We start from the raw sequence: 72,089 nt of genomic DNA, 5'->3' as shown, positions 1-72,089 counted from the left end.
TGGGCCCGGTCCCCCCGAATTGAATCGCCTAAAAATTTACCGGGCCATAAAAAATGACCTCAGGGACAATAATTATCACCTCACCATGATCCTTCCAAATGTTTTGGCATTTTAAGGCCATAAAAAGTTGAATTTCACCCGATTCCTACATTTTGGTGTGCGATATCCCATGCCTTCTGCAAGGGCCCGAGCCCCCACCCCGGATCGCCTAATATTGTTCCCGGTAATCAAAAACGACCTAAGGAACAATAGTCACAGCTTCTCCATGACCGTCCCTCATTTTTTGGGGTTATATGGCCATAAAACTGGAATTCCTCCTGATTTCCATATTTTCGTGTGCTATAACCCAAGCCTTCCACATAGGCCTGGGCCCCCAGACCCGGATTGCCTAAGATTTTTTTAGGCCGTCAAAAATGACCTAAATAACAATAGTCACTACTTCTCCATGACCATTTCTCGGTTTTGGCATTTCAGGGCCATAAAACTGGAATTTCGCTTGATTCCTTGATTTTTCGTATGCTATAGCCCACGCCTTCCGCATGGGCCCGGGCCCCTTGACCCGGATTGCATAATATTTCTTAGGCCATCAAAAACGACCTAAGGAACAATAGTCACCATCTGGCCATGACCATTCCTCATTTTTGCGTTTTAGGGCTACAAAACTTGAATTCCTCTCGATTCCCTGATTTTCGTGTGCTATAGCCCATGCCCCCGCATAGGCCGGGACCTTGGACTCGAATCGCCTAAAAGTTTTCCGGACCATAAAAAATGACTTATGGAACAACAGTCACCGCCTCGCCATGACCGTTCCTTCATTTTTGGTGTTCTAGGGCCATAAAAATTGGAATTTCGCCCGATTCCCAGATTTTTGTGTGCTATAGCCCACACCTTTCGATGGGGCGGGGCCCTGGCCTAGATCACCTAAAATTTTCTTGGGCCATAAAAAACGACCCAAGGAACAATAGTCACTGCCTCACCATGAACATCTCTCGTTTTTTTGGCGTTTGAGGGCCAAAAAACTGGAATTTCGCACGTTTCCCAGATTTTTGTGTGCTATAGCCCAAGCATTCCACATGGGCCCGAGCCCTCGGACCCGGATCACCTAAGATTTTTTCGGACAATAAAAAATGACCTAAGGAACAATAGTCACTGCCTTGCCATGACCGTTCTCGTTTTTTGGCATTTTAAGGCCATAAAATTGGAATTACGCCCAATTCCCTAGTGTCCGTGTGCTATAGCGCTTGTCGTCTGCATGGGTACAGGCCTCTGGACCCGGATAGCCTAATAGTTTTTCGTGCCGTAAGAAACGACCTAAGAACGATAGTAACCGAGTCGCCAAGATGGTTCCTCATTTTTTTGGCATTTTAGGGCCATAAAACTGGAATTTTCCCCGATTCCCAGATTTCGTGAGCTATAGTCCGCGCCTTGCTCATGGGTCCGGGCCTCAGGACCCGGTTCACCTAAAATTTTCTTGGTCCATTAAACACGACTTAAGGAACAATAGTCACCGCCTCACCATGACCGTTCCTTATTATTGGCATTTTTGGGTCATAAAACTGGAATTTCGCCCGATTCTTGATTTTCGTGTGCTATTGCTCACTCCTTCCGCATGGGACCGGGCCCCCCGACCGAGATCGCCTAAAATTTCCCCGTGCTATAAAAACAACCTAAGGAACTGTCACAACCCAAACCGAAGGGCCGCGATGGGCACCCGGTGCCTTACTCAACCGAGTACCAACGTAACATATCTTTCCTATCATACTATTATGAGTAAATGAGCCGGAAAACCCGTCATGAGATAACAAGAATAAAACATAAGGGAATACTCAACATACAATGACCCAACATGATATACAAACTTATACATATGACATACGGGCCTATAAGGCCGACATGACCATTTGTAAACTCAAAACATAGGCCGACAAGGCCATAAAAGTATCCATACACCTGACATCCGTCTACAAGCCTCTAAGAGTACATAAAATCATAAAGGTCGGGATAGGGCCCCGCCATACCAATCAATACATATCCAAAGCGTACTGACCAAATAGGCAACTCCGGAGCAAGTGGAGTGCGCCAACACCTTCGCTGAGCTGATAGCCTAATAGGAGGACTGTCAACCTATCAATCGGGACCTGCGGGCATGAAACGTAGCGTCCCCATGCAAAAGGGACGTCAGTACGAATAAAGTACTGAGTATGTAAGGCAGGAAAGCATAAATAAGAACAGTAATGTAAAGAGAGATAGAGGAGATACAACCTGGAACATCTGAGTGCCTCTGAGGCTACTGACATGAAATGCATAATACATATATATACATAAACTTTTAAAAACATACGCCTCTGTGGGCATTATCATCATCATATCATACCCGGCCTCAAAGAGGACTCGGTAAAAACGTACCCGGCCATCATAAGGCTCGGTAGAATCGTACCCGGCCACGTGGAGCTCGGTAAACCCAACTGATCAGTGGTTGCACAATAGGTGTCATACCCGGCCGACTATAGCGCGGCTCGGTAGAGTAAAGTAGATACATATATAATGCATGCTGGACTCATGGAGTCACGTTCTAAACCTCTTGGAGTGACATAAGGTCATTGAACCATCGATTGACATTATGGACATCATACCATCAATATGAACTTCACTAGGACTCAAGGATCATATATACTTTCTTGGAATAACTTTGTAAGAAAAGAATAACATGGACAACCTTAGTTGCTAGGAGTAGATTCATTATGAAATAGCGTATCGTTTATGTTCGTTTCACTTTAGATCATGCCAAAAGAATGAAGGAAGAGCCTTAACATACCTTAAACCCGTTGACTCCTTAATACCATCCAAGAAACTCTTCAAACAAGTCCACTCAATCTATCATAGTATAAGGAGATTCAAAATCAGTGCTGAGCAAAGGCTAAGTCGGTAACTTAAGCTAGTAGCTCATTTACGTAAATTTGGGCAGCATCTCCCTTGTAACAAGGGCCTCCTCCAATACCATATACCAACAACAACAGCCAGGGAAGTCCAGCAACCTATAAATATCAATAACAAGACACCATATAACAATAACAAGTCACAACTACTTCACGACGAGCGGCAAGCTCCAATTGGAATCCGTATAACCCATATCACCCCTTATAGACTTCTTACATTAATTTAACAGTATCATTCACATGATAATAAAGTCATTCATCAATGATTCCATTCTTATACCATATATTTATAACAAAGGAAACAATCCTCAACTCCAACTATCTTCAATTAGTAGCTTTATTCACTAATTCATGTCTACTCCATCCATTTAACTTAATCAACATCAAGATAACCTTAAGCACATGCAAGAACACAATACACACAACTCCTATAGTAACTTCAAGTCGAAATCCAAGTTATATTCAGCTCACAACAACCCTCAATAGCAATACAACACCATAGAAGTGACTTAAGCTAATCCAAGTACTATCTTGTAGTTTATCATCCTAACAACTTAACCAACATACAAGCAAGCTTAAGAACAATTAGTAGGCTGTTATACTCACCTTAGACAGCAGCAACAACTTGGAATTTCATCCAAATACAGCCCACAACAATCCTCAATGACAACACAACCTCAAAGAGGTGTTGTTCTTCACTAGAACTAAGTTTTGATGTTGAAATATGGTGTAATCACTCTGGAGTCACTTCAAACCCTTCTGGAATCTGTTTAGAAGGGTTAGGAAAAGTTTGGAGACGAAGTTGAGTTGAAAATAAGTGAAAAATAGGCGTCCAAATCGTTTATAAATTGAAGTAGGTCAACCACCGCCTAAGTGGGTCCCATTGGGAGCTGCTTGCGCGGTCTCACAAAAATACGAATATCTCTCTACTCCGATGTCGTATTGACGAACAGTTTAATGCGTTGGAAACTAGACTCGTAGATATTCAATTTGATATGTAGATAATCCATTTATTCCAATTATATTGGGAGAAAAGTGCATCTACATTTGACCTAAATTTCAGCACATTATAAATGCAACTTGTGATGACCTTTGCTAACTTTTGTTCCATAACTCGTTTGACTTAAAAACATAACACACGACTATCATACGACTACAATAACTCATAAATTAACCTCCTCATCATGTTAATCACCCTAGTCTCACCCCAAAAGAATATGTTATAACATTCCAAACTTGTCGATTTTCGACGAAACTTATTTTCTTCAATTCGTTTAGCGACTAAGCTTTCCAACCCTTTTGGTACTGGTTATTCATGATCTTAAATATCTGTAACCTCCAAGGTAACATGATTAACTTACTTTATTTGCTTCCAAATATAATCTCATTTTCGAGCTTACATCAATAACTTACGACGTACTCTCACGTATGAAAACTTGGGGTGTAACAGGAACAATAGTCACCGCTTCACTAAAAAAATTAGAATTCTGCCTGATACCCTAATTTTTGTGTGCTATCCGCATGGTCCCGGCCACTGGACCCTGATCACCTAAAATTTTCCCAGGCCATAAAAAATGACCTAAGGAAAAATAGTCACTGCCTCGCCATGAGCGTTCATCTTTTTTGGCGTTTTAGGCCCATAAAACTAGAATTTCACCCTATTGGCAGATTTTCGTATGCTATAGCTCATGCCTTCCGCATGGGCCTGGGCCCCCGGAACAAGATCTGCTAGCATTTTCCCGGGCCATAAAAAATGACCTAAGGGAACAATAACCACCACCTTGCCATGACCGTTTCTCATTTTTTGGCTCTTAGGGCCATAAAACTAAAATTCTACTCGATTCCTAGATTTTCGTGTGCTATATCCCACGCTAACCGCATGGGCCCCGACCCTTGGACCAGATCGCCTAAAATTTTCTCACTCCATTAAAAATGACCTACGGAACAATTGTCACAGCCTTGCCATGACCGTTTCTCGTTTTTGGCGTTTTAGGGCCATAAAACTAGAATTTTGCCTGATTCCCTCATTTTTGTGTGCTATAGCCCACGCCTTCTGCATGGGCCTGACCCCTGTACCCATATCGCCTAAAATATTTCCGAGCTATTAAAAATGACCTAAGGGACAATAGTCACAACCTCGCCATGATCGTTCCTCGTGTTTTGGCATTTTAGGGCCGTAAAAGTGGACTGCCCAAAGCCCATGCCTTCTGCATGGACCCGGGCCTCCGGAGCCGAAGAGCCTAAAAGTTTTCAAGTCCATCAAAAAGACGACCTAAGGAACAATAGTCACCGCCTCGCCATGACCGTTCCTTTTTTTTTTTTGGCATTTTAGGGCCATAAAACTGGAACTACGCCCGATTCCAAACATTACGTGTGCTATAGTGCACGCCTTCTGCATGGGCCCAGGCCCTCGGACCCAAATCGCCAAAAATTTCTTAGGCCATCAAAAATGACCAAAGGAACAGTAGTCATCACCTCGCCATGACCGTTCCTCGTTTTAGCTATTTAAGGCCATAAAACTGGAATTCCGTCCGATTCCCTGATTTTCATGTGCTATAGTCAACGCCTTCCGCATGGTCCCGGGCCCCCAGACCCGAATCGTCAAAAATTTTCCCGGGACATCAAAAATGACCTAAGGAAAAATAGTCACCACCTCGCCATGAATTTTCCTCGTTGTTTGGCGTTTTAGGGTTATAAAACTAAAATTTTGCCCGATTCCAAGATTTTCGTGTGCTATAGCCCCTGCCTTCGCATAGGCCGGGTCTCCGGACTCGGATTGCCTAAAATTATCCCGGGCCATAAAAAATGACCTAAGGAACAATACACATAGCTTCGTCATGACCGTTCTTCATTTTTAGGCATTCTAAGGCCATAAAGCTAAATTCCGCCCGATTCCAAGATTTTTGTATTCTGTAGCCCATGCCTTGCGTATGGGCCCAATCCCCTGGATCCGGATCACCTAAAATTTTTCCTGACAATAAAAAATAACCTAAGGAACAACAGTCACCACCTCGCCATGACCGTTACTTTTTTTGGCGTTTTAGGGCCATAAAACTGAAATTTCGTCTGATTCCCAGATTTTCATGTGCTATAGCTCACGCCTTCCGCATGGACCCGGTCCCACGGACCCGGATCGCCAACAATTTTTTTGGGCCTTCAAAAACGACCTAATGGAAAATAGTCACCACCTCTCCATGGCCTTTCCCTTTTTTTTTTGGCGTTTTGGGGCCATAAAACTGGAATGCCACTTGATTCCCATATTTTCGTGTGATATGTCCATGCTTTCTGCATGGTCTGGGCTCCCAGATCCGGATTGCCTAAAATTTTTCCGGACCATCAAAAATGACCTAAGAAACTATAGTCACCGCCTCGCCATTACCGTTGCTCATTGTTTGGCATTCTAGGGACAGAAAACTAGAATTCCGCCCAATTCCCAGATTTTCGTGTGCTATAGCCCACACCTTGTGCACGGGCCCGAACCCCCAGATCCGGATTGCCTAAAATTTTCTCGGGCCATTGAAAATGACCTAAAATGACCTATAGAACAATTGTCACTACCTCACCAGGACCGTTCCTTATTTTTTGGCATTTAAGAGCCATAAAACTGGAATTTCGCCCGTTTCCCTGATTTTCATGTGCTATAGCCCATGCCTTCCACATGAGCCCGGACCTCCGGACACGGATCGCCTAAAAGTTTTTGGGACATAAAAAATGACCTAAGGATTAATTGTCACCGCCTTGCCATGACCGTTCTTTTTTTTTGGGCGTTTTAGGGCCATAAAATTGGAATGCCGCCCGATTCCCATACTTTTGAGTGCTATAGCCCACGCCTTGCGCATGCCCTAGCCCCCAGACCCGGATCGCCTAAAATTTTCTCGGACCGTCAAAAATGACCTAATGATTAATAGTCACCGTCTCGCCAGAACCCTTCCTTTTTTTTTGGTGTTTTAGGGCCATAAAACTAGAATATCACCCGATTTCCAGATTTTTGTGTGCTATAGCTCCCGCCTTTCGCATGGTCCCGGGCCCCCCGATCGTCTAAGATTTTCCCTGGCCATCAAAAATAACCTAAAGGAAAAATAGTCGCCACCTCGCCATAAACGTTCCTCGTTGTTTGGCGGTTTAGGGCCATAAAACTGAAATTACATGGGCCCGGGCCACCGGACCCGGATCGCCTTAAATTTTCCTGGGAGATCACAAACGACCTAAGGAACAATAGCCATCGCCTCGCCAAGACCGTCCTCGTTTTTTGGCGTTATTGGGCTATAAAACTAGAATTTTGCCCGATTCCCAGATTCTCGTGTGCTATAGCCCACGCCTCCGGATCGCCTAAAATTTTCTCGGGCCATAATGAACGATCTAAGGAACAACAGTTACCGCCTGTCCATGACCGTTCCTTTTTTTTGGCATTTTAGTGCCATAAATCCACCCGATTCCTAGATTTTCGTATGCTATAGTCCCTGCCTTCGCATGGGCCCTAGACCCCAGACTCGGATGGCCTAAAATATTTTCGGGCCATAATAAATGGCCAAAGGAACAATAGTCACGCCTCGCCATGACCGTTCCTCGTTCTAGGGCCATAAAATGATAATTTCGCCCGAATTCGTGGTTTTCGTGTGCTATAGCACACGCCTTGTGCATGGGCCCGAGCCACCATATTCGGATTGCCTAAAATCTTTCTAGGAAATAAAAAATGACCTAAGGAACAATATTCACCACCTTGCCATGGCCGTTCCTTATTTTTTGGTGTTTTAGGGCCATAAAATTGGAATTCCGCATCCTAGATTTTCATGTGCTATAACCCACGCCTTCCGCATGGGCCCAAGCTCCCAGACCCTGATCGCCTAAACTTTTTTCGGGCTGTAAAAAACTACCTAAGGAACAATAGTCACCGTCTCTCCATGACCGTTCCTCATTTTTTTGGCATTTTAGGGCTATAAAACTTGAATGCCAGCCGATTCCCAGATTTTCTTGTGTTATGACCAGGCCTTCCGCATGGGCTCGGTCCCCCTGACCCGGGTCGCCTAAATGTTTTTTTGGGCCATCAGAAACGACCTAAGGAACTATAGTCACCACCTCGCCATGACCGTTTCGCATTTTTTGGCATTCTAGGCCATAAAATTAGAATTTCGCTTGATTTCCAGATTTTCCGGTGCTATAGCTCACGCCTTCCGCATGTGCCCGTTCCCCTGGACTTGGATCGCCTAATATTCCCGGGACATAAAAAATGACCTAAGGAACAATAATCACCGTTTCGCCATGACCGCTCCTCATTTTTTGGTGTTCTAGGGCAATATAACTAGAATTTCGTCCGATTCCCAATTTTTTGTGTGGGCTTGTGCACGGGCCAGAGCTCCCGGATCCAGATCACCTAAAATTATCCCGGGCCATCAAATATGACCTAAGGAACAATTGTCAACGCCTCACCATGGCCATTCCTCATTTATTGGTGTTTTAGGGCCATAAAATTAGAATTAAGCCTGATTCCCAAATTTTCGTGTGTTATTGCCCATGCCTTCCGCATGGGCAAGGGCCCCCGGACCCGGATCACCTAAAATTTTTTCGGGCCATCAGAAATGACCTAAGGAACAATAGTCACCACCTTGCCATGACCGTTCCACGTTTTTAGCGTTTCAGGGCCATAAAATTGGAATTACGCCCGATTCCAAGATTTCGTGTGCTATAGCCCATGCCTTCCGCATTGGCCCGGGCCCTCGGACCCGGATCGCCTAAAATTTTCTTGGTCAATCTGAAACGACCTATAGAACAATAGTCAATGCCTTGCCATGGCCGTTCCTCATTTTTTGGCATTTTTGGGCTATAGATTTTGTATCCGCCCGATTCCTTGATTTTTGTATGTTATTGCCCACGTCTTCCGCATGGGTCCCGACCCCCCATCACCGATCGCCTAAAATTTTCTCGAGCCATAAAAAACAACCTACGGAACAATAGTCACCGCCTCTCCATGACCGTTCCTCATTTTTTGCATTTTAGGGCCATAAAATTAGAATTTTGTCCGATTCCCTGATTTTCGTGTGCTATACCCCACGCCTTCCGCATAGTCCCGGGCCCCAGACTCGGATCGCCTAATATTTTCTCGGGCCATAAAAAATGACCTAAGGAACAATAGTCACCACCTCTCCATGATCGTTCATCGTTTTTGGAGTTTTAGGTCCATAAAACTAGAATTTCGCCCGATTCCCAATTTTCGTGTGCTATCTCACGCCTTCCGCTGGGTTCGGGCCACCAGACCCGTATCGCCTAATATTTTCCGGGCCATCGAAAACGACCTAAGGAATAATAGTCCACACCTCTCCATGACCATTCCTCATTTTTTTGGCATTTTCGGGCCATAAAACTTGAATTACGCCCGAATCTAAGATTTTCGTGTGCCATAGTCCATGCCTTCCCCATGGGCCCGGTCCCTCGGAACTGGATCGCCAAAAATTTTCTCGGGCAATCAAAAATGAAGTAAGAAAAATAATCATCGCCTCGCCATGATCGTTCCTCATTTTTGGTATTTTAGGGCCATAAAACTTGAGTTTCCCTCGATTCCCAGATTTTCGTGTGCTATAGCCCTCACCATCCGCATGGGCCCGGGGCCCCCGACCCGGATTGCCTAATATTTTTTGGGCCATAAAGAATGACCCAAGGAACAATAGTCACTGCCTCGCCATGGCCGTTCCTCTTTTTTGGCGTTTTAGGGCCATAAAACTGGAATTAAATTTGATTCCCAGATTTTCGTGTGTGCCCACGCCTTCTGCATTGGCCCAAGTACCTGTACTGGATCGCGTAAAATTTTATCGGGCCATCAAAAACGATCTAAGAAACAATAGTCACCGCCTCGCCATGACCGTTCCTCGTCTTTTGGTATTTTAGGGCCATAAACTGGAGTTTCGCCGGATTTCTAGATTTTCTTGTGTTATAATAGACCACGCCTTCTGCGTGGGTCTGGGCCCCAGGATCTGGATCGCTAAAATATTCCCAAGCCATCAAAAACGACCTAAGGAACAATAGTCACCGCCTCGCCATGACCGTTCCTTGTGTTTTAGTATTTTAGGACCATAAAATTTGAATTTCGCCCGATTCTCTGATTCTCGTGTGCCCACGCCTTCCGCATGGTCCCGGGCCCCCAAACCCAGATCGCCTAATATTTTCCTAGGCCATCAAAAATGATCTAAGGAATAATTGTCACTGCCTCGCCGTGAACATTCCTCGATGTTTGGTGTTTGAGGGCCATAAAACTGAAATTCTGCCCGATTATGGAGTTTTTGTGTGTTAGCCCACGCCTTCACATGGGCTCGAGCCCCTGACCCGAATCACCTAAAATATTCCCGGGCCATAAAAAAGGACCTAAGGAACAATAGTAATCGCCTCTCCATGACCGATACTCATTTTTTGGAGCTCTAGGACCATAAAACTAGAATTCCGCACGATTCCCAGATTTTTGTGTTTTATAGCCCACACCCTGCGCAGGTTCGGAGCCCCTAGATTCGAATCGCCTAACGTTTTCTCGGGCCATCAAAGACTCCCTAAGGAACAATTGTCACCGCCTTTCCATGATCGTTTCTTATTTTTCGGCGTTTTACGGCCATAAAACTGGAATTCCGCCCGATTCCCTTATTTTCGTGTGATATAGCCCACACCTTCCGCATGGGCCCCGGGCCCCCTGACCCTGATCTCCTTAAATTTTCCCGGGCCATCGAAAATAACCTAAGGTTTAATAGTCACAACCTTGCCATGACCGTTCATCATTTTTTGGCATTTTACGGCCGTAAAATTGGAATTCCGCCCGATTCCCTTATTTTCGTGTGATATAGCCCACGCCTTTCGCATGGGCCGCGGGCCCCCTGACCCTGATCTCCTAAAATTTTCTCGGGCCATCAAAAATAACCTAAGGAACAATAGTCGCAACCTTGCCACGACTGTTCATCATTTTTTGCATTTTTCGGCTGTAAAACTATAATTTTGCCCGATTTTTAGATTTTTGTGTGTTATAGCCCACGTCTTTCGCATGGGCCCGGGCCCCAGACTCGGATCGCCTAATATTATTCCAGGCCATAAAAAATAACCTAAGGAACAGTAGTCACCGCCTAGCCAAGACCTTTCCTCATTTTTTGGCTTTTTAAGACCATAAAATTAGATTTCCGCCCGATTCCTCAATATTTCGGTTCTATAGCCCACGACTTCGCATGGTCCTGGGCTCCCGGACCCGGATCGCCTAATATATTCCCGGGCCTTCAAAAACGATCTAAGGAACAATAGTCACCGCTTCACCATGACCGCTCATCGTTTTTTTGGCGTTCTAGGGCCATAAAACTAGAATTCCGCCCGATTCTCAGATTTTCGTGTGGTCTTGCGCATGGGCCCGAGAACCCGGATCTAGAGTGCCTAAAATTTGCCTGAGCCATCAAAGACGACCTAAGGAACAATCGTCACCGCTTGGCCATGACCGTTCCTCATTATTGGCGTTATAAGGCCAAAAAACTGGAACTAAGCCTGATTCCAAGATTTTCGTGTGTTATAGCCCACGCTTTCCGCATGGGCCCGATCCCCCGGATCCGGGTTGCCTAATATTTTCTCAAGCCAGCAATGATGACCTAAGGAATAATAGTCACCGCCTCGCCATGACCGTTCCTCATTTTTTGGCATTTTAGGTCCATAAAACTAGAATTCCGTCCGATTCCCTGATTTCGTGTGTTATAGCCCACGCCTTCTGCATGGGCCCCGTAACCCCTGATCCCGATCTTCTAAAATTACCCCGGGCCATCAAAAACAACCTAAGGAACATTAGTCACAATCTTTCCATGACCGTTCATCACTTTTTAGCGTTTTACGGCCGTAAAACTGGAATTTCGCCCAATTCTCAAATTTTCGTGTACTATAACCCACGCCTTCCGCATGGGCCTGGGGCCCCGGACCCAGATAGCCTATATTTTTCCGGGCCATCAAAAATGACCTATGGAATAATAGTTACCATCTAGCCATGACCGTTCCTCATTTTTGGTGTTCTAGGGCCATAAAACTAGAATTCTACCCGATTTCCAGATTTTCACGTGCTATGCCCATGCCTTCTGCATGGGCCCGGGCCCCCAGACCCGCATCACCTAAAATTTTCTCGGGCCATCAGAATTGACCTTAGGAATAATAGTCACCGCCTTGCCACATTCGTTCTTTGTTATTTGGTGTTTTAAGTAGGGGTGGGCATAATACCGACCGAACCGAAGAAATCGATCAAACCGATAATTTCGGTTTATACGGTTTGGTTCGTTCGGGCTATATTTTTTAAAAGTTTGGTGTTCGGTTCGGTGTTCAGTTTTAGTATTTCAGTTTTTCGGTTAACCGAAAAATCGAAGTTTTTTTAAGCATGGGTTTTATAGCCTCTGGGCTTATCTTAACTCTTAAATCTAACATGTTAAATATGGGCGCAATCATTTATTAATTGTTAGTAAATGTTGAAGCCCAAACCCCAAAATGCCACACTTTTTACAAGTTCATCCAACCCCAAAGCCACGCTACCCAAAATCAAAACCCATAAAGCTAGCTAGTGTACGTTCTGAGAAAATTAAGAGAATCAAATCTTTTTATTTCCTGGGTTAGTTATCGCTGATATTAATTCCTATTCCTGGGTTACTTCTCTGCTTCTTAGAAATTATTAGTGCATATTTTATTATTCTCTAATTAAATTTCATGTTATAGTAGATTACAGTAGGAAAATTTGCTAAGCACATGCATTGAGCCTTAGAAGCTTTGTAAGAATTAATTATGAGGCTCATTTATTGCATAAGAAATAAGTCCAATTTGACAAGCCTAAAATCGAAAAATCAAACCGAAAAAAATCGCACCAAACCGCAAGAAAACCGAACGGCACCGAAAATACTTTGGTTATTAAAATCCCAAACCGAAAACCGAAAAAACCGAACCAAACCAACCGACGCTCACCCCTAGTTTTAAGCCATAAAATTGGAATTTTGCCCGTTTCCCTGATTTTCGTGTGCTATAGCCCACACCTTCTTTATGGGCCCCGGGCCCCCTAAGCGGATCGCCTAAAATTTCCTAGGCCATCAAAAACGACCTACAGAACAATAGTTACCACCTTGCTGACCGTTCTTCATTTTTTGGCGCTTTTGGACCATAAAACTGGAATTCCATCCAATTCCCTAATTTTCGTGTGCTATAGCTCACGCCTTCCGCATGGGCCCTGGCCCCCGAACCCGGATCGCCTAAAATGTTCTCGGGCCATCAAAAACAACCTAAGAAACAATAGTCACTGCTTCGTCATGATCGTTCCTTCTTGGATTATTAGGGCCTAAAATTTGAATTCTGCCCGATTCCTTGATTTTAGTGTGCTATAGACCACACCTTTCGTATGGGCCCGGGAACACGGACCCGAATCACCTAAAAAGTTTTTCGGGCTGTCAAAAACGACCTAAGGAATAATATTCACCGCCTCACTATGATCGTTCCTCGGTTTTTTTTGGTATTTTAGGGCCATAAAACTAGAATTTTGCCTCATATCCAGATTTTCGTGTGTAATAGGCCACACCTTTCGCATGGACGCGGGCCCCCGAACCCAGATCACCTAAAATATTGTCGGACCATCAAAAACGACCTAAGGAACAATAATCACCACCTTACCATGACCGATCCTCATTTTTTGGCGTTTTAGGTCTATAAAACTGGAATTATGCTCGATTCAAAGATTTTCGAGTGCTATAGCCGATGCCTTCCACATGGGCCAAGGGCCTCGGAGCCGCATCTCCTAAAATTTTGTTAGGCCATAAAAAAAGACCTAAGGAACAATAGCCACCACCTCGCCATGACCGTTCATCATTTTTTGGCGTTTTAAGGCCATAAAACTGGAATTCCACCTATTTCCCAGATTTTCATTTACTATTGTCCACGCCTTCCGCATGGGCACCAGGCCGCCACACCCGGATTGCCAAATTTTTTTCTGGGCCATAAAAATGACCTAAGGATTAATAGTCACTGTTTCGCCATGACCATTCCTCTTTTTTTCGTTATTTTAGGGCCTTAAAACTAGAATTCCACCTGATTCCAGATTTTCGTGTGCTATTGCCCACACCTTCTGCATGGGCCCGGGGCCCCGAACCCGAATCTCCTAATATTTTCTCGGGCCATCAAACACGACCTAAGGAATAATAGTCACTGCCTTGCCATGACCGTTCCTTATTTTATGGCATTTTTGGGCCTTAAAACAGGAATTCCACCTGTTTCCTTGATTTTCGTGTTCTATACCCCAGGCCTAGCGCATGGGCCCGAGCCCCCAGATCTGGATAGCCTAACATTTTCCTGGGACATCAAAAACTACTTAAGGAACAATTGTCACCGCCTCGCCATGATCGTTCCTCATTTTTTGGCATTTTAAGGCCACAAAACTGGAATTCCGCTCGATTCCCTGATTTTCGTGTGCTATAGCCCACGCCTTCCGCATGGGCCTGGCGCCTCGGACCCGGATTGCCTATATTTTCTCGGGCCATCAAAAATAACCTAAGGAACAATAGCCACCGCCTCGCCATGACCGTTCCTCGTTTTTAGCATTTTAGGGCTATAAAACTTGAATTATGCACGATTCTAAGACATTCGTGTGCTATAGCCCACGCCTTCCGTATGGGCCTGGGGCCCCGGATCCGGATCGCCTATATTTTCCCGGTCCATCAAAAATAACCTACGGAACAATATTCACCACCTATCCATGACCATTCCTCGTTTTTTGGTATTTTAGGACCATAAAACTAGAATTCTACCTGATTCCCAGATTTTCGCATGCTATGCCCACGCCTTCTGCATGGACCCGCCCCCAGACACGCATCACCTAAAATTTTCTCGGGCCTTCAGAAATGACCCAAGGAATAATGGTCACCGCCTCGCTACAACCGTTCCTTGTTATTTGGCGTTTTAAGGCCATAAAACTAGCATTCCTCCCGTTTCCCTGATTTTCGTGTGCTATAGCCCACACCTTCTGCATGGGCACCGGGACCCCTGACGCAGATTAACCAAAATTTCCTAAGCAATCAAAAATGACTTAAGAAACAATAGTCACCGCCTTGCCATGACCGTTCCTCATTTTTTGGCACTTTAGGGCCATAAAACTGGAATTCCAGCCGATTCCCTGATTTTCGTGTACTAGCTCACGCTTTCCGCATGGGCCTGACCCCCGAACCCGGATCGCCTAAAATTTTCCCGGGCTATCAAAAACAATTTAAGGAACAATAGTCACACCTCATGATGACCATTCCTCATTTTTTGGATTATTAGGGCCATAAAATTAGAATTCTGCCCGATTCCTTGATTTTAGTGTGCTAAGCCCACGCCTTTCGCATGGGCCCGAGACGCCGGACCCGGATCGCCTAAAAAGCTTTTTGGGCCATCAAACATGACCTAAGGAACAATATTCACCGCCTTGCCATGATAGTTCCTCATTTTTTTGGCGTTTTAGGGCCATAAAACTAGAATTTTGCCTGATATCTAGATTTTCGTGTGTGATAGGTCGCACCTTCCGCATGGGCGCGGGCCCCCGAACCTGCATCGTCTAAAATTTTCTTAGGCCCTCAAGAACAACCTAAGGAACAATAGATACCGCCTCTCCATGACCGTTCCTCGCTTTTTGGCATTCTAGGGCCAAAAAGCTAGAATTCCACCCGATTCCTATATTTTTGTGTGTTATAGCCCATGCCTTGTGTATGGGCCCAAGCACCCGTATCCGGATCGCCTAAATTTTTCCTAGGCTATCAAAAACGACCTAAGGAATAATAGCCACCGCCTCGCTATGACAGTTCCTCATTTTAGGGTCATAAAATTGGAATTCCGCCCGATTCCCTAATTTTCATGTGCCATAGCACACACCTTCCGCATGGTCCCGGGCCCCAAGACCCGGATCGCCTAAAATTTACCCGGGTCATCAAAAACTAGCTAAGGAACAATAGTCACCGGCTCGCCACTAACGTTCCTCGTTGTTGGCATTTTAGGGCCATAAATTGAAATTCCATGTGATTCCTAAATTTTCATGTGCTATAACCCACGCCTTTGCATAGGCCCGGGCCCCTAAGCCTGGATTGCCAAAAATATTCCCGGGCCATCAAAAATGACCTAAGGAATAGTCACAACCTCTCCTTGAACGTTCCTCATTTTTTGGCGTTCTAGGGTCATAAAACTAGATTTTAGCCTGACTTCAAAATTTTCGTGTGCTATAGCCTGCGCCTTGTACATGGGCCCGAGCCCTCGAATTCGGATTGCCTAAAATTTTCTCGGGCCGTCCAAGACGACCTAAGAAACAATAGTCACCGCCTCACCATGACCGTTTCTCGTTTTTTTTGCGTTTTATGACCATAAAACTAGAACTCAGCCCGATTCCCAAATTTTTGTGTATTATAACCCACGCCTTCCTCACGGGCCTGGGCCCTGTGACACAGATCGCCTAAAATTTTCTGAGCTATAAAAAACGACCTAAGGAACAATAGTCACCGCCTTGCCATGACCTTTCCTCATTTTTTGGCGCTTTAGGGCCATAAAATTGGAATTCCACCCGATTCCCTGATTTTCGTGTACTCTAGCTCACGCCTTCCGGGCCCTGGCCCCCGAACTTGGATCACCTCAAATTTTCTCGGGCCATAAAAAAAAACCTAAGGAACAATAGTCACTACCTCGTGATGACAGTTCCTCGTTTTTTGGATTATTAGGGCCATAAAATTAGAATTCTGCCCGATTCCATGATTTTAGTGTGCTAAAGCCCACACTTTTCGCATGGGCCTGGGACGCCAGACCCAGATCGCCTAAAAAGCTTTTCGGGCCATCAAACATGACCTAAGGAACAATAGTCACCGCCTCGCCATGATCGTTCCTCGATTTTAGGCGTTTTAGGGCCATAAAACTAGAATTTTGCCTGATATCTAGATTTTCGTGTGTGATAGGCCACACCTTCCGTATGGGCGCGGGCCCCTGGATCTAGATCGCCAAAAATATTCTCGAGCCATCAAAAACGATCAAAGAAATAATAGTCATCGACTAGCCATGACCGTTCCTCATGTTTTGGCATTTTAGGGCCATAAAACTGGAATTACATTGGCCCGGGCCCTCTGACCCGAATCGTCTAAAATTTTCTTAGGCCATCAAGAACAACCTAAGGAACAATAGCTATCGCCTCGCCATGACCGTTCCTCGTTTTTTGGCATTCTAGGGCCAAAAGCTAGAATTCCACCCGATTCCCATATATTTGTGTGTTATAGCCCATGCCTTGTGCATTGGCCCGAGCACCCATATCCGGATCGCCTAAATTTTTCCCGGGCTATCAAAAATGAGCTAAGGAATAATAGTCACCACCTCGCTATGATAGTTCCTCGTTTTAGGGTCATAAAATTGGAATTCCGCCCGATTCCCTAATTTTTGTGTGCCATAGCCCACGCCTTTCGCATGGCCACGGGCCCCGAGACCCGGATCGCATAAAATTTATCGGGGTCATCAAAAAGTACCTAAGGAAATATATTCACCGGCTCACCGTTAACGTTCCTCGTTGTTGGCGTTTTAGGGCCATAAATTGAAATTCCGTCCGATTCCTAAATTTTCATGTGCTATAATCCACCTCTTTGCATGGGCCCGGGCCCCTAAGCCCGGATTGCCTAAAATATTCCCGGGCCATCAAAAACGACCTAAGGAACAATAGTCACAACCTCGCCTTGAACGTTCCTCATTTTTTGGCGTTCCAAGGTCATAAAACTATAATTCCGCCTGACTTCAAAATTTTCATGTGCTATAGCCTACGCTTGTACATGGGCCCGAGCCCTCGAATTCGTATCGCCTAAAATTTTCTCGGGCCATCCAAGACAACCTAAGGAACAATAGTCACCGCCTCGCCATGACCGTTTCTCATTTTATTGGCGTTTTAGGACCATAAAACTAGAACTCAGCCTGATTCCCAAATTTTTATGTATTATAACCCACGCTTTCCTCATGGGCTCGGGCCCTATGACGCAGATCGCCTAAAATTTTCCAAGCTATAAAAAACGACCTAAGAAACAATAGTCACAGCCTTGCCATGACCGTTCCTCGTTTTTTGCCATTTTAGGGTCATAAAATTGAAATTCAGCACGATTCCCAGATTTTTCGTTTACAATAGCCCAGGCCTTCGGCATGGGCCTGGGTCCCTACACCCGGATCGACTAAAATTTTCCCGGGACATCAACAGCCACCTAGGAACAATAATCACCGCCTCTCCATGACCGTTCCTCATTTTTTGGCGTTTTAAGGCCTTAAAACTAGAATTTCACCAGATTCCCAGATTTTCGTGTGCTATTGCTGATCACGCCCAACTATGCCTTATAAAAGACAAAGCGATCGTTGTAAATATAATCCGGTTTTTCAAGTCCGGAGTCGAATCCTTAGGGAACTAACCTATCTATTACAACTCTTAGCGATGCTAGTACAAGCTCAAACAATTTCCGGATGCAAGATTTTTATCAATAAATAGTGAGATTTGTTTTTCTAAAGTAAAAGGATATTAAAACTAACACTATTCTAAATTAAAGATAATTCAATGGTAAAAAGATTTAGGGTATTGATTTCCCCAATTGATAGCTTAATTCGTAACTCTTTCGCTATAATCTCGCCGTAATACTCTATGAGGATTATGAGCTATGGGTTATCGCAATTATCTCTCGATCAACTACGATAATTTACTAGAGCATTCTCTCGAACTACTCTAGCTGATAATTTATGCAGCTCTGAATTATCCCACCAAAGTTTCGTTATCTCTAACCCCACTTTTAAATTCAAGTAATGAATCTCTTCAATTACCCAAAAGTGGTGTTGTTCAACAACAATCTAACCTAGTATTCTTTCTCAAGCAACACAAGGCAATTAGACACGATTAATTGAGGGCCCATTCAATTAATCACCATACAATACATAGTTGAACAATCACATAATAAACCCAGCTCGATTATAACAAAATTGAGTCAAAACTTCATCTAACAATTGGTTCCATCAATCCTAGATTAAATGTTTAGCTACTCATGGTAAAACAAGATAAAACCATAAAATCATTCATAATTCACAAAATAATGATAACAAGAAGAAGAATGAAAAACTCTAATGGTGTCTTGATCTTCTCACACCTGTTCTTGCCTCCATAAAACTATAAAAACCTTGATATCCTCTCTTTGGGCGACTTGAGCTTCTTATATGTTAAGGAGAGTTGCCCCCGAACTTCCAAAATTACCCTTGGAAATAAGGTTCAGCGAACAGACGCGCTTGGACCGCGCTTGGGCCGCGCATCTGGACTAGCACGGCTGGAGCGCGCCCGCGCTTAGCTCGCGCTCGCGAGTTTCGACTATTTTCTCCTTTTCTCCTTCTTCTTTCACGCGCATTCCCCTCTGAGTGGCTTTCCTTGCTCCAAATTAGCTCCAAAAGTTGTTCAATGTCCTCATAATCAACACTTGCTCCTGCAAAGCACAAAAACCTCAATCAGAGCATTTTGTTATCATTTAGCACTTAAAACATCAATAAAGTATGGTTAATTTCGAGCATAAATAGCATCTACATCGCATAATATAGGCTACTATCAACACCCCAAACTTAAACCGTTGCTAGTCCTCTAGCAACAAAACCACACTCTATAGGCCTAATCATCACTGGGTCACTCCCCTACTCCTTATACTAAGAATAATTCCCATAGATAGACTGCCTTAGCGTAACATCCTAACCTCAAGAGTGGACTCTCTCTCTAGCCAAGTAATGTCCCTAACCGTCTTACATACTCTTAGTCAGAGGTCTAGACTTACCTTCCTTCATGAATCACGTGCCTACTCACCACAAAAGAGACTTGCGTCATGGTCATTGTACTTCACACATTGAGGAATTCAAATACGTAATATTCCACTCACCCTCAGAAAGAAATTCTTATGCCACAAACAACACAGCATAAGCTTGCCCGTAGAGTAATACTCGACTAATCGAGCTCATTTGATCTAGAATCAAGTAGGACTTTATTTGGTTGTAATGTTGGCTGCGGTCAGGTAGGATACATATGGGTATAGTGACTACACCTCCCTAAGCACTTCAATACATCTTTCACTTTTAAGCCCATACCTTTGTCAAACCTTTATTCCACCTTTACATCATTGAGTTAAACCCCCTACTTCTTTAAGCACACTTACATCAAGAGCCACCACTTAGCAAGGAAAATATATATATATATATATATATATATATATATATATATATATATATATATATATATATATATATATTTTATTCAAGTGGTTCTTATTTTCCTCTCAACACCGTGCACCTTTTTCTTATTTCATTTGCTCCACTCAAAAGCCCAACCAAACACCCCACACTTTAACTTTTCCATATTCATTACAATTCAAGTGCTTCTAAGACGTGATAGGGTTCAAAAGATAGACAATTCACAACTTGGGTAAGGCTTGTAATGTGGCTGCCAAAGAAACAGGATTACAGGCTCAAAGGGGTTAACTAGGATATATACAATCAGGTGGGTGAAAACATATATAGATAGGTTCAACAAGGAAACACCTATATCACTTTCCAGACCAATTAAGACTACCATTTCGCTTCATACACACACAGGGCAAGTTCTAGGCATTGAGTGTTAGCATAGAATACACAAGGCCTCACTCACACATGGCACAAGACTCAATTCAGTTAGGACCATCAAACACTCTGCTCAAGGTGCTTAAGCCAACTCAAGAACACACATTTTAAGGCTTTATTGCTAGAGTCAACTGATGAGCCTAAGTGTCACATTAAAGCAATCTCTATTCTTCTTCGCCCACAAATTCCTAGACTAGAAAAAAGAAAAAAAAGTAACTACATTCGGTTCAAATGGAAACCCTTGGAAAGAACCGTGGTTTAAAGAAAAACCAAGGGGGAGTTGATACACTACCTAATAGAAGATTTTTTTTGTTCGACTTAAGTCCCTCAAGAGACCCATCGAGAGGTGTCCGTCTTCGGGCCAAGTCGAAGTTAATTAACAGCAGCCAAAAATACCAAACAAATCTATACAATTGTACAATAACAAAAATCATTCCCCACCCCACACTTAAAGATTTGGCATGTCCCCATGTCAAAGAAATTAAAGCAGAGTAAGGTAAGGGGACTTCCCTGGTGTTCAGTCCTGATCGGAGACAGTGCCAGGGTCAAGGTGACACGCCCGACCCAAAACACGCAATCAGCCCATAATTTTCTTTTCCGATTTAGCATTCTGGGTGGCCAAAGCATCAACTCGCGTCCCTAAGTCTACGACAGTGGTACGCATCCCTGCCATCTCCTGATCTAAGGCTGCTAACCGGGTAACCCGACCAACCCAGATGGTCCTGCAGCTTCCGCAACCGGCGCATGGGAGGGTGGCTCGGCTTCCGCTTCCTCCTACTCATCCTCTCCCTCCTCAGATGCATTTGAGTCATCACTATCATCACCACCAGGTGCCACAGGCTCCTTCCCAGTAGTTACCTTATCGGCTCGAAACTTTGCCTCTCTGGGCTTTCTATCCACACTCAAATTTTCTGGCACCCGAGCTGCCCGACAAAGCCTAGTGACTAGGGAAGGGAAAAAGAAACCATACGTCTTCACCGGACAGCGTGTAAACATCTCCTCGTGAATAAGCTTGGCCACGTTAAAGTTGTGACCATTTATAAAGCACCAAATTAATGCAGCTCGAGGAGCATTCACTTTCGTGGTGTAGGAGGACGGGAGTAGGCGGTTATTGATGATATATAGCCAGCACTTCCCTTCAAAGGTGAGTGCCGCTGAATGGAACTTACGCCCATATTTCATCCACACAGTCTCTTTGCCTGGCACACAAATTATTTCAAAGAATAACTCCCATTGAGTGTATTTTCTGCCATAGGCTTCATAAAAATCCTCCATTTCCGCCATAGGTGCGAGCAATCAGTATATTCTCCGAATAGCCTCAACAGAGGCATCCACAGCCTTCTTGCACACTGTTACTACACCATTCACATGTTCTTTAACGTTGGCATAGAACTCGCGCACATCCATCAAATTCCCATCATCTGGTTCTTCAAAGAAAATTTCTAGCCCATGCCTGACCAGCTCATTGTACAAGTTGGGACACCATGGTGGAGCGACCCTATATCCATGCCCCTCTCTGGTATTGGTTTCTTGGGTGCCTTATAAGAAAAATGGTCCTGAGCTGCGGCGGAGACGAACCAGTTACTATATAAGGACAGGCAGGAGCTGAAGCGCGCGCCCTGGAGGATCCAGCTTGGCCGCTGGATGAAGCACCTATTGTTCGGCGTTTCCTGGAAGGTTCCATAGTACCTGGAAGAAGAATAGCATTAGCACATCACAAAAGATGTGACTCAACTGCGGTTACTCAGACTTTACCCGCACAATTGGTCATATTTACCACTGACACTCACTGTGGCATTGTAACAAACACTTTATGGGCATCATTAACCGGAACTCCCACTTAACCATGTTATAAACCAATGTTCATCACAATTGCCCCAATGTTATCCACCTAAGTTAAGATATACATTTACACAAGCACCACCATCCACAAGCAACTATGCATACACTACAGATTACTTCTAAGAGAAAAGGAAGAAAAACTACTACATAACCAACAATTCAAAAGAAAACCCAACAAAAATTGGCAAAAAGAAAATCTTACCTGAAGTGGGAGGAGATTGTGAGAAGTGAAGAAGAGTGGTGGGGATGGGATTAGCGTTGAACCTTGGGGGGATTAGGGCTGGGATTATTTGGGAATGGGAAAGGGGCGTGTTTGAGTGGAGAGGGAGGGGCCTTAGTCGTGGGGGGAGAAGAGGGGTTTGAGGTGTGATAGGTGAGGGGGGGTTAGGGTTGGGTAAACAAATTAATGCAATTCAAATAACAAAAAAAGAAAATAATAAAAAAAATGTTAACTTATACAAAGTGGCACCGGAACGGTACTAGCGCGGTCCAAGCACGGTCCGAGCGCGGCCGCGCTAGTGGAACAGAAGACTTTGCCATATGTGCGGTCTAAGCGCGGTCTGAGCGCGGTCTGAGGCAGAATACTTTGACATATGCGCGGTCTAAGCGCGGTCTGAGCGCGGTCGCGCTCCTGGGCTTCGAGATTTTTCAATTTTTTACCTATTCCTTCAGAGTTTGATGGACTTATCACTCGCCCAAGCTCACCTGCATTGGTTAGTACTTACTAAAATCAAAAAGAACAATTCTAACTACACTAAAGTCACTACGCATTGGGTTGCCTCCCAACCAGCGCCTTAGTTAATATCATGGCACGACAGTTACGACAAGTCAATGGGTTGCCTCCCATGCAGCGCCTGATTTAACGTCGCGGCACGATGCATGCTCATGTCATCACTCCTCATTTGTGTATTGGGGCTCCTCCAGCATTATCACCACGCTGTCCCCTTTTTCTTCAGTCATTCCAAGGTAATGTTTCAAGCTCTTCCCATTCACTGTGAATTTGTTCGTCCCATCTTCAGATTCGATCTCCACAGCTCCACCTGGGAACAATTGCACCACTCTGAACGGTCCTGACCATCGGGACTTCAACTTACCTGGGAACAACCTTAATCTTGAGTTATATAGCAACACTAATTCTCCGGGTTCGAAGTTCCGATTCAAGATGTGCTTGTCATGCATCAGTTTCATCCTGTCTTTATATAGTCTAGCACTCTCGAATGCCTGGAACCGGAATTCCTCAAGCTCATGCAACCCATTAACTCTGTTGGTGCCTGCTGTCTCCATGTTTAAGTTCAGCTGCCACAATGCCCACAGTGCTTTGTGTTCTAGCTCAACCGAAAGGTGGCATGCCTTTCCAAATACCAACTTGTATGGTGACATACCAATTGGAGTTTTGAAGGCTGTGCGGTATGCCCACAATGCATCATCCATCTTCCTCGCCCAATCAGTTCTTGTTGCATTCACTGTTTTTGAGAGGACACTTTTGATTTCCCTATTGGACACTTCCACCTGCCCGTTTGTTTGTGGGTGATATGGTGAGGCTACCTTGTGGCGAACTCCATACTTCTCCAACAGGCGTGCAAACTCTCTATTGCAAAAATGAGAGCCACCGTCACTGAATATGGCTCGGGGGGTGCCAAAACGTGTGAAGATGTTTTTCTTGAGGAAACTGGTCACCCCTTTCGCATCATTGGTTGGGAGAGCAACTGCTTCGACCCACTTGGAGACATAGTCAACGGCAACCAGTATATACTTGTTACCGTATAAGCTGACGAAAGGCCCCATGAACTCGATCCCCCACATGTCAAACACTTCCACCTCTTGGATTGTGGTCATTGGCATCTCATGACGACGGGATATGTTGCCCGTCCTTTGACATTCATCACAACTTTTGACCCAAGCATGGGCATCCTTGAACAATGTAGGCCAATACAGGCCTGATTCCAGCACCTTTGCTGCTGTCCGAATTCCTCCAAAGTGTCCACCATATGGCGAAGCATGGCAAGCCTGCAAAACAGAGGGTTGATCCATCTCGAGGATACACCGCCGGATCATGTTATCAACACATATTTTGAACAATAGGGGTTCATCCCAATAATACGCACGACAATCACGGAAAAATTTCTTCTTTTGAATTGAGGAGAGATCATGAGGTACAATACCACATGCTAAGTAATAAGTAATATCAGCATAGCATGGTGCCTCCTCCATTTTCATAGCAAGTAATTGCTCATCCGGGAATGTCTCAATGATATCTTCAACCTCCGTTCTCTTCTATGCCCCTTCCAACCTCGAGAGGTGGTCTACTACTTGATTGTCTGTCCCCTTTCGATCACGAATCTCCAGGTCAAATTCTTGTAGCAACAGAACCCAGCGAATCAAGCGGGGGTTTGACTCCTTCTTTGTTATCAAGTACCTAATGGCTGCATGGTTAGTATAACAATAACTTTCGAACCAATAAGATATGACCTGAATTTGTCGAAGGCAAACACTACAGCGAGCATTTCCTTTTCTATGACCGTGTAGTTCAACTGTGCACCACTAAGCGTCCGGCTTGCATAGTAAATTGGGTGCATAATTTTCTCCTTGCGCTGCCCCAAAACCGCTCCTATAGCGTAATCACTGGCGTTGCACATCAGCTCGAATGATTGCTCCCAGTTGGGTGCAACAACGATGGGTGCAGTCACCAATCTCTTCTTCAGCTCCTCAAGTGCTAACCTGCATTCATCAGAAAACATGAAGTGCTGGTCTTTTTCAAGCAGCTTACATAAGGGGTTAACAATTTTTGAAAAATCCTTGATGAACCGCCTGTAGAATCCGGCGTGCCCAAGGAAACTTCTCACTGCTTTCACTGAAGTGGGTGCTGGGAGCTTCTCAATCACATCAACTTTTGCATAGTCTACTTCAATCCCCTTTTTGGACACTCTATGCCCCAACACTATGCCTTCTTGTACCATAAAATGGCACTTCTCCTAGTTTAGCACCAAAATTTTCTCCACACAGCGTTTGAGCACTCTTTTAAGGTTGTGAAGACAATCTTTGAATGAATCCCTTACCACGGAGAAATCATACATAAACACCTCCATAATGTCTTCGACCATGTCGGTGAAAATGGCTAACATACACCGTTGGAATATGGCCGGTGCATTGCAAAGTCCAAAGGGCATCCTCTGAAAGGCAAAGATGTCATACAGACATGTGAAGGACGTTTTCTCTCTATCTTCCGGGGCTATTGATATCTAATTGTACCCCGAGTATCCGTCCAAGAAACAAAAATGGGATCGCCCAGCTAACCTGTCCAACATCTGGTCAATGGAGGGTAAGGGGAAATGGTCCATTCGGGTGACTGCGTTTAATTTCCTGTAATCCATGCAAATCCGCCACCCTATGACTGTACGAATTGAGATCAACTCATTCATCTCATTTTGTACAACTGTCATTGCACCCTTTTTCGGTACACACTGGAAGAAGCTTACCCAATTGCTATCAGAGATGGGAAAGATGATGCCCGCGTCCAGCCACTTGATTACCTCCTTTTTCACCTCCTTCATATTCGGGTTCAGCCTTCGTTGATGTTCCCTGGAAGATTTGTGCCCTTCTTCCAGACGAATCTTGTGCATGCAGAAGGCCGGGCTGATACCCTTTATGTCTGCCATGGTCCAACCAATGGTAGTTCTCCATTCTTGCAGCACCTGCAGTAATTGTTCTATATGCACAGCTAGCAAACCAGATGATATAATAACATGCAAAGTAGAATTGGGACCCAAGAAAGCAAACCTGAGGTGGGCTGGAAGCGGTTTCAGCTCCAGCTGTGGTGGTTCCTCTATTGATGGTTTTGCAGGTGGTGTAGCTCTCTTTTCTAACTCAAGGGGCTCGAACTCAGGCTCCCTCTTCCTGAATCCTTGGCCTTCAAGTGCCATGACCCACTCTGCCAATCCTTCACCATCCATCTCCTCTAAATTTGTCAAGCAAGCTCCCAATGGATCTTTGGCGTTCAGGGTCTCATCTCTTCATACATGATAACATCCACAGCTTCCACTAGTGAGCAATTTGCATATTCACTGGGTCTCCTCATGGATTGTTGAACGTTGAATATTACTTCTTCATCTCAAAGCCTTATTTCAATTCCCCAGTTTCACAAACAATCAACGCTCTCCCAATGGCTAAGAATGGCCTCCCCAGAATGATGGGTATCTCCTCATCTACCTGGCAATCCAGAATAACAAAGTCTGCAGGAATACAAACTTTCCCACTTGTACCAGCACATCATCAAGAATCCCGGTTGGTCTTTTAACCGTGCAGTCAGCCAGTTGCAACAACATCGAGGTCGGTCTAGCTCTGCCAATGCCCAGTTTTGTATACATTGCCAAGGGCATCAAGTTTATGCTGGCTCCTAAGTCACACAATGCTTTTGCAAAATCATAACTTCCAATAGTGCACGGAATAGTGAAGCTACCTGGATCAAACATCTTTTGAGCCATGTGTCTTGTTACTACCGCGCTGCATGTCTGTGTTAGAGTTACTGTAGACAGGTCTTGAAAGTCAAATTTCCGCGACATCAGGTCCTTCATCATTTTTGCATAGCCTGGCATTTCCCTCAAAGCATCCATCAGAGGGATATTCAATTGAATCTGACGAAGCATCTCCATGAATTTCCTGTATTGATCTTCTTTCTTTTGTTTGGCCAGTCTCTGAGGGAATGGTGCAGGCATCACTCTTTGTTCCTGCTTGCTGGCTGTTCTTTGTTGGAATTTTGTGGCACAAGAGGTACCACCTGTTCTGCAACTTGTTCACTTTATTTAGCCTTACTCTTATCAACCTGAGCCTGTTCAACCACAACTTCAGTGAGTTCTGCTGATTCATCTATCTCTACTGGAACTGGAGGGGCTGGTGTAGTCTCTCTTCTGGCTTGATCAACTTCTTGCTCCTTGTCTAAATCTCTCCCATTTCGGAGACTTACTACCATCAATTGATTCGGGTTTTGCTCCTTGGGGTTAATATTCGTGTCGGCTGGCAATGTTCCCTGGGCGCGATTATTCAAGGCCATGGATAGCTGCCCCAGTTGAGTTTCAATACTCTTAATTGCTGAGTCATGCGCTGCCAACTTTTCCTGCATCTTACCATTTGTTCCAATGAGTTGTTGCAGCATACCCCTGATTTCTACCATGTTGCTGTCCTGTTGCTGCTTCGCTGGCTGATATGTCAAATGTTGCTGGTGCTGCTGTTGATAACCCTGTTGTCTCTGATATGGCACCATTTGGCCTTGGGGCCGCATACCTCCCGGTTGTGGCATGTTCGGTCTGTACTGCTGGTTAGGTGCTGGTGCCATTGTTTTCCTCCTTGCTCTGACCCAAAATTGTTGACATAATTCATATCCTCTCTTAACCCTTGGTTGTCACCTTCTCCACTCCATGACACACATAAGACTGATTAATGCAAGGTGTACACAGTCCTCCATTTGTTGTGTCAACTATATGCACTTGCTTTGTACCCATCTCATTGTTCTTCTTTGTTAGTATACTCAGATGAGTCTTGAGTATGGCTATGTTCTCTGCATGTGAATTATTTGGGTCAAGAGGAACTGAATGTACTATTGGTGATAGGGTCGTACCTCTCATCATCCATCCCGAATTTGGGGCCATCTTTTCAAGAAGGATTTTACACTCTGTGAATGTCTTGCTCAGGATTGCACCCCCAGCTGAAGCATCTACATTGGCCTTTAAATTGTCTGCTAATTCCATGTAGAATCTCTGGCGGAGCATCTGGTCTGGAATACCATGGTGGGGACACTTCACTAGCATCCCTTTGAATCTTTCCCAAGTTTCCTGCAAGGTCTCAATGGGCTGCTGCTTGAACTGCAATATCTCATCTATCTGTCTTGTAGTCTTGTTGGGCGGGCAAAACTTGTTCAGGAACTACTTGACTAATTCTTCCCAAGTGGCAATGGAATTTATTCGGAGCGAATTTAGCCAAGTCTGAGCTTCCCAAGTCACAGAGAACGGGAGTAACAGCTTGATGTGTGACCCGGAGAACAATCCCTTATTCTACAAAAGATGCAGCATGTTGTTGGTGATCTGGAATGTCTCCACTTGTATTTGGGGCACAACAATGGCAGTGGCCAGGTTGTCAGTTGTTGTTTGTGCCCAATCATAAAGTGCAGCTTCTGGCACAAGAGGTGCACACTGCTTCGTTTGGCACATTGATGGTTTCCCTGTTGTCCATTTCAGTTGCGAGTTGGTGTGTTTGTTGTGATTGTTTGTTCTTCTTGTTGGCACGGTTGTTTAATGCCCTAAATGTTTTCTCGGGGTCTGGAGTCCTTTCAAGCAGCTTCACCAAGTCCTCGAAGAATTTCTAGGCATACACCTGAATCACACAAGAGTTCAAACGTGAGAATTTCAACGAAAAATTATTTAACACCGTAGAAAATTGATCTAAACTAATAATTCTATCACACTTCTAAGTTGCAATAAATAACACCGTAAACATCCCCGGCAACGGCGCCAAAAATTTGATCCACGCCCAACTATGCCCTTATAAAAGAGACAAGAGCGGTTGTTTGCAAAATAATAATCCGGTTTTTCAAGTCCGGAGTCGAATCCTCAGGGAACTAACCTATCTATTACAACTCTTAGCGATGCTAGTACAAGCTCAAACAATTTTCGGATGCAAGATTTTTATCAATAAATAGTGAGATTTGTTTAACTAAAGTAAAAGGATATTAAAACTAACACTATTCTAAATTAAAGATAATTCAATGGTAAAAAGATCTAGGGTATTGATTTCCCCAATTGCTAACTTAATTCTTAACTCTTTTGCTATAATCTCGCTGTAATACTCTATGAGGATTATGAGCTATGGATTACCGCAATTATCTCTCGATCAACTACAATAATTTACTAGAGCATTCTCTCGAACTACTCTAGCTGATAATTTATGCAGCTCTGAATTATCCCACCAAAGTTTCGTTATCTCTAACCCCACTTTTAAATTCAAGTAATGAATCTCTTCAATTACCCAAAAGTGGTGTTGTTCAACAACAATCTAACCTAGTATTCTTTCTCAAGCAACACAAGGCAATTAGACACGATTAATCGAGGGCCCATTCAATTAATCACCATACAAAACATAGTTGAACAATCATATAATAAACCCGGCTCGATTATAACAAAATTGAGTCAAAACTTCATCTAACAGTTGGTTCCATCAACCCTAGATTAAATGTTTAGCTACTCATGGTAAAACAAGATAAAACCATAAAATCACTCATAATTCGCAAAATAATGATAACAAGAAGAAGAATGAAAAACTCTAATGGTGTCTTGATCTTCTCACACTTGTTCTTACCTCCACAAAACTATAAAAACCTTGATATCCTCTCTTTGGGCGACTTTGGTTTCTTATATGTTAAGGAGAGTTGCCCCCGAACTTCCAAAAATTACCCTTGGAAATAAGGTTTAGCGGACAGACGAGCGCGGCCGCGCTTGGACCGCGCTTGGGCCGCGCATATCGCGTTCTATTCTGCCCAGACTAGCGCGGCTAGAGCGCGCTCGCGAGGTTCAGCTGTTTTCTCCTTTTCTCCTTCTTCTTTCACGCGCATTCCCCTCTGAGTGGATTTCCTTGCTCCAAATTAGCTCCAAATGCTGTTCAATGTCCTCATAATCAACACTTGCTCCTGCAAAGCACAAAAACCTCAATCAGAGCATTTTGTTATCGTTTAGCATTTCAAACATCAATAAAGTATGGTTAATTTCGAGCATAAATAGCATCTACATCGCATAATATAGGCTACTATCAATAACCCATGCCTTCTGCATAGGCTCGGGGCCCTAGACCCGGATTGCTATATATTTTCCCGAGCCATAAAAAATGGCCTAAGGAACAATAGTCACGGCCTCACTAATCCTCATTTTTAGCGTTTTAGGACCATAAAACTAGAATTTTGACCGATTTCCTATTTTTCGTGTGCCATAGCCCACGCCTTCTACATGGGCCAGGTCCCTAGACTGGGATAACCTAAAATTTTCCCGAGCCATTAAAACCGACCTAGGGAACAATAGTCACCAGCTTATATTGACCGTTCCTCATTTTTTGGCATTTTAGGGCAACAAAACTAGAATTCTGCCAAATTCCCTGATTTTTGTGTGCTATAGCCCACGCCTTCCACATGGGCCTGAGCCCCAGACCCGGATCGCCTAAAAAAATTTCGAGCTATCAAAACGACCTAAGAAACAATTGTAACTGCCTCACCATAATTGTTACTCATTTTTGGCGTTTTAGGGCCATAAAACTGGAGTTCTGCCTGATTCTTAGATTTTCGTGTGCTATAGCCCACGCCTTGAGCATGAACCTGGGCTGCCGGACGCTGATCGCCTAAAATTTTCCCGAGACATCAAAAACGACCTAGGAACAATAATCACCACCTCACCATGACCATTCCAGGTTTTTGGCGTTTTAGGGCAATAAATTTGGAATTATGCCTGATTTCTTGATTTTCGTGTGCTATAGCCCATGCCTTATGCATGGACCCGGGCCCCCAAACCCGGATCGCCTAAAAGTTTTCCCGGCCATAAAAAATGACCTAAGGAAAAACAGTCAATGCATGGCCATGAGCATTCCTTATTTTTTTTTTTTGGCGTTTTAGGGTCATAAAAATTAAAATTCCGCCCAATTCCTAGATTTTCGTGTGCCATAGACCACGTCTTCTGCATGGGCCGGGCCCCTTGACCCGGAATGCCTAAAATTTTCTCGGGCCTTTGAAAAAAACCTAAGGAACAATGGTCACCGCCTCTCCATGAACGTTCCTCATTTTTTGGCGTTTTAAGGCCATAAATCTAGAATTCTGCCTGATTCCCTGATTGCCTTCCGCATGGTCCCGGGCCTGCAGACTCGAATAGCCAAAAATTTTGCAGGCCATCAAAGACGACCTAAGAAACAATAGTCATCACCTCTCCATAACAAAAAATAGTCATCGCCTTGTTATAACCGTTACTCATTTTTCGTGTGCAATAGTCCGCATGGGCCGGGCCCCCCTGACCTTAATCACCTAAAATTTTCCCGCGCCATCAATTATGACCTGGAACAATAGTAACCTTCTCACCGTGGCCGTTCCTCATTTTTTGGTGTTTTAGGGCCATAAAACTAGAATTCTGCCAGATTCCCAAATTTTCATGTGCTATAGCCCACACCTTCAGCATGTCCCGGACCCATGGACCTGGATCAACTAAAATTTCCTCGGGGCATAATAATGACATTAGGAAAAGAGGTCGCCGCCTCGCCATGATAGTTCCTCATTTTTTGGCGCTTTAGGGCTATAAAACTAGAATTCCGCCCGATTCTCACATTTTCGTATGCTATAGCCAACGCCTTCCGCATGGGCCCGGGCCCCGGACCTGGATTGCCTAAAAATTTTTCAGGCCATCAAAAACGAACTAGGAACAATAGTCACCTCCTTGCCATGAGTGTTCCTCGGTTTTTGACATTTTAGGGCCGTAAATCTAGAATTTCGCTCGATTCCTTGATTTTCGGGTGTTATAGCCCATGCCTTCCGCATGGGCCCCGCCCCCCGGACCCCGATTGCATAAAATTTTCTCGGGCCATCAAAAACGGCCTAAGGAACAATAGTCACCGCCTCGCCATGACCGTTTTTTGTTTTTTGGTGTTTTAGGGCCGTAAAATTAGAATTCCACCTGATTTCTAGAATTTTGTGTGCTATAGCCCACGCCTTCCGCATGGGTCCGGGCCCTTAGACCTGGATTGCCTAAAATTTTCCCAGGCCATCTAAAACTGCCTAAGGAACAATAGTCACCACCTAGCCTTGATCGTTCCTCATTTTTTAATGTTTTAGGGCCATAAAACTAGAATTTTGCCCGATTCCTAGATTTTCGTATTTTATAGCCCACGCCTTCCGCATGGGCTAGGGCACCCGGACCCTGTTCGCCTAAAATTTTCCCAGCCAAAAACAATTACCTAATGAACAATATTCACCGCATCGCCATGATCGTTCCTCGTTTTTTGGCATTTTAGGGCCATAAAATTGGAATTCCAGCCGATTCCCTAATATTTGTGTGCTATACCACACCTTCCTCATGGGCCCCCGGACCCGGATCACCTAAAATTTTTCGGGCCATCAAAAACGACCTAAGGAACAATAGTCACCGCCTTTCCATGATCGTTCCTCGTTTTTTGGCATTTTAGGGCTATAAAATTGGTTCTGCCCAAATCCCATATTTTTATGTGCTATAGCCCACACCGTCTGCATGGGACCGGGCCCTCGGACCCAGATCACCTGAAATTTTTCCTTGCCATCAAAAATAACCTAAGTAACCATAGTCACTGCCTCGCTATGACAGTTCCTCATTTTTTAACGTTTTACAACCATAAAACTAGCATCCCGCCGGATTTCTAGAGTTTCGTGTGTTTTCGCCCAAGCCTTATGCATGGGCCCGGGTCCCCGGACGCGGATCGATTAATATTTTTCTAGGCCATAAAAATGACCTAATGAACAATAATCATTGCCTCGTCATGATCGTTCCTCATATTTTGCCGTTTTAGGGCCATAAAACTGGAATTTCGCCCTATTCTTAGATTTTCGTGTGTTATCCTTCCGCTTGGGTTCGAGCCCCCAAACCCGGATCGCCAAAAATTTTTCCGGCCATCATAAACGACCTAAGGAAAAATAGTCGCCGCCTCGCCATGACTGTTATTGCCCATGCCTTCCGCATGGAACCGGGCCCCGGTCCCGAATCGCCTTAAATTTTCCCGAGCCATCAAAACCGGCCTAATGAACAATAGTCACTGCCTCGCCATGACCGTCCTTCAATTTTTGGTGTTTTAGGGCCATAAAAGTGGAATTCCGTCCGATTCCCTAATTTTCATGTGCTAAAGCCCACGCCTTCCACACGGGCCCGGGCCCTATACCCAAATCGCCTTAAATTTTTTCGAGCCATCAAAACCCACCTAAGGAACAATAGTCACTGCCTCGCTATGACCGTCTCTCATTTTTTGGCGTTTTAGGGCCATAAAACTAGAATTCCGCCTGATTCTTAGATTTTCTTGTGCTATAGCCCACGACTTACGCATGGGCCCAGGATCCCGGACTCCGATTGCCTAAAACATTCTCGGGCCATCAAAATGACCTAGGACAACTGTCACACCTCGCCATGATCGTTCCTCATTTTTTGCCGTTTTAGCGCCATAAAATTGGATTTCTGCGCGATTCCTAGATTTTTCGTTTTTTACAGCCCACGCCTTCGGCTCGGGCACGGGCCCCCTGACCCAGATCACCTAAAATTTTCTCGGGACATCAAAAACGACCAAGGAACAATAATCATCGCCTCGCTATGGCCGTTCCTTATTTTTTGGCATTTTAGGGTCTTAAATATGGAATTCTACCCGACTTCCTAATTTTCGTGTTCTATAGTCGTGTTTAATAGCCCGGTTTCCTAATTTTCGTGTGCTATAGCTCACGCCTTATGCATGGGCCCGGACTTCCAGAATTGGATCGCGTAATAGTTTCTCGGGCTATTAAACACGACCTAAGGAACAATAGTCACCACCTCACCATGACCATTCCTCGTTTTTTGGCATTTTAGGGCCATAAAACTAGAATCCCGCCTGATTCCCTGATTTTCGTGTGTTATAACCCATGCCTTCCGCATGGGCTCGGGCCCTCGAACTCGATCACGTATAATATCCTTAGCCATCAATATTTATCGCCTCGCCATACCTGTTACTCATTTTTTGGCATTTTACGGCCATTAAACTGGAATTTCGCTCGATTTCTTGATTTTCATGTGCTATAGCCCATGCCTTCCGCATGGGTCGGGCCCCCAGACTTGAATCGCCTAATATTTTCCGGGCCATCAATCATGACCTAAGGAACAATAGTAACCACCTCACTATGATCGTCCCCAAGACCCGGATCACCTAAAAATATTCTAGCAATCCATAATGACCCAAGGAACAAGTAACACCGTCTCGCCATGACCTTTCCTCGTTTTTTGTCATTTCAGGGCCATAAAACTGGAATTCCGCCCGATTCCTATATATTCGTGTGCTATAACCCACACCTTTTGCATGGGCCTTGGCCGCCAAACCCGGATCGCCTAAAATTTTTTCATGCCATCAAAAACTATCTAAGTAAAAATAGATACCGCCTCGCTATGACTGTTCCTCGTTTCTTGGCGTTTAGAACCATAAATTAGCATTCTGCTGGATTCCCAGATTTTAGTGTGCTATTGCCGACGCCTTCTGCATGGGCCCGGGCACCCGACCCGGATCGCCTAATATTTTTCCAAGCCATCAAAAATGACCTAAGGAATAATAGTCACCACCTCCCCATGACCGTTCCTCATTTTTTGGCGTTTTAGGGCCATACAACTGGAATTTCGCGCGATTTCCAGATTTTCGTATGCTATAGCCCACGCCTTCCGTATGGGCCCAGGCCCCCAAACTCAGATGCCTAAAATTTTCGCGAGCTATTAAAAAGACCTAAGAAAAAATAGTAGCTACCTCACCATAACCGTTCCTTATTTTTTGGCGTTAATTTGGAATTTAGCCGGATTCCCTGATTATCGTGCGCTATAGCCCATACCTTACGCATGGGCTTGGGCCCCCAGACCCGGATCGTATTAGAGTTTCCAAGGCCATCAAAAATGACCTTAGGAACAATATTCAATGCCTCGCCATGATCTTTCCTGATTTTTTTTTTTTTGCGTTTTCGGGCTATAAAAGTTGGAATTTTGCCCGATTCCCAGATCTTCATGTGCAATAGCTCACGTCTTCCGCATGGGCCTAGGCCCCCGGACTCGGAGATTTTCTTGGGCCATTAAAAAATATCTAAGGAACAATAGTCACCATCTTGCCATGATTATTCCTCATTTTTGGCGTTTTAGGGCCATAAAACTAGAATCGCGCTCGACTCCCTGATTTCCGTGTGCTATAACCCACGCCTTCCGTATGGGCCCAAGTCCTCGAACTCGGATCACCTAAAATTTCTTTCGTCTTCTAAAATGACCTAAGGAACTATACTCATGGCCTCGCCATAACGAATAATAGACATGGCCTCGCCATAACTGTTACTCATTGTGGCGTTTTGGGGCCATGTCTGGAATTTCGCCCGATTTCTTGATTTTCGTGCGCTATAGCCCACGCCTTCCGCATGGGTCGGGGGCCCTGGACCTGAATTAGCTAAAATTTTCCTGGCCCATCAATCATGACCTAAGAAATAATAGTAACCGCCTCACCATGACCGTTCCTCATTTTGTGACGTTTTAGGGCCATAAAACTTGAATTTCGCCGATTCTCAGATTTTCGTGTGCTATAGCCCATGCCTTCCGCTTGGGCTCACACTCCTAGACTCGGACCGCCTAAAATTTTCCCGGCCATCACAAATAATCTAAGGAACAATAGTCGACGCCTCGCCAAGACTGTTCCTCATTTGTTGGTGTTCTAGGTCCAAAAACTTGAATTTTGCCCGATTCTAAAATTTTTGTTTGTTATTGCCCATGCCTTCCGCATGAGACTGGGCCCCGGTCCCGTATCGCGTTAAATTTTCCCGAGCCATCAAAACTGACCTAAGGAACAATAATCACTGCCTCGCCATGACTGTCCCTCTTTTTTTTTTGGTATTTTAGGGTCATAAAAGTGGAATTCTGTCCGATTCCCTAATTTTCGTGTGCTAAAGCCAACGCCTTCCGCACGGGCCCGGGCCCTATACTCCGATCGCCTAAAATTTTCCTGAGCTATCAAAATGACCTAAGAAACTATATTAACCACCTCACCTGACTTTTCCTCATTTTTGGCATTTTAGGGGGATATCTAGAATTCCGCCCGATTCTTAGATTTTCTTGTGCTATAGCCCACGACTTACGCATGGGCCCAGGATCCCGGACTCCGATCGCCTAAAACATTCTCGGGCCATCAAAAATGACCTAAGGAACAATTGTCACCACCTCGCCATGATCGTTCCTCATTTTTTGCCGTTTTAGCGCCATAAAATTGGATTTCTGCGCGATTCCTAGATTTTTCGTTTTCTACAGCCCACGCCTTCGGCTCGGGCACGGGCCCCCTGACCCGGATCACCTAAAATTTTCTCGGGACATCAAAAATGACCAAGGAACAATAATCATCGCCTCACTATGGTCGTTCCTTATATTTTGGCATTTTAGGGTCTTAAATATGGAATTCTACCCGACTTCCTAATTTTCGTGTTCTATAGTCGTGTTTAATAGCCCGGTTTCCTAATTTTCGTGTGCTATAGCTCACGCCTTATGCATGGGCCCGGGCTTCCAGAATTGGATCGCGTAAGAGTTTCTCGGGCTATTAAACATGACCTAAGGAACAATAGTCACCACCTCACCATGACCATTCCTCGTTTTTTGGCATTTTAGGGCCATAAAACTAGAATCACACCTGATTCCCTGATTTTTGTGTGTTATAACCCATGCCTTCCGCATGGGCTCGCGCCCTCGGACTCGGATCAAGTAAAATATCCTGAGACATCAATATTCATCGCCTCGCCATACCCGTTACTCGTTCTTTGGCATTTTAGGGCCATTAAACTAGAACTTTGCTCGATTTCTTGATTTTCGTGTGCTATAGCCCATGCCTTCCGCATGGGTCGGGCCCCCGGACTTGAATCGCCTAAAATTTTCCTGGCCATCAATCATGACCTAAGGAACAATAGCAACCACCTCACCATGGTCATTCCTCGTTTTTGACATTTTAGGGCCATAAAACTTGAATTCCGCCAGATTTTTAGATTTTCGTGTGCTATAACCCACACTTTCCTAATGGGCCCAAAGACCCGGGTCGCCTAAAAATATTTCAAGCAATCCAAAATGACCTAAGGAATAATTAACACCGTCTCGCCATGACCTCTCCTCGTTTTTTGTCATTTCAGCGCCATAAAACTGGACTTTCGCCGATTCCTATATATTCGTGTGCTATAACCCGCACCTTCCGCATGGGCCTGGGCCGCCAAACCTGGATCGCCTAATATTTTTTCGTGCCCTCAAAAACTATCTAAGTAAAAATAGACACTGCCTCGCTATGACCGTTCCTCATTTTTTGGCGTTTAGAACCATAAAACTAGCATTCCGCCGGATTCCCTGATTTTTATGTGCTATTGCCGACGCCTTCTTCATAGGCCCGGGCCCCCGTTGCCTAATATTTTCCCAAGCCATCAGAAATGACCTAAGGAATAATAGTCACCACCTCTCATGACCGTTCCTCATTTTTTGGCGTTTTAGGGCCATAGAACTGGAATTTCGCGCGATTTCCAGATTTTCGTGTGCTATAGCCCACGCCTTCCGTATGGGCTCGGGCCCTCAAACTCAGATTGCCTAAAAGTTTTGTGAGCTATCAAAAAAGACCTAAGAAAAAATAGTAGCTACCTCACCATAACCGTTCCTTATTTTTTGGCGTTTTAGGACCATAAATCTGGAATTCTGCCCGATTCCCTGATTATCGTGTGCTATAGCCCATGCCTTACGCATGGGCTTGGGCCTCCAGACCCGGATCGTATTAGAGTTTCCAGGGCCATCAAAAATGACCTAAGGAACAATAGTCAATGCCTCACCATGATCTTTCCTGATTTTTTTCTGCGTATTAGGGCCATAATAATTGGAATTTCGCCCGATTCCTAGATTTTCATGTGCAATAGCCCACGTCTTCCGCATGGGCCTAGGCCCCCAGACTCGGTGCAACCTATATTTTTCTCGGGCCATTAAAAAAGATCTAAGGAACAATAGTCACCATCTCGCCATGATTATTCCTCGTTTTTTTTGGCGTTTTAGGGCCATAAAACTAGAATCGCGCTCGACTCCCTGATTTCCATGTGCTATAACCCACGGCTTCCGTATGGGCCCAAGTCCCCGGACTCGGAGCACCTAAAATTTCCTTCGTCATCTAAAATGACCTAAGGAACTATCGTCATTGCCTTGCCATAACGAATAATAGACATGGCATCGCCATAACTGTTACCCGTTTTGGCGTTTTGGGGCCAAGTCTGGAATTCCGCTCGATTTCTTGATTTTCGTGCGCTATAGCCCACGCCTTCCGCACGGGCCGGGGGCCCTGGACCTGTATCGGCTAAAATTTTCCCGGGCCATCAATCATGACCTAAGAAATAATAGTAACCGCCTCACCATGACCGTTCCTCGTTTTTTGACGCTTTAGGGCCATAAAACGTGAATTCCGCCGGTTCTCAGATTTTCGTGTGCTATAGCCCACGCCTTCCGCTTGGGCCCACGCTCCCAGACTCGAATCGCCTAAAATTTTCCCAGCCATCACAAATGACCTAAGGAACAATAGTCACCGCCTCGCCATGACTGTTCCTCATTTTCTGGTGTTCTAGGTCCAAAAACTTGAATTTTGTCCGATTCTAAAAATTTTGTGTGTTATTGCGCATGCCTTCCGCATGGGACTGGGCCCCGGTCCCGGATCACCTTAAATTTTTCCGAGCCATCAAAACCGACCTAAGGAACAATAGTTACTGCCTCGCCATGACTGTCCCTCATTTTTTGGTATTTTAGGGCCATAAAAGTGGAATTCCGTCCGATTTCCAAATTTTCGGGTGCTAAAGCCCACTCCTTCCGCACGGGCCCGGGCCCTATACTCGGATCGCCTAAAATTCTCCTGAGCTATCAAAATGACCTAAGAGACGATATTAACCACCTCGCCATGACTGTTCCTCATTTTTGGCGTTTTGAGGCCATAAAACTAGAATTTTGCCGATTATTAGATTTTTTTGTGCTATAGCCCACGACTTACGCATGGGCCTAGGATCCCGGACTCCTATCGCCTAAAACATTCTTGGGACATCTAATATGACCTAAGCAACAATTGTCACCAGCTCGTCATGATCGTTCCTCATTTTTTGCCGTTTTAGCGCCATAAAACTGGATTTCTGCGCGGTTCCTAGATTTTTCGTTTTCTATAGCCCACGCCTTCGGCTCGGGCATGGGCTCCCTGACCCGGATCACCTAAAGTTTTCTCTGGACATAAAAAACAATCAAGGAACAATAATCACCGCCTCTCTATGGCCGTTCCTCATATTTTGGCATGTTAGGGGCTTAAATATGGAATTCTACCCGATTTCCTAATTTTCGTCTGTTGTAGCTCACGCCTTACGCATGGGCTCGGGCTTCCAGAATTGGATCGCGTAAGAGTTTCTCGGGCTATTAAACATGACCTAAGGAACAATAGTCACCACCTCACCATGACCATTCCTCATTTTTTGGCGTTTTAGGGCCATAAAACTAGAATCACGCCTGATTCCCTAATTTTCGTGTGTTATAACCCATACCTTCCGCATGGGCTCGGGCCCTCGGACTCAGATCACGTAAAATATCCTGAGCCATCATAGTCATTGCTTCGCCATACCAGTTACTCATTTTTTGGCATTTTAGGGCCATTAAACTGGAATGTCGCTCAATTTTTTTTATTTTCGTGAGCTATAGCCCATGCCTTCCGCATGGGTCGGGCCCCCGGACTTGAATCGCCTAAAATTTTCCCGGCCATCAAGCATGACCTAAGGAACAATAGTAACCACCTCACCATGATCATTCCTCATTTTTGGTATTTTTGGGCCACAAAACTTGAATTCCGCCCAATTTTTAGATTTTCGTGTGCTATAACCCACACCTTCCTCATGGGCCCCAAGACCCGAATCACCTAAAAATATTTCAAGCAATCCAAACTGACCTAAGGAACAATTAACACCGTCGCTCCATGACCTTTCCTCGTATTTTTTCATTTTAGGGCCATAAAACTGAACTTCCGCCCGATTCCTATATATTCGTGTGCTATAACCCACACCTTCCGCATGGGTCTGGGCCGCCAAACCCGGACCGCCTAAAAATTTTTGTGCCATCAAAAACTATCTAAGTAAAAGTAGACACCGGCTTGCTATGACTGTTCCTCATTTTTGGCGTTTAGAACCATAAAACTAGCATTCCGCCGGATTCCCAGATTTTTTGTGTGCTATCGTCGACGCCTTCTGCATGGGCCCGGGCCCCCGACCCGGATCGCCTAATATTTTCCCAAGCCATCAAAAATAACCTAAGGAATAATAGTCACCACCTCCCCATGATCGTTTCTCATTTTTTGGCGTTTTAGGGCCATAAAACTGGAATTTTGCCCGATTTTCAGATTTTCGTGTGCTATAGCCCACGCCTTCCTTATGGCCCCAGGCCCCCAAACTCAAATTGCATAAAATTTTCACGAGCTATCAAAAACGACCTAAGAAAAAATAGTAGCTACCTCACCATGACCGTTCCTTATTTTTAGGCATTTTAGGACCATAATCTGGAATTCAGCCTGATTACCTGATTATCGTGTGCTATAGCCCATGCCTTACGCATGGGCCCGAGCCCCCAGACCCGGATCGTATTAGAGTTTTCAGGTCCATCAAAAACGACCTAAGGAACAATAGTCAATGCCTCGCCATGATCTTTCCTAATTTTTTTTTACATTTTACGGCCATAAAAATTGGAATTTCGCCCGATTCCCAGATTTTCGTGTGCAATAGCCCACGTCTTCCGCATAGGCCTAGGCCCCCGGACTCGGAGCAACCTATAATTTTCTCGGGCCATTAAAAAAGATCTAAGGAACAATAGTCACCATCTCGCCATGATTATTCCTCGTTTTTGGCGTTTTAGGGCCATAAAACTAGAATCGCGCTCGACTCCCTGATTTCCGTGTGCTATAACCCACGCCTTCCATATCGGCCCAGGCCACCGGACTCGAATCATCTAAAATTTCTTTCGTCATCTAAAATGTCCTAAGGAGCTATAGTCATCGCCTCGCCATAACGAATAATAGACATGGCCTCGCCATAAGTGTTACTCGTTTTGGCGTTTTGGGGCCATGATCTGGAATTCCGCCAGATATCTTGATTTTTGTGTGCTATAGCCAACGCCTTTCGCATGGGCCGAGGGCCTTGGACCTGAATCGGCTAAAATTTTCGCGGGCCATCAATCATGACCTAAGGAATAATAGTAACCGCCTCAACATGACCGTTCCTCATTTTTTGACGTTTTAGGGCCATAAAACTTGAATTCTTCCGATTCTCAGATTTTCGTGTGCTATAGCCCACGCCTTCCGCTTGGGCCACGCTCCCAGAATCGGATCGTCTAAAATTTTCTCGGCCCATCAAAAATGACATTAGGAACAATAGTTTTCGCCTCGCCATGATCGTTCCTTATTTTTTGGCATTTTAGGGCCATAAAAATTGGAAATCTGCTTTCCTAGATTTTCGTGTGCTATATCCCATGCCTTTCGCATGGGCCCAGGCTCCCGGACCCAGATTGCCTAAAATTTTCCGAGGCAATCGAAAATAACCTAGGAACAATGGTCGCCGCCTTGCCATGAGCGTTCCTCATATTGTGTTCCGCTCGATTTGGGTTGTTGCCCACGCCTATTGCCATAAATCTTGGATTCCGCTCGATTCCCTGATTTTCGTGTGTTGTTGCCCACGCCTTTCGCATGAGCCCCGGCCCCCACCTGATAGTTTCCCGGGCCGTCAAAATTACCTAAGGAACAGTAGTCACCTCCTCGCCATGACCGTTCCTCATTTTTTGGAATTTTAGCGCAATAAAATTTGGAATTTTGCCCGATTCCTATATTTTTGTGTGCTAAAGCCCACGCCTTCGGCATGGGCCCTGGCCCCCAGACCTAGATAGCCGAAAAATTTCCCAGGTCATCAAAAATAACCTAAGAAACAATAGTCACCGCCTCTCCATGACCGTTCCTTATTTTTTGGTGTTTTAGGTCCATAAAATGGCAATTCCACCCGATTTCTAGATTTTCGTGTGCTATAGCCCACTCCTTCTGCATGGGCCCGGGCACCCAGACCCGGATCACCTAAAAATTTCCAGGGCGTCAATAACTATCTAAGAAACAATAGTCACCACCTCGCCTTGACCCTTCCTCATTTTTTTGATGTTTTGGGGCCATAAAATTGGAATTCCGCCCGATTTCGACATCTTCGTATTTTATAGCACACCCCTTCCGCATTGGCTCGGGCACCCGGACCTGATCGCCTAAATTTTTTCCGGTGAAGAAAAATGACTTAATGAACAATATTCACCGCCTCGCCATGACCATTCCTCATGTTTTAGCATTTTAGGGCCATAAACTAGAATTCTTACCGATTCCCTGATTTTCTTATGCGCCCACACCTTCCTCATGGGCCCTCGGACCCGGATCACCTAAAAAATTTTCAGGCCATCAAAAACGACTTAAGGAACAATAGTTAACGCCTCTCCATGATCATTCCTTTTTCATTGGCATTTTAGGGCCATAAAACTCAAATTTCGCCCGATTCCCATATTTTCGTGTGCTATAGCCCACACCTTGTGGGATTTTACTGGGTATGTTGTTGTTGTTGTATGGCCCACACCTTCCGCATGAGCCCGGGCCCCTAGACTCGGATCGCCTAAAAAAATTTTGTGCCATCAAAAACTACCTAAGTAACAATAGTCACCGCATCGCTCTGACCGTTCCTTGTTTTTTAGCGTTTTAGAACCATAAAACTAGCATTTCGCGGAATTTCTAGATTTTCGTTTGCTATCGCCCACGCTTTCCGCATGGGCCAGGGCCTCCGGACGCGGATCGCCTAATATTTTCCCATGCCATAAAAAATGACATAAGGAACATTATTCACCGCCTCCATAACCGTTCCTCATTTTTTAGCGTTCTAGGGCCATAAAACTAGAATTTCGCCCAATTCCCTAATTTTCATGTGCTATAGCCCACGCCTAACGCATGGGCCCGGGCCCCTACACCCGGATCGCGTAAGAGTTTCTTGGGCCATAAAAAATGACCTAAGGAACAATAGTCAATGCCTCGCCATGACCTTTCCTCATTTTTGTTTTGCGTTTTAGGGCCATAAAAATTGGAATTCTACCCGATTCCTAAATATTCGTGTGCTATAGACCACGTCTTTCGCATGGGCCCGCACCCTAGACCCGGATCGCTTATAATTTTCTTGGGTCATTAAAAATGACCTAAGGAACAATAGCACCACCTCGCCATGATCATTTCTCGCTTTTTTGCTTTTTAGGGCCATAAAACCAGAATCACGCCTTATTCTGTGATTTTCGTGTGCTGTAACTCACGCCTTCTGCATGGGCTTGGGCCCCCGGACTTGGATCACCTAAAATTTCTTGGGCCATCAAAAATGACCTAAGAAACAATATTCATCGCCTCGCCATAACGAACAATAGTCATCGCTATAAACGTTATTCGTTTTTTGGCGTTTTAGGGCCATAAAACTGGAATTCTAGTCGATTTATTGATTTTCTTGTGTTATAGCCCACGCCTTCCGCATGGTCCAGGGCCCTCGCACCTGAATCGCCTAAAAATTTTCCCGGCCATCAATCATGACCTAAGGAACAATAGTAACCGCCTCACCATGACCGTTCCTCGTTTTTGGCATTTTATGGCCATAAAACTTGATTTCCGCCCGATTCTTAGATTTTTGTGCTAAAGCCCACGCCTTTTGCTTGGGCCCGCGCTCCTAGACCCCGATCACCTAAAGTTTTAACGGCCCATCAAGAATGACATAAGAAATAATAGTTTTCGCCTCGCCATGATCGTTCCTCATTTTTGGGCGTTTAAGGGCCATAAATCTTGAATTCCGCTCGATTCCTTGATTTTTGTGTGTTGTTGCCCACTTCTTCTGCATGGGCTCGGGCCCCCAGACCTCGATCACCTAAAAATTTCCCGGGCCATAAAAAACGACATAAGGAATAATAGTCACCTTCTCGCCATGACCGTTCCTTATTTTTTGGCGTTTTAGCGCAATAAAAATTAAAATTCCGCTCGATTCCTATATTTCGTGTCCTAAAGCCCAGGCCTTCCGCATAGGCCCTGGCCCCCAGACCCAGATCGTAGAAAATTTTCCCGGACCATCAAAAATGACCTAAGGAATAATAGTCATTGCCTCGCCATGATTGTTCCTCATTTTTGGGCATTTTAGGGCCATAAAACTGGAAGTCCGCCTGATTCCTAGATTTTCGTATGCTATAGTCCACGCCTTCCACATGGGCCCAGGCCCCTAGACCCGGATCACCTAAAATTATCCCGGGCCATAAAAAACGACCTAAGAAAAATAATCACCGTCTCACCATGATCGTGTTATAGCCCACACCTTCTGCATGGGCCTGGGCACCTAGACCCGGATAGACTAAAATTTTCCTAGCCAATACAAACAACCTAAGGAATAATATTCACCGTTTCGCCATGACCGTTCCTCATAATTTTGCGTTTTAGGGCCATAAAACTAATTTTTGCCCGATTCAATATTTACGTATGCTATAGAGCACGCCTTCTGCATAGGCCTAGGCCCCCGGACCTGGATTATTCTAAGGAACAATAATCATCGCTTCGCCATGATCGTTCCTCGTTTGTTGGTATTTTAGGGCCATAAAACTTGAATTCTGCCCGATTCCTATATTTTTGTGTGTTGTAGCTCATGCCTTGTGTATAGGCCCGGGCCTCCGGACCCGATTCGCCTAAAAAAATTTCGGTCCATCAAAAACGACCTAAGGAAGAATATTCACCGCCTCGCCATGACCGTTTCTTGTATTTTGGTGTTTTAGGGTCATAAAATTGGAATTTTGACTTCCCAGATTTTCATATGCTATAGGCCACGCCTTTCGGATTGGCCTGGGCCTCCAGACCGGGATCGCCTAAAATTTTTCCGGACTATCAAAAACGACCTAAGAACCTATAGTCACTGCATCCTCGTGTTTTGATATTTTAGGGCCACAAAATTAGTATTCTGCCCGATTCCCAGATTTTCGTCTACTATGCCCACGCCGTACGCATGGGCCTGGGCCCCTGGACCCGGATCGCCTAAAAAGTTTTTGGGCTATCAGAAACAACATAAGGAACAATAATCATCACCTCACTATGACCGTTCCTCATTTTTTGGTGTTTTAAGGCCATGAAACTGAATTCCGCGCGATTCCCTCATTTTCATGTGCTATAGCCAATGACTTCCGCCCAGGCGCCCGACCCAGACCGCCTATAATTTTCCCAGGACATAAAAAATGACCTAAGAAACAATAGTCACTACCTCGCCATGAACATTTCTCGTTCTTTGCATTTTCGGGCAACAAAACAGGAATTCCGAGCGGTTCCCTGATTTTCGGGTGCTGTAGCACACGCCTTCCTATGGACCCGGGTCGCCTAAAATTTTCCTAGACCATGAAAAATGACGTAAAGAAAAATAATCACCGCCTCGCCACGAACGTTCCTCGTTTTTTGGCATTTTAGGCCATAAAGTTTGAATTTCGCGCCATTCCCTGATTTTCGTGTGCTATAGTCCACGACTTCTGCATGGGCCAGGGCCCCCAGAACCGGATCCCTAAAAATTTTCCGGACATCAAAAATGACCTAAGGAACAATACTCGTCATGACCGTTCGTCATAATTTTGCGTTTTAGGGCCATAAATTTGGAATTCCGCCCAATTTCCCTATTTTTGTGTGCTGTAGCCCACGCCTACTGCATGGGCCAAGGCCCCCGGGCTTGGATCGCCTAAAAAGTTTTCAAGCCATCAAAAATTATCTAAGGAACAATAATCACCGCCTCTCCATGATCGTTCCTCATTTTTTGGTGTTTTAGGGCCATAAAACTTGAATTCCGCCTAATTTCTATATTTTCGTGTGTTGTAACCATGCCTTTTGCATGGGCCGGGGTCCCCGGACTTGGTTCGCCAAAAATTTTCCTGGCCTAACAAAAATTACCTAAGGAACTATAGTCACTGTCTCGCCATGATCGTCCCTCATTTTTGGCGCTTTAGGCCCATAAAATTTGAATTCTGCCCGATTTCAAGACTTTCGTGCGCAATAACCCATGCCTTACACATGGGCCTGGGCTCCTAGACCCGGATCACCTAAAATTTTCCCGGTCCATCAAAAATATCTTGAGGAACAACAGTCACCACCATGACTATTCCTTTTTTGACGTTTTAGGGCCATAAAATTCGGCCCGATTCCAGATTTCATGTGCTATAGCGCCTTCTACATGGGCCCAGACCCCTGCACCCGCATCGCCTAAAAATATTTCAGGCCATAAAAAATTACCTAAGGAACAATAGTCACCGCCATGACCGTTCCTCTTTTTTTGCCGTTTTAGGGCCATATAACTCTGCCCGATTCCGAGATTTCGTGTGCTATAGCCCACGCCATGGGCCTAGTCCCCGGACCCGGATGGCCTAAGATTTTCCTAGGCCACTAAAATGACCAAAGTAATAATAGTCACCGCATCGCCGTGACCGTTCCTCATTTTTTGGCGCTTTAATGCCATAAAATCGGAATTTCTCCCGATTCTCAAATTTTCGTATACTAAGCCCACGCCTTTTGCATGGACCCGGGCCTTAAACGTTCTTTATTTTCATGTCACTGCCTCCCCACGAACGTTCTTTATTTTTTGGCATTTTTTGGCTATAAAACGAGAATTCCACGCGATTCCGTGATTTTTGTGTGGATAGCCCACGCCTTCCGCATGGGCCCGAGACCCCTAACGCGAATCGCCTAAAAAAATTCGGGCCATCAAAAACGACCTAAAGAATAATATTCTCCACCTTGCCATGACCGTTCCTCATTTTTTTGGCATTTTAGGGATATAAAACTGGAATTTCGCCCGATTCTTAGATTTTCGTGTGCTAGGCCACGCCTTCCGCATGGGCTTGGGCTCCTGACTCGGATCGCCTAACATTTTCCTAGGCTATCAAAACGATCTAAGGAACTATGATCAGCGCCTCCCCATGACCGTTCCTCATTTTTTTTGTGTTTAGGGCCACTACGCCCAATTCCCAGATTTTATTCTATTGTGCCCATGCCTTCTGCATGGGCCCAAACCCCCGGATCTGGATCGCCTACAATTTTCTCAGGCCATTAAAAATGACTTAAGGAACAATAGTAACCGCCTCTCCATAACCGTTTCCTGACAAAGAAAGAAAGGCAGGTTCAGGCGATTGTTCAAAAAAATATTTCCCTCCCTTTCTTTATGACATAGCATTTATTCCTCATTTTTTGGTGTTTTAGGGCCATAAAACTAAAATTCTGCCCGATTCCCAAATTTTCGTGAACTATAGCCCACCCCTTCCGCATGACCGTTCCTCTCTTTTTAGTGCTTTAGGGCCACAAAACTGGAATTTTGCCTTCCCAAATTTTTGTGTGCTAGCCCAAGCCTTTTGCATGGGCCCGGTCCTCCGGACCCGGATAGTCTAAAATCTTCTCGGACTGTCAAAAATGACCTAAGGATTAATAGTCACCGCCTCGCCATGACCATTCCTTATTTTGTTTCGTATTAAGGCCACAAAACTGGAATTCCGCCTCATTCTCAGATTTTCGTGTGTTATAGGCCACACCTTCCGCATGGGCCTAGGCCTCCGGTACCGGATCGCCTATAATTTTTCTAGGCCATCAAAAATGACCTAAGGAACAATAGTCACCACCTCACCATGACCGTTCCTCGTTTTGGGCGTCTAGGGCCATAAAACTGAAATTCCGCGCGATTCCCTCATTTTTGTTTGCTATAGCCCATGATTTCCACCCGGACCCAGATCGCCTAAAAGTTTCCCGGCCATCAAAAACAACGTAAGAAATAATAGTCACCACCTCGCATGACCGTTCCTCGTGTTTTGGTATTTTAGAGCCATAAAACTAGCATTCCACCCGATTCTCAAATTTTCGTGTGCTATATTTCACGCCTTCCGCATTAGCCCGGACATCCGATCCCAGATCGCCTAAAAATTTTCCGGGCTATCAAAAACGTCCTAAGGAACTATAGTCACTACCTCTCCATGACCGTTCCTCATTTTTGGCGTTTTAGGGCCACAAAACAAGAATTCCGCCCTCTAATTTTTGTTTGCTATGCCCACGCCTTCCACGTGGGCCAAGGCCCCGGACCCCGATCGCCTAAAAATTTCCTAGGTTATCAAAAATTACCTAAGGAACAATAGTCATCGCCTCGCCATGAATGTTCCTTATTTTTTGGCATTTTAGGGCCATAAAACGGGAAATTTGCACGATTCCCTGATTTTCGTGTGCTATAACCCACGACTTCCGCCGGGACGCCCGGGCGCCCGGACCCGGATCTCCTAAAATTGTTGCGAGCCATCAAAAATGACCTAAGGAACAATAGTCATCACCTCGCCATGACCGTTCCTCATTTTTTGGCGATTTAGGGCCATAAAACTATAATCCCGCCCGATTCCCAAATTTTCGTATGCTATAGCCCACGCCTTCCGCATTGGCCCGGGCATCCAGACCCGGATCGCCTAAAATTTTCCTAGTACATCAAAAATGACCTAAGTAACAATAGTCACCACCTCGCCATAATTGTTCCTCATTTTTAGCGTTTCAGGGCCATAAACTAGAATTCCGCTCGATTCTCAAATTTTCGTGTGCTATAGCCCACGCCTTCGGCATTGGCCCGGGCATTTATTCCTGGATCACCTAAAATATTACCGGGCTATACAAAACGACCTAAGAAACTATAGTCACCGCCTTACCATGACCGTTCTCTTTTTTTTTTGCGTTTTAGGGCCACAAAACTAGAATTCCACCTGATTCCCTAATTTTTGTCTGCTATTCCCTCGCCTTCCGCATGGGCCCAGGCCCCAGGCCCGGATCGCCTAAAATTTTCTCGAGCCATAAACAATGACCTAAGGAACAATATTCATCGCCTCGCCATGAACTTTACTTGCATTATGGCATTTTCGGGCCATAAAACGGGAATTCCGCGCTATTCCCTAATTTTCGTGTGCTATAGCCCACGCCTTCCGTGTGGAATCGAGCCCCCGGACCCGGATAGCCTAAAATTTTCCTTGACCATCAAATATGACGTAAGAAACAATAGTCACTGACTTGCCATGACCGTTCCTTATTTTTTGGCATTTTACGACCATAAAGCTGGAATTCCGCGTGATTCCTTGATTTTCGTGTGTTATAGCCCGCGACTTCTGTATGTGTCAGGGTCCCAGGACCCGAATCGCATAAAATTTTTCCGGGGAATCAAAAATGACCTAAGGAACAATAGTCATTGTCTTGCCATGACCGTTCCTCATAATTTTGTGTTTTAGGGCCATCAAATTGAATTCTACCAGATTCCAGATTTTGGTGTGCTATAGCACACGCCTTTCGCATGGGCCCAGGCCCCTAGTCCCGGATCGCTTAAAATTTTTGCAAGCCATCAAAAATGATCTAAGGAACAATAATCACCGCCTCACCATGATTGTTCCTTATTTTTTGTTGTTTTAGGGCCATAAAACTTGAATTCTGCCCGATATCTATATATTTATGTGATGTAGCCCATGCCTTCTGCATGGGCCCGGGCTCCAGAACAAAATTCCACTAAAAATTTCCTAGGCTATCAAAAATTACCAAAGGAACAATAGTCACCGTCTCTCCATTACCGTTCCTCGTTTTTGCTGTTTTAGGGCGATAAAACTGGAATTTGCGTGATTCTCTGATTTTCGTGTTGCTATAGCCCATGACTTCCGCCTGGAACAGGGCGCCCGGACCCAAATCGCCCTAAATTTTCCTTGGCCATCAAAAATGACCTAACAAAAGAATAGCCACCACATGTCCATGATTGTTCCTCGTTTGTTGGCGTATTAGGGCCATAAAATCAAAATTTCGTCCGATTCTCAGATTTTCGTATGCTATAGGCCACACCTTCCGCATTGGCCCGGGCTTTCATGCCCGGATCGCCTAAAATTTTCCCGGGCTATCAAAAACAACCCAAGAAACTATTGTAACCACATCCCCATGATCGTTTCCCATTTTTTGGTGTTTTAAGGCCACAAAACTAGAATTCCACCCGATTCTCAGATTTTTGTTGTTATGCTCACGCCTTCCGTATCAGCCCGGGCCCCTAGACCCGGATCATCTAAAATTTTCCTCGGCAATCAAAAATGACCTAAGGAACAATAGTCACCGCCTTGACATGACCGTTCCTCATTTTTTGACGTTTTAGGGCCATAAAACTGGAATTCTACGCGTTTCCCTTATTTTCGTGTGTTATTGCCCACGACTTCCTCCTGGGCGCTCGGACCGGATCGCGTAACATTTTTTTGGGCAATCAAAAATGACCAAAGGAGCAATAGTCACCACCTCGCCATGACCGCTCCTCCTTTTTTTAGCGTTTTAGGGCCATAAAACTAGTATTCCGTCCAATTCCTAAATTTTTTGTATGCTATAGCCCACACCTTCCGCATTGGCCCGGGCATTCGGACCATGACGAACGCAAAATCAGTGTATAAAATGTAGGCTCGCTAGTCAAAGATAGTATAGTATTAAATCGTCTCCACTGGGATTAGTTTCAATAATGTTCTAATAAATCTTCAGCTCAATACTATCCAGGATAATAAACCTTTTGATTGATGTTATTATCAACTACAAATAAAACTAAGATTATCAATTGTAAAAAACTAATGATACCCTAATGATTAGTAACAGCGATTGAATATCAGTGCGAGAAGTAAGGGATGTGACAAGATATGTGATCAACTATTGTTCCGGGTAACTCTGTGTTAAATTCATTATTAACTTCTATTGATTCCTTCAATTTCACTAGATGATTAGGCTACTTCAGGGATTCAAACTCGTCTTCTGAATAAATGTGATTCCTTTAATTAGCCTAATAATAGGTCCTATTAACATATGCACTAAAGTAGTGAATGAATGCTCTTTCGAAGAACACCTCTCGGTTATTCTTCTGAACTAGGTTAATTGATAACTCTCTAAGCTCTTTTGATTACCTTGAAGAGGCATAAAATCAACCCAAATAAGATGGAACAACGTAAATAACAGCAACACTTCTCTTCCGATTAAAGTAATACCACAATGAGCTTTACAATTCAATTAATAACACATTCATTGAATTCGGGCACTTATCATAGAGTAAAACCCAAAACGATAGTCAATTCACAACATGCGTCAATAACCCTAAGGAGTATTACTCCATAAACGAGAAAATATTTATAGCAAGAGTATTAGAAGAACAAGAAGACATTACAATTCCCAAATTCAAACAAACTTCCGTATTGAGTGAATTGGATCAAGTATTGAGTGAATCCAAGATACCCACTTTTTAGATGAGCTGGGCTTCATATAGGTCAAGGGAAGCCGCCTCCGAAATTACCAAAACAGTCTTGGGAAAATTTTCCGGAACAGACGTGCGTGGCCGCGCACCTGGGCAGGTGACCGCGCATATGATCGTGCACTTTGGTCAGTATTCTACTTATCATGCGCGTCAGGTGCGCGGCCGCGCACCTGGGTAGTTTCTTGCTCACTTCTTCGTTCTTCTTGTTGAGTGCGCTATATCCGTTGATCCTCGAACACAATCTCAACTTACTCCATGGGCTTTTACTCAGACTTCAAAGCTCCATAATAGCTTGAATAAGCTCCATAACCTCATTGTAACTCGGAATCGCTCATGCGAAGCATAAAGTACACACTTAGTGCAAATTAATACCATTTAAATCTCAAACATTAGTAAAGTGCAGCGAATTAGAGTGCAATTAGTGGCCAAAATACACAAATATAGCATACCATCAACACCCCACACTTAAACCATTGCTTGTCCCTGAGCAATCCAACTACTCTTCACCTAAATACGCCCTTTTTTTTGAAAACACTCAAGACTTATCACAACAAAACTCCTTAAAACAAATTAAGTACAATATCGTGACATCTTAACCTCAAAGTTTGACTCAATAGCACCACGCATTATCTATAACCAGCTCACTTTCTCTAACATAGAGGTCAAGAATTATCTTCAAGTATGGAACTACATAGAGTAGTTCCATACACTATAAAATTTAAGAAACAATCTCAAAATAGAAAGAATTCACTCACTCTCAGAAATAACATTCATATGCCACAAAAGATGAACCATAGGCTTGCCCGCAGTGTACTACTCTACTAATTGAGTTCATTCAGTCAAGGATCAAGTAGGACTTTAATTAGTTATAAAGTAGGCTGCGGGACGGGTGGGATATATTTAGATATAAAAGTGACTACACCTCCCTAAGCACTTTAATACATACATTTTAACATTCAAAACCCCACACTTATGTCAAACCATAACTCCACCTTCGCATCGATATACATCAACTCCCAAATTATTTAAGCACAACTACATCAAGAGCCACCACTATCAATGAATATTTTGCACAACACTACAACTACTCTTTTTTTTCTTTTTCTCTTCTCATTCAATTCAAGTGGCTCTTACTTTTTCAAAACATTGCATCTTTATCCTTATTTCATTAGTTCCATTCAAAAGCCAAACCAATCACCCCACACTTCATCTTTTACGTAGTTCATATAATTTAAGTGCTCAAGAAAGGTACAAGGTTCAAATAGATAGTCAATTCAAATTAATGGGTAAGGCTTGTAATGTGGTTGCCAAAGAAAACATGATTACAGGCTCAAAAGGGTTAACTAAGATACATAATAATTAGGTGGGTAATAACATATAGCTGGCTCAACAAAGAAATGCCTATATCACTTCCAAGGGTGAACAAAACTACTATTTCGCTTTGCAAACACATGGGGTAAGTTCTAGACATCAAATGTAATGCATAGAATATAAAAAACCTCACACACATGGAACATAACTCACTCAATATTGGATTTCATCAAGACACTCTAGTCAAAGAAGTTAAGCGAATTTCAAATCATACAATTTAAGGTACTTCTACAAGAGTCAAAAACTGAGCCTAAGCATCACAACTAGAGCACTCGCTATTCTCAAGGCATAACGAAGTCGAGAGATATTGCTTTCATTTGAAATCATAGCTCAAGGTTTCCCTACTCCTAAAACAAAAATCTAACTACACCCAGTTCAAAACAAAATCCTAGGAAAAGAACCGCAGCACAAAGAAAAATCAAGGGGAAAATTAATACACTAACTAACAAAAGAAAATCTTTTTGTCTTTTTCTTTCGACTTTACTCCCTCAAGAAACCCGTCGAATAATATCCATCGTCGGGAAATGTCAAAAATTATAAAAATTTTGTGGTTTTTCTTTTTGTTTTTTCTTCTTCTCGATTATCTCTACCTACTACAGCTAGCAAAGACAAAGCAAACTACAACTACCAAGAGGAAAACTCATATAAATATACATACAACACACACATAGCCCCCACCCCACACTTTAAATGGTGGCATGTCCCCATGTCACACAAAGAAAAATGCAAGTTGAAGAAAACTTCCCTGATAGAGTCAGTTCGTGTCGGAGACAACGGCAGGGTCTAGATGGCAAGCCCGGCTAAGTGCACGCAGCCATGCCATGATCTACCTCTCAAATTTGGCATTTTGTGTAGCAAGGGCGTCCACTCGAGCTCCCAAGTCAGTGACAGAGGTACGTATCCCCTCCATATGTCACGACCCCAAACCGATGGGCTGCGACAGGCACCCGGTACCTCACTCAACCGAGTACCAACATAACATATCTTTCATATCATCCTATCATAGGTAAATGAACCGGAGTAAAGCATGAGGGAATACAAACTTATACATATGAAGTACGGGTCTATAAGACCAAAATAACCACTCGTGTACTGAACATAGGCCGACAAGGCCAAACAATCTTTTACGTACATGATATTTGTCTACAAGCCTCTAAGAATACACAATTTTCATAAAGGTCGGGACAGAGTCCCGCCATACCAAACAATACACGTCTAAATCATACTAACCAAACAAGCAACTCCGAAGCAAATGGAGCGCATTAACATCTTCTGCTGAGCTGATAGCCTACTTGGAGGGCTCTCGGCCTGTCTATCGGGACCTGCGAGCATGAAACGCAGCGTCCCCAGGAAGAAGGGACGTCAATACGAATAATGTATCGAGTATGTAAGGCACATAAATAAGTACATAACAGACATAGAAGAAATATAGAGTAAATGACTCAACCTGTAAGTCTGGATAACTCTGTAAATCATGAAATATTTATAGTGTCATGCATATGCGTATGAATGTCATGTCGTGCATAGGTACATGTGTTCATAACATCATCAAGCCTCTAAGGGCATTCTATCATATCATCTCGGCCACTGTGAGCAAATCATCAATGTATACCAGCTGATCAGGTGGTGGTGCGTATATAACGCCATAACCTTTCCCATATCCCATATATGCATGGGTCAATGTGCATGTATAAATGAATGAAATGCATATGAAATACGTTGATAAAATCTCTCGGTACGTCATAAGACCATTATGCATCTGATTAATATCATGAAATAAACTTTACCAACTTACGTATTTTTGAGACCCATGAACAGATGATAGAATAATATGACACATGGGGAATCAAGAACATAAGCATCTCTAGTATTTTTATGAATAGAGTCATTTATGAAAGTTGTGCTTTTGCTCGTTTCGTTTGTATCGTATGGATCATGCCAAAAAGAGAGAAGGAATAGCCTTAACATACCTGGAATAGGGAGCAATCCGTATGATATTCTTGGAAAAGGGTGCATCGTACTTTTTTAGAACCGCAAAATTTTACATTGCTATGATGTTAAGAAACCTCGTTGGAATTTTTTCAAGAAATCTCGTTGGATTCATGTTGTAGCGTTGGAATTGTTACTGTTTTGATCTTTGAATTCATGCTGCTATCTTTGGAGTTTGTTATGTTTTGATTCAAGAATAATTTCTTGATTTTTGATAAGCTGTTTACTAAGTGGGGGGTGGGCCCCACTTATGGCTTAGTTGGCCAAAGATTTTCCATGTTTTTGCCACATTTCATGTGAAATCAAGAGTCACCCTTATATAAAATCTTTGGCAGCCACGTTAAACCTTATCCAAAATTATTATTAAATAACCACTAATCTTTTGATTAATTTGATAATCTCCCACTATTCAATAATTAATCAATTACCCAAATAATTAAGAATTATCTCAATTTACTTAAAATACTACTCACTTTTAATACACTTTATACACCTTACTATTATGGCCATGTGGTACCTTGTATGGCGCTAGTCCACAAATACCGAGTATTTTAGCTCGCGCCATGTTTTATCCCAAAATGCCAAACTTGGACGAGAATTCATTTTCTTTGACTTGCTTCCCCTCTCACCTTCACGAATTACTTGTTTGAAATAGCATAATGCTTAAAATCTCAATATGATCCCATCCTCGAACTTACGTCGATTAACTTACGACGAAACTTTAAGATACGAAAATGCGTGATGTAACACCATCTCCTGCTCTAAGGCACTCATTCTTGTTTCCCATCTGCCACTTGAGGTTTCCACAACATCCTGCTCATGCGGTAGGGAAGCAGGGACATGATCATGTGGTGGAGAAACAACAACATCCTCATCTTGCACCTCATTGCCATCTTCGAGTGCATCAGACTCCATGTTATCCGCCTCAACAGGCCCAGCAGGGTCCTTCCCAATTACTATTTTATCAGCCCAGAATTTTTGTTCACGCTTAACTTTTCCATCCATATCCCTATTTTCTGCTACACGTGCCTCACGGCATAACCGAGTGACTAAGGATGGGAAACAGTGAATGAACATCTCGTCCTGAATAACCTTAGCCACATTAAAATTGTGGCCATTGATAAAGCTTGCGGCCCATGGACCATTCACCTCAGTGGTGTTTCCGGAAGGCAGCAGGCGGGTATTTATAATGTAGAGCCAGCACTTCCCTTCAAAAGTAAGCGACGCTGAATGAAACTTCTACCCCTGCTTTATCCACACTACCTCCTTGTTGGGGACACAAATGGTTCTAAAGAACAGCTGCCACATGGTCGGTACTCTTCTGTACGTGTCATAGTGGTCTTCTGCTTCAGGATCAACCCCAAACACTAGCAAACGGTAGACCCGTCGAATGGCCTCTTTGGATACATCCACACACTTCTTTCAAACTGTGCAGGCATGGTTGTCATGTTCCAGGCAGTTCACTTAAAACTCCCGAACAACCATTAATTTGGCCTCTTCAGGTTCTTCAAAAAATATCCCCAAGCCGCGCCTGACCAATTCATGATACATATTGGGACAGTCATTTTGCAGGGACTCCATATCAATTCCCCTTTCCGGTATGGGCTTCTTGCTTGCCTTGCTTTGAAATTGTTCCTAGGCTTCCCAAGAGACGAACTTGCTATAATCATACGGGAGAGCAGAAGTAGAAGCAGAAGCTCGCAACCGGGACGAGCCAGCTTGACCACTTGAGGAGGCGCCTGTGGTTTTTAGTTTTCTGGATGGCGCCAAAATGCCTATAACAAACACCAAATATCAGCTAATGGCATAATTGGTGAACCAAGAGAGGCTACTCAGACTTCACCTTCTCACTTGGTCACAAAATTACACTCCCAAACTCTTTGTGGCATTTATGTGAACACCTGATAAGCACAGCTCTTCCGAACCTCCCCCCCCCCTACCCACCCACCCACAAAACAATTTTAGCCCTAATTAGACTAAGAATGCACCAATGTTACACCTAGCCCATCCATGGTGAAATTCAACTTCTACCCCATAGGAAAACGATAATAAACAGAAAGAAAACACTAACAAAAATCTACTACAACACAAGAAAAAGAAAATAAAACAAACAAAGAAAAGAGGGAGAAAGCATCTTACTTACCTGAGGAAAAACTTGTGAGGATGTGGTAAGGGGAGAAGAGGAAAGATTGCACTGGCATTGATGGCAGTATTATATTCTTAAGAGAAGATATGAGAGAAGGGGGTGGGTTAGGGTTGTTTAGTGTAGGTGAGGGAAATTTTAGAATTGGGGGTTTTAAGAAGGGAAGGTCCGAAAGTTTAAAAAAAAAAAACTCACCTGATGTGTGGTCGGTGCGCGGTCGGGTTGCCTCATGCGCGGCCGCGCAAGTGAGGCAGAACAGGGCTGAAAATGCACGGCCACAGACGTGCCGCCTCAGCAGTCGTAACTTTTTGTGCAACCAATGCGTGGTCGCACCCCCAGGTGCGCGGTCCCGCATCTATTATTATTTTTCTTTTTTGAAACCTCACTTCCTACCTTCCATGACATGTACCCTCCTGCACCTACTACATCATAATATACACTAATTTCTATCTATTCTACACCATGAACAAAAGTGAAACAGAAAAAAGAAAATCTAACTAGTAGAAGGGTTAGAGGTAGTTCTGAGTTATAGCCATTAGCTTGACTCAATCGAGCATCCTCAATTGATTATGATGCTCGAGGATTGCTGCGCAAATCCTCCAACAAGATACGGTTTTAGTCTGTGCCCATTTACTTTGAAACTTTCTGCTCCGTCTTGGTTCTGGATCTCAATTGCCCCATATGCTGATACATATTTCACCATATACGATCCCGTCCATCTAGACTTGAATTTTTTGGGGAATAAATTTGAGTCTACTATGGTACAGTAAGACTATGTCCCCTTTATGAAACTCATTTGGCTTAATCAGACGATGATGCCACCTTTTAGTCTCCTTAAAAACCCGCGCATTTCATGCGCGTCCAGTCTGAGCTCCTCCAATTCATTCATCTGCGCCAAACTGTGATCACCTGCAAGACTAAGATCAAGATTAAGCATATTAATTGCCCAATAAGCCTTATGTTCTATCTCAATAGGTAGGTGACACGACTTTCCATACACTAATTTGAATGGGGTAGTCCCTATGGTCATTTTGAACGAATTTCAATAAGCCCATAGAGCTTTATCTAACTTGACAGACCAATCTTTACGAGAAGCAAGAACTGTCCTTTCCAGAATTTGTTTAAGTTCCCGGTTGGCCACTTCAACTTGCCCACTAGTTTGGGCATGGTAGGGGTTCCTATTTTGTGTGTAACCCCCATACTTGGACAGCAGTGCAGCAAACTGCTTGTTCACAAAGTGTGACCCATTTTCGCTAATAATCACTAGGTGTCCCAAAGCGGGTAAAGATGTTCTTCCACAAAAACTCACACACCACCCAAGCATCATTGTTCCTAGTAGGGATTGCTTCAGCCCATTTAGAGAAGTATCCAACGGCTACTAGGATATACTCATGATAATGAGACGTTGGGAACGGATCCATGAAGTCAATGCCCCAAACGTCAAAAGTTTCACATACCAGAATGGAGTTGAGAGGCATTTCATCCCTCTTGCTAATATTACCTGCTCTCTGACATTTGTCACATGCAGCTACATACGCTCTTGTATCTTTGTATTGAGTAGGCCAAAAGAAATCGGCTTCCATGACCTTTGCTGCAGTGCGATTTCCACCATAGTGTCCTCTAGCTGCTCCATCATGGCAATGAGACAGAACACTTGCCATCTCTTCTTCAGGCACACATCTTCAAATCACACCATCTGTACACAATTTAAACAAGAAAGGTTCATTCCAACAATAACTTTTTACCTCACCTTGAAGCTTTCGTCTTTGATCACGAGTGAAGTCACGAGGCAACCATCCACTAGCCAAATATTTGGCTTTATCCGCATACCAAGGCAGCCTTTTTGAGACCACAGCTATGGAGAAAATCTGCTCATTAGGGAACTCTTCCCTTATTTCGACTATTTCAACCGGAGGTTTCTCAAGTTGAGATAGATGATCTGCGACTTGATTTTAGGTGCCCTTCTTGTCTTTTATCTCCAAGTACACTCTTGGAGCAACAACACCCACCGCATCAGACGGGGGTTGGACTCCTTCTTACTCAACAGGTATTTCAAAGCTGAGTGATCAGTGTGTACAATCACCTTACTCCCCACAAGGTATGATCTAAACTTGTCAAAAACAAAGACCACAACAAAGAAATCCTTCTCAGTAGTGGCATAATTAACTTGAGCATCATTCAGTGTTCTGCTCGCATAGTAGATGGGCCTAAACATTTTATCTCTTCGTTGCCTTAGAACTGCTCCCACAGCTACATCACTAGCATCACACATTATCTCAAATGGCTGGCTCCAATTCGGTGTCACCATAATAGGAGTACTCACAAGCTTTTCCTTTATCAATTCGAATTCTCTTAAGCACTCCACATTGAAAACAAACTTGGCATCTTTCAGTAGCAATACTGTCAACGGCTTGGTAATGCTGGAAAAGTTTTTGATGAACCTTCTATAGAACCCAGCATGTCCCAGGAAACTTCTAATGCTCTTCACAAAAGTCGGTGGAGGGAGCCTAGCAATTACATCAACCTTAGCTCTGTCAACTTCAATTCCATGTGCAGTTACTTTGTGGCCCAGGAAAATTCCCTCCTTCACCATGAAGTGACACTTCTCCCAGTTAAGGACCAAGTGAGTGGCTTTACAACGTTCAAGCACGAGCTTTAAATTCATCAAGCAATCCTCAAATTCATTACCAAAAAGGGTGAAATCATCCATGAACACCTCTAGACACTTCCCGTTTAAATTAGAGAATATAGACATCATGCACCTCTGAAAAGTGGCAGGTGCATTACACAACCCAAACGGCATCCTCCTGTAAGCAAATATACCTGATGGGCAAGTGAATGTGGTCTTCTCGACATCTTTTGGGGCAATGGGTATCTGATTGTAGCCTTAGTACCCATCCAAGAAGCAATAGCATCCATGTCCAGCCACTTTCTCAGGCATTTGATCAATAAAGGGGAGTGGGAAATGATCTTTCCTTGTTGCATTATTCAGCCTTCTATAATCAATACCCATTCTCCCCTAGTGACTATTCTTGTGGGGATCATTTCATTGTCTTTATTTTTTACCACTGTCATGCCCCCCTTTTTAGGTACAACTTGCACTAGACTAGTCCACTGGCTATCAGAGATGGGAAAAATCACTCCCGCATCTAGCAATTTAATGATCTCCTCATGCACTACCTCGTCCAAATTTTTGTTCAACTTGCGTTGAGGCTGCACCACTGGCTTGCTATTTTCTTCCAACAGAATTTTGTGCATGCAAATGGCTGGACTGATTCCTTAAATATCAGCTATGCTCCAACCAATGGCCTTCTTGTGCTTTGTCAGCAGCTCCACCAGCTTTTTCTCATGTGTACCTGTCAAGTCAGCAGAATAATCACAAAAAAATTGTTAGTTTCGAGAAAAGCATATTTCAAGTGAGTGGGGAGGACTTTCAATTCCACATTGGGCTTAGAAGCCTCCTCTTTTAGTTCCTCCTCGTCAACCACTTGATCATCAGTTTCAAGAGCTTCAACCTCTTTCTTTATTTCAGGGTCTTCATCCTCCACTGTGCTAAACTGAGTAATACACCTCTCTAAAGTATCCCCCACAAGCTTGTCAAACTTGTATTTTTCAGCCAACTCTCCAATGACATCTAGCTTGAAACATAAGTAGGCAGACGCTTCATCACTGGGGTATTTCATCATTTTCTTCATCTGGAATGCCACTTTCTCATTGCCCACTCTAAGCATAAGTTGCCCCTCATAGATATCAAGGATGGCTCTACCTTTACATAAAAATGGCCTCCCCAGAATTAAAGGCACCTCCTTGTTCACCTCCATATCCACCACGATAAAGTTTACGTGGAACACAAACTTGTCCACCCATACTAGAATATCTTCAATGATTCCCTCAGGTAGAATGGTGGTTTGGTCAGCCAGTTGTAGGGACACTGGTATTGATTTGATCACTCCAAGTTCACCTTCCAGTTTTCTGAATACAGACAGAGGCATTAGATTTATAGACGCACCAGAATCATAGAGGGCCTTGTCCAATTTTTTACTCCCCAACGAGCATGGTATGGTTAAGCTTCCTGGGTCCCCACACTTTTGGGGAATTTTGTTTTGGAATATGGCACTGCAGTGGGCATTCAGCTTGACCACTATTGTTTGCTCTAATTTTCTCTTGCTACACAAGATTTCCTTTAAGAACTTTGTATAAGCAGGCATATGAGTGAGTACTTCTAAGAAGGGAATGTTCACATAAAGTTGCTTGAGCATCTCCAAGAATCAACCAAAACATTTGTCAAGTTTCTCTCGCTTCATCTTTTGAGGGAATGGTAGAGCTGACATATGTATACTTTCTTAAATCTTCTTTTGTACCTCACTACTTTGGCATTTTTGCTCTTCACTCCTTTTCTCTGCTGGTGCATCAGTATGCTTGTTAACCACCTTAGGTCTAGCTTTCACCACTGGGTCAGTCAATGCTTTGCCGCTTCTCAAAGATACAGCGTTGATTGTTTCCTTTAGGTTCTTTTCAGTGTCAGAGGGAAGCGTCCCGGGAGCCCTCTCAGACAACAAATTTGTAATCTGTCCCATTTGTCTTTCTAAATTTCGGATAGTCGTGCCGTAGTCTCAAATTTTTCATCTGTTTTGTTGATGAATGCCTTTATGAGATCTTCCATATTTGACTGATTTGGCTGTGGTGGCTGGTACTGCTGCCTCTGCTGGTTCTAAAAACTTGGTGGTCCCTGACCCTGGGGTATGAGATTATTTTGCTGCCATTAGTTCAAGATCCCATTAGGTGAACTCCACGAAAAACCTGGATGTCTTTGACCCATAGCATTAATGTTGTTCCCACCTTGGTAGCTTCCTCTATTAAAGTTTCCCACAGCGTTGACTTCCTCAGCTCTAGCTTGACACTCATGTGTAGGGTGTCCCAGCCCACAGATGTCACAACCCACCTATGGTTGATTTTGCACCTGAGCCATCGTTAATTGCTTGATGTCCTTAGCCATAGATGCAATTTGGGCCTGCACTGCCTCGCCAAGACCGTTCCTCATTTTTTGGTGTTTCAAGGCCATAAAACTGAAATTTTGCCTGATTCTAAGATTTTTGTGTGTTATAGCCCACGCCTTCATCATGGACCCAGGCGCCCCCGAACCGGTATCGCCTAAAAAAAATTAGTGCCATTAAAAACAACCTAAGGAACAATAGTCACCGCCTTGCCATAACTGTTCCTCGTTTTTTGGCATTTTAGGGCCATAAAACTAAAATTCCACCCTTTTCCTTGATTTTTGTGTGCTATAGCCCAAGCCTTCCGCATGGGCCCGGGCCCCCCGACCTCGATAGCGTAAAAAATTTTCGGACCATCAAAAACAACTAAGGAACAATAGTCACCACCTCGCCATGATCGCTCCTCATTTTTTGGTGTTTTAGTGCACTAAAACTGGAATTCCACCCGATTTTAAGCTTTTCGTATGCTATAGCCCACGCATTCCGGATGGGCCCAGTCCCCCGGACCCCGATCGCCTAAATTTTTTCGAGACTATCAAAAACGACCTAAGGAACATAAACACTACCTCGCCATGACTGTTCCTCATTTTTTGATGTTTTAGGACCGATTCCCAGATTTTCGTGTTATATAGACCTTGCCTTTCCCAGATTTTCGTATGTTAAAGCCCACGCATTCTGCATGGGCCCAGTCCCCCGGACCCGGATCGCCTAAAAATTTTCTAGACTATCAAAAATGACCTAAGGAATAATAATCACTGCCTCGCCATTGCCGTTCCTCATTTTTTGATGTTTTACGGCCGATTCCCAAATTTTCGTGTTCTATAGCCCTTGCCAACCGCACGGGCTCGGGACCCTCGACCCAGATCGCCTAAAAATTTCCTAGGCCTTCAAAAGCAACCAAAGGAACAAAATTCACTGCCTCGCCATTACCGTTCCTAATTTTTGGCGTTTTAGGACAATAAAAATGGAATTTCTCCCGATTCTCATATTTTCGTGTGCTATAGCCCACGCCTTCCGCATGAGCCCAGGCCCCCGGACCCGTATCGCCTAAAAACTTTTCGGGCAATCAAAAATGACCTACAGAACAATATTCATCGCCTCGCCATGATTGTTCCTCATTTTTTAGCGTTTCAGGGCCATAAAATTGGAATTCCGCCTAATTCCCTAATTTTCTGTGCTATAGCCCACGCCTTCCGCATGGGCCCGGGCTCTAGGACCCGGATCGCCTAATATTTTCCAGGGCCATCGAAAACCACCTAAGGAATAATAGTCACCACCTCGCTATGAATGTTCCTCGTGTTTTGGCGTTTTATGGCCATACAACTGGAATTCCGCCGATTCTATGATTTTCGTGTGTTATAGCCCGTGCTTTCCGCATGGGCCCGGGCCCCCGGACTCCGATAGCGTAATATATTTCTGGACCATAAAAATGACCTAAGGAACAATAGTCACCGCCTTGCCATGACCTTTTCTTATTTTTTGGTGTTTTAGTGCCATAAAACTAGAATTCCGCCCGATTCTAAGTTTTTCGTGTGTTATAGCCCACGCATTCCGCATGGGCCCAGTCCCCCGGATCCAAATCGCCTAAAAAAATTTTGGACTATCAAAAACAGCCTAGGGAACAATAATCACTGCCTCTCCATGACCGTTCCTCATTTTTTGATGTTTTAGGGCCGATTCCCAGATTTTCATGTTCTATAGCCCTTGACATCCGCGCGGGCTCGGGCCCCTCGACCCAGATCGCCTAAAAATTTTCTGGTCCTTCAAAAATAACCTACGGAACGAAAGTCACCGCCTCGACATAATCGTTCCTCATTATTTGGTATTTTAGAGCCATAAAAATGGAATTTCGCCCGATTCCCAAATTTTCATGTGTTAGCCCACGCATTGCGCATGGGCTCAGTCCTACGGACTCGGATCGCCTAAAAATTTTCTGGACTAACAAAAGTGACCTAAGGAACAATAATCACTGCCTCGCCATGAACGTTCCTCATTTTTTGATGTTTTAGGGCCGATTCCAAGATTTTCGTGTTATATAGCCCTTGCCATCCGCAAGGGCTCTGGCCCCTCGACCCAAATCGCCTAAGATTTTCCTAGGCCTTCAAAAACGACCTAAGGAACAAAAGTCACCACCTATCCATAACTGTTCCTCATTTTTTGGCTTTTTAGGGCCATAAAAACGAATTTTCGCCTGATTCCCAGATTTTCGTGTGTTATAGCCCACACCTTCCGCATGGGCCCAGGCCCCCGGACCTGTATCGCCTAAAAAGTTTTCGGGCAATCAAAAATGACCTAAGGAACAATAGTCACCGCCTCATCATGATTGATCCTCATTTTTTGGCATTTTAGGGCCATAAAATTGGAATTCGCCTGGTTCCCAATTTTTGTGTGCTATAGCCCATGCCTTCCGCATGGGCAGGGCTCCAGGACCCGTAATATTTTCCCAAGCCATCGAAAACCACCTAAGGAACGATAGTCACCGTCTCGCTATGACTGTTCCTTATTTTTTGGTATTTTATGGCCATAAAACTGGAGTTCTGTTGATTCCCTGATTTTCGTGTGCTATAGCCACGCCTTCCGCATGGGCCCGGGCCCCAGGACCCGTTTTGCCTAAAAAATTCCCTGTCCATCAAAAACGACCTAAGGAAAGATAGACACTGCCTCACCATATCCGTTCCTCAATTTTTGGCATTTTAGGGGTCATAAAATTGGAATACCTCCCGATTCCTAGATTTTCCTATGCTAGCAGCATGGTCCCAGACCCCCGAATCCGGATCACATAAAATTTTCTCAAGCCGTCAAAATTGAACTAAAGAACAATATTCATCGCATTGTCATGACCGTTCCTCGTTTTTTGGCGTTTTAGGGCCATAAAATAGGAATTCAAGACAATTTCCAGATTTTCGTGTGCTATAGTCCACGTCATCTGCATGCATCCGGGCGATCGGATCTGAATCGCCTAAAATCTTGTCGGTCCGTCAAAAATGACCTAAGGAACAATAGATATCACTTCGCCATGATCGTTCCTCATTTTTTGGCGTTTTAGGGCCATAAAACTGAAATTCTGCTTGATTCCTAGATTCTCGTGTGCCTGCATGCATCCGGTTGACTGGATCAGTTTCACTCACGTTTTTGTCGGCAAATCAAAAACGACCTAGTGGAGGAACTTGTTGAAAAATAAACAGTATAAGGGAGAAATTCAAAAATAGCCAAATTTACAAGTGGTCATTCAAAAATAGCCTAGTTTCAAAAGTAATCGAAATTTAGCCAATTTTCATGTAAAGATAAATCTAAGCGAAAACACTGTTCAAAACCCGAAAAATACGCCGGTATATTATGCTGGAGTTCCAACATAAGTATACTTGAACTCCAGCATATTATACTGGAGTTCCAGGAGAAGTATGCTGGAACTCCAGCATAATATGATGGAGTTCCAGCATAAGTACACTAGAACTCCAGCATAATATACTGGAGTTCCAGCAAAGTATACTGGTCCAGTATAATATGCTGGAAGTTCATACACAAGTGCTCGAATCTCCAGTATATTATGCTGGAACTTTCCATGTGTTGGAGTTCCAGCATAATATGCTGGAAGTTCATACACAGGTGCACCGAACTCCAGTATATTATGTTGGACCGGTGTCTGTTGCAGCAAAATAGTGGCTATCTTTTATTGACTTGGTAAACGCTGACTATTTTTAAATGATCAATCCGAAAACTGGCTAGACCTTGCTATTTTTACTAAATTCGGTCGGTTATTTGATCCCAAAAAGGGAGGAACTCGTTGAATATCGTCTTGCTAAATGCCTAGTTAAAACATTTCACCGGTGGAGTCCAGATACTAGAGGAGATCAAAAGAGGGTAAACAAAAGTTTTGCTTTCGAGGAGAGGGAAATCATATTTTCTAAGATTTTAAAATAATCATAATTCTAAAAGAGTAAAGGAATAGTTCGTTTTCCACCAAGTTCTGCCATTCCAACCATTTCTCTTCTTAAACTTCCCACACCCACAATATTAAAAACAAATTTAAAGATGCTTGTCCAAAAAAGAATAATACTCCATACGTTTTATTTCATATGATATTCTTTTATTTTAGTAATAAGGAAATAATACCTTTTTATATTATAAGTCTTAAAAGTTTAATATCTCATTTTACTTCATGCTTTTATAATGTATTTATTAAGTTTAACATCTCAAATGGTGATGATATTAGAAAGTTAATTGTTAATAAATACTCCCTCCGTTCTCGTTTATGTGAATCTATTTCTTTTTTGGTACGTTCCAAAAAGAATGACGTCTTTCTAAATTTGGAAACAATTTAGCTTGAACTTCCGATTCTACCCTTAATGAAAAGCTTTTATAACCACACAAATACTCTGGATCCCTTTTTGACTTGTTTAGGACCACAAATTTAAAAAGTCTTCATTTTTTCTTAAACTCCATGCCCAGTTAACCAGGCTCACGTAAATTGGAACGGAAGGAGTATGTCAAGTAAAACGAAAATAGTACATCAAGTATCAATTCTCTTGACTACTGTAACAAACTTGTCAATTGTTTTGAATTGGACCTTGTAGTTTAATAGTTGACTTGTAACTATATACTGTACTTATAAGCAACATTCCAAATTATTCTTTTCATAAAATAAGTAACTTTCTTTTTCGTTTAAATTTATAAGTAAGTGCTATTAAATTTCCAGTTTCATTGGAATTTATGTTTCACCAACCAATAAATATATGCATTTAAATATTTAAGGAGACAATTGCATAAGGCTTTATGCATGCTATTGTATAGGTCCGAATTTGATAACCACGGTAACGGGTAAGCAAGACACAGGACGAGGTCAACCACGACACAGCGACTGACGGTCGTCCTCATGAAGGCCGACGGTAGAAGCGGGCAGCTGAGATAGGATAGTAACGGTAACTTAAATTAAAAAATAGGCAGGAAGAATATTCCTTTGGATATTCTTTATGTTGTACTTTTTAGGGTTTTTTTGGGAAGGTCCCTTATAATAGGAAGAGAAAGAGAACAAAAAGGGATCCGCCTTGCTGAGCAAAAGAGAACACATTGTAAAAGCTGAAGGAGGAATATACGAAAAGTTGTCTTACTCATACATTTAAGCACATGTTGTTCACCCTTTATCCATAAATCTCAAGATCCCAAATATATATATTTCGGATCTCTCGTATCACCACGTGACCTTCAAAGTGAAGGAATATCCTAATCAAACAATCACTGGGTGAAAGTTTTTTTTCAATTACGATCTTTGTCATTGCATACATTCATTTCTCATTTATACTATCATCAATCATAGAAAACTAAGTCTATTACTTAATGTTCCAAAGGCCCACGCATCACACTGAAACGTCTTTTCATTAGATCTAGAATTTATTAAGTTCAACTAAGATTCATCCTTCTAATTTATCATTAATTGGTTTAGCATTTATTTGCTCAAACAATTTGGTGCCGTCTGTGGGGAGTTTTTTAGTTGAAACTATAGTCCTTCCTAGGTCAAAAAAAAAGACAACCATTTTTCCTTCGTTTGCACATACTAACAATGGCAGGAAAAGGAGATGCAAGACTGAAAGCAATAGCGGGCATCACTACAAACCTTCTAAATACCATCAACGAAGATGGTAAAGGAGACAACGAGAATGCAACACCGAACGCCACACCCAGGCGGAGTGCTTCACCTCCCCCTCACGAAAGCGTAATAGTTTCGCGCGAAAGGGGAGCCTCCACGTCCGCAGTTGAAGAAGCACCACCAGCAGTGAAAAAATTACTGGAAGACTGGCTGACGAACACTCTAAACAATATACTTGACAGACCCGTTCAAAGGGAGAACAGAAACACCGCGCAAGCGGATACCGCAACAACCCCTGGCGAGCAGCCCGCCCCTCTAACAGGTAACACTAACACTACTGTTTATGCAGGTTACGATGCACTTGCAACCGTCCTAAAGAAAATGAAAGAAATGGAAAACAAAAACAAGGCGCTCCGCGACCAGATGAGGGAGCATCAAGAAAGGGTCGATAAAATACCAGGCGCCCCAAAATTACTGCCAAAACTAGATGTTTGTCGATTCGTCGAACAGCTATACAGCGAGGAAGCGGCCCCACATGCCATTCCAAAAACCTTCAAGATGCCACCGTACTTGAAGATATACGATGGCACTACAGACCCCGAAGATCACATCATCCATTATGTCACAGCAGTGAAGGACAACGATCTTTCGAAGGAGCAAGTACCATCAGTGTTATTAAAGAAGTTTGGCGAAACCTTAACGGGGGGAGCCCTAACCTGGTATTCACAACTGCCAGCGCCGTTGATAGCAACGTTCGAGGAAATGGCTGACAAGTTTGTCACCGCCCATGCAGGAGCTAAGAAGGCAGAAGCCAGGGTGAACGACATATTCGCCCAATCGCCCGGCGAGGGACTCAGGGACTTCCTCGCCCGGTTTAACAGGGTGAGAATGAGCCTACCAAATGTATCAGAAGGGATGGCTGTAGCGGCTTTCCAGAAAGGGTTGAGCATAAACGGGTCGAGGGGAACCAGAAAACTATTAAGCAGGCTCATGAAATACCCTCCCACCACTTGGGAAGAAATTCACAATGCCTATTGCGCCGAAGTAAGAGCTGACGAGGACGACCTTAATGGTCCGACCCAACGGCTGACATCAGTTCAAATAGAGCCGAGGAAAGATCATCGTAACGACAGTCAAAGAGAATAACCAGGCCACCGTATCAACCGAGAAAGACATCAGCCCTACGTTAGAACAGTCGTCCCACCGTCTCCCCGACATGCAGAAGGGCCGCCCAGGCCACACACAGGGACTCAACAGAACGAAAGAGGTATGCCTCCACTCTTATCCGCTCACTATTTTGGTGTTTCCCCTTCAGAAATAGAGTACGCTCTAGAGAAGCTCGGCACAAAGGTGAAATAGCCACAGAAGATGAAGTCCGACCCCAGCACGAGAAAATTGAATGTCCTCCATGAATTTCACCAGGAGCGGGGTCATAAAATTGAGGACTGCATAGCTCTGCGGCAAGAGGTAGTAAAAATGTTGAACCAAGGGCACCTGAGAGAACTAATGAGCGACAGGGGATGGGCCAACTTCGATAGCGGACATGAACAGCACCAGGGACCTCCAAAGCCACCCTCCCCCACTCGTACAATCCAAATGATCGTCAGCGGAGGCGACGAGGCAGTGATCAACCATGTGAAATTCACCACTACACACAAACTCAAACGGTCGATCACTCACGAACGGTATAACAACCTCGAAGACAGTATCATCTTCGACAAGTCGGATACCGACGGTTTGACTTTCCCTCATTTTGATGCTCTTGTTATTACTTTACGTGTTTCAGATACCGATGTGAAAAGAATAATGGTAGACGATGGAAGCGGTGCGTGTATTATCCAGCCTCAGGTCCTCGTACAGATGGACTCGAGAACAAGATAGTACCGCGTTGCATAACACTAACGGGTTTTAATAATGCAGTTGAGCAAACTTCTAGAGAAATAACGCTACCCGTTCTAGCCGGGGCAGTCACCTTCGAAACAACGTTTCATATCATGGACCAAGATACAGCCTACAACGCCATCATAGGACGACCATGGATACACGCCATGAGGGCCATCCCGTCAAGCCTATATCAAGTAATCAAGTTCCCTACCTCCTGGGGAATATTCAGCATCCGAGGCGAACAACGCACTGCTCAAGAATGACATCATATCGCCCACGATTGCACGTACACCCAACAACTAAAGAGAGCAGACGCGGAAGCATAGCAATTAACATTGTCGGGAACCAAATCCGACGTACAGACAGACGTCATCAAGGATCCCGACATCATGGAAGCCGCTGAATAGACGATAGAAGATCTCGATCTCGTCCAACTAGACAACAACGACAACACCAAAAAGGCTTACATCGGGCACAAACTCTCAGAACCGGGTAAATTTCATAAATTCTTAATTGACAATGCTCACTTGTTTGCCTTCTCCTATTAGATATGCCGGACATCCGGAAAGACATCGCTACGCACAAGTTGAATGTCGAACCCGCTCTACCCACCAGTGTGGCAAATAAGGAGAAAATTCAATGCTGCAATCAACGAGGCCGTCAGCGACGAAGTAGATAAGCTGCTCGCCAACGGTTCTATCCGAGAGTCAAAATATCCCCAATGGGTCGCCAATGTGGTCATGGTAAAAAAGAAAAACGGGAAACGGCGGATGTGTGTAGATTTCACGGATCTAAACAAAGCATGCCCAAAAGACTCCTTTCCCCTGCCTCACATCGACCAACTTATTGATGCAACAGCAGGGCACGAACTGCTGAGCTTTTTGGACGCCTACTCGGGTTACAACCAAATCCTCATGGAGGAGGAGGACCAGGAGAAAACTACTTTCATCACCCATCAGGGAACGTACTGCTACAAGGTCATGCCATTCGAGCTAAAGAGCGCAGGGGCCACATACCAAAGGTTGGTCACCAAGATGTTTAAAGACCAAATCGGCAAAACAATGGAAGTTTACATCGGTGACATGTTGGTCAAATCAAAAAGGAAAGAAGACCACATCGACCACCTTACAGAGGCCTTCAATATACTAAGACGGTATGGTATGAAATTAAATCCCGAAAGATGCGCCTTTGGCGTGACCTCAGGAAAATTTCTTGATTTCTTGGTATCACAAAGAGGCATCGAAGTCAATCCAGACCAGATCAAGGCCATCGAAGGAATACCTGAAGTGTTAACCAGCAAAAAACAGGTGCAAAAGCTGACTTGCCAAATAGCCGCCCTATCGAGATTCATCTCACGGTCATCCGACAGATGCCACAAGTTTTTCAATGTGCTAAAAAAAGACAACGGACTCCAGTGGAATTCAGAATGCATCGAGGCCCTGAGGGAACTAAAAACATACTTGTCCTCGCCCCCACTACTCGCCAAAGCAGAACCTGGAGAATGCCTCCTAATCTACCTGGCCATTTTAGAAGTCGCGGTAAGCGCAGTGTTGGTCCGCGAAAACAAAGGTACGCAATCTCCAATTTATTATATCAACAAAACCCTGGTCGACGCCGAAACGAGGTATCCCCACCTCGAGAAACTAGCTCTGGCACTGGTCATAGCTTCACGAAAGCTTAGACCATATTTTCAATGCCACCCCATATCGGTAGTAACGACCTTCCCCTTTCGGAGCATCCTGTAGAAACCCGAATTGTCGGGAAGACTGGCCAAGTGGGACATAGAATTGAGCGAGCACGATATAACATATCAGCCGCAGACAGCGATAAAATCACAGGTACTCGCCGATTTCGTCGCCGACTTTAGTTCCAAAATATAGTCGGAGGTCGAGCAAGAAACACTTCGTACCTCTCCAGGGCAACCCGACCTCTGGGTCCTTTACACCGACGGCGCATCTAATGCGTCGGGATCTGGACTGGGGCTCGTACTTGAAGTCCCAACAGGCGAAGTTATTCGCCAATCCATACGGTGCCCTGAAATGACTAACAATGAGGCCGAGTATAAGGCCGTAATTGCAGGATTAAAGCTAGCCCTCAAATACAGATCACGACGAGTAGTCCTCATGTGCGACTCACAACTCGTCGTCAACCAAGTTACAGGGACTTTCCAAATCAAGGAACAAAGGCTACAGAAATATCAAGCAAAAATTCATAAACTACTTCCAGAATTCGATGAATGTCGACTCAACCAGATAACTCGGGCGCAAAACATCGAAGCATATGGCCTCGCCAAACTGGCAGGAGCAACAAAAAATATCACCAAGGAGAATGTGGTCACCCTCCTCCACTCGTCAATAGACCAACTTGAGGTACATTCCTTAAATCTGACTTGGGACTGGCGCAACCGCATCATGACATACTTACAGGAGGGAGTACTCCCACAAGACAAAGAGGAAGCTAAAAAGCTTCGGATGCAAGCGGCCAGGTACGGCATCATAAATCACGACCTATACAAGAGAACGTTCGGAGGCCCCTTGGCGAAATCCCTAGGGCCGAATCAGACAAGGCGAGTGCTCGAAGAAGTACACGA

At 44.1% G+C, this 72,089-nt stretch overlaps 3 protein-coding genes across 3 annotated transcripts; 1 reads left to right on the top strand and 2 right to left on the bottom strand.

Annotated features, from left to right (window-relative positions):
• Nucleotides 1-26,525: 26,525 nt before the first annotated feature.
• On the bottom strand, nt 26,526-26,983 carry LOC109242679. Its single transcript, XM_019409519.1, has 2 exons — nt 26,669-26,983; nt 26,526-26,615 (listed from the first exon to the last, which is right to left on the bottom strand). The coding sequence occupies exons 1-2, from the start codon at nt 26,981-26,983 to the stop codon at nt 26,526-26,528; spliced, it is 405 nt and encodes a 134-aa protein (XP_019265064.1).
• A 33,413-nt stretch (nt 26,984-60,396) lies between these two features.
• Nucleotides 60,397-61,614, bottom strand: LOC109242677. The gene is made up of 2 exons (XM_019409518.1): nt 61,399-61,614; nt 60,397-61,287 (listed from the first exon to the last, which is right to left on the bottom strand). The coding sequence occupies exons 1-2, from the start codon at nt 61,612-61,614 to the stop codon at nt 60,397-60,399; spliced, it is 1,107 nt and encodes a 368-aa protein (XP_019265063.1).
• A 7,477-nt stretch (nt 61,615-69,091) lies between these two features.
• LOC109242676 lies at nt 69,092-70,178 on the top strand. Its single transcript, XM_019409517.1, has 2 exons — nt 69,092-69,440; nt 70,048-70,178. Exons 1-2 carry the CDS (start codon nt 69,092-69,094, stop codon nt 70,176-70,178), a joined length of 480 nt encoding a protein of 159 aa, XP_019265062.1.
• The last annotated feature ends 1,911 nt before the right edge of the window (nt 70,179-72,089 follow it).

Source organism: Nicotiana attenuata, unplaced genomic scaffold (genome assembly GCF_001879085.1).
Source record: "Nicotiana attenuata strain UT unplaced genomic scaffold, NIATTr2, whole genome shotgun sequence".
NCBI classification, from domain to species: domain Eukaryota; kingdom Viridiplantae; phylum Streptophyta; class Magnoliopsida; order Solanales; family Solanaceae; genus Nicotiana; species Nicotiana attenuata.
The sequence above is the reverse complement of the archived record's forward strand: the minus strand, read 5'-3'. Positions and strand labels throughout refer to the sequence as shown.

Excerpts from the sequence above, each read along its gene's own strand:
- LOC109242679 (XM_019409519.1), bottom strand. The coding sequence starts at position 26,983 with ATGATGAAGGACCTGATGTCGCGGAAATTTGACTTTCAAGACCTGTCT. Across the intron at positions 26,616-26,668 it reads GGATTCTTGATGATGTGCTG|GTAGATGAGGAGATACCCAT; the intron begins GTACAAGTGGGA and ends CTGGATTGCCAG.
- LOC109242677 (XM_019409518.1), bottom strand. The coding sequence starts at position 61,614 with ATGGGACAGATTACAAATTTGTTGTCTGAGAGGGCTCCCGGGACGCTT. Across the intron at positions 61,288-61,398 it reads AAAAATGCCAAAGTAGTGAG|CAACTTTATGTGAACATTCC; the intron begins GTACAAAAGAAG and ends GAGATGCTCAAG.
- LOC109242676 (XM_019409517.1), top strand. The coding sequence starts at position 69,092 with ATGTTGAACCAAGGGCACCTGAGAGAACTAATGAGCGACAGGGGATGG. Across the intron at positions 69,441-70,047 it reads AATGGTAGACGATGGAAGCG|ATATGCCGGACATCCGGAAA; the intron begins GTGCGTGTATTA and ends TTCTCCTATTAG.